General features: G+C 39.1%; 7 protein-coding genes across 8 annotated transcripts; 4 read left to right on the forward strand and 3 right to left on the reverse strand.

Annotated features, from left to right (window-relative positions):
* The first annotated feature begins 2,901 nt into the window (after window positions 1-2,901).
* On the forward strand, window positions 2,902-5,696 carry LOC144641580 (uncharacterized). Its single transcript, XM_078500619.1, has 2 exons — window positions 2,902-3,010; window positions 4,832-5,696. Exons 1-2 carry the CDS (start codon window positions 2,977-2,979, stop codon window positions 5,557-5,559), a joined length of 762 nt encoding a protein of 253 aa, XP_078356745.1. The 5' UTR covers window positions 2,902-2,976; the 3' UTR covers window positions 5,560-5,696.
* A 1,369-nt stretch (window positions 5,697-7,065) lies between these two features.
* LOC144641619 (uncharacterized) lies at window positions 7,066-11,366 on the reverse strand. Its single transcript, XM_078500667.1, has 3 exons — window positions 11,224-11,366; window positions 8,326-8,490; window positions 7,066-7,518 (listed from the first exon to the last, which is right to left on the reverse strand). Exons 1-3 carry the CDS (start codon window positions 11,270-11,272, stop codon window positions 7,295-7,297), a joined length of 438 nt encoding a protein of 145 aa, XP_078356793.1. The 5' UTR covers window positions 11,273-11,366; the 3' UTR covers window positions 7,066-7,294.
* A 2,224-nt stretch (window positions 11,367-13,590) lies between these two features.
* LOC144641615 (uncharacterized) lies at window positions 13,591-19,234 on the reverse strand. The gene is made up of 3 exons (XM_078500662.1): window positions 19,030-19,234; window positions 16,433-16,597; window positions 13,591-13,962 (listed from the first exon to the last, which is right to left on the reverse strand). The coding sequence occupies exons 1-3, from the start codon at window positions 19,076-19,078 to the stop codon at window positions 13,730-13,732; spliced, it is 447 nt and encodes a 148-aa protein (XP_078356788.1). The 5' UTR covers window positions 19,079-19,234; the 3' UTR covers window positions 13,591-13,729.
* A 1,888-nt stretch (window positions 19,235-21,122) lies between these two features.
* On the reverse strand, window positions 21,123-24,411 carry LOC144641618 (uncharacterized). Its single transcript, XM_078500666.1, has 2 exons — window positions 24,272-24,411; window positions 21,123-22,206 (listed from the first exon to the last, which is right to left on the reverse strand). The coding sequence occupies exons 1-2, from the start codon at window positions 24,339-24,341 to the stop codon at window positions 21,836-21,838; spliced, it is 441 nt and encodes a 146-aa protein (XP_078356792.1). The 5' UTR covers window positions 24,342-24,411; the 3' UTR covers window positions 21,123-21,835.
* A 3,356-nt stretch (window positions 24,412-27,767) lies between these two features.
* Window positions 27,768-29,677, forward strand: LOC144641625 (U-scoloptoxin(05)-Er1a-like). Of its 2 annotated transcripts, XM_078500673.1 has the most exons (3): window positions 27,768-27,878; window positions 29,049-29,387; window positions 29,480-29,677. In XM_078500673.1, exons 1-2 carry the CDS (start codon window positions 27,824-27,826, stop codon window positions 29,384-29,386), a joined length of 393 nt encoding a protein of 130 aa, XP_078356799.1. In that variant the 5' UTR covers window positions 27,768-27,823; the 3' UTR covers window position 29,387; window positions 29,480-29,677. The 2 variants fall into 2 exon arrangements, with proteins under 2 accessions (XP_078356799.1, XP_078356800.1); XM_078500674.1 differs by lacking the exon at window positions 29,480-29,677 and having other exon boundaries at window positions 29,049-29,403.
* Window positions 29,678-37,458: 7,781 nt separating this feature from the next.
* LOC144641636 (uncharacterized) lies at window positions 37,459-40,326 on the forward strand. The gene is made up of 2 exons (XM_078500685.1): window positions 37,459-37,635; window positions 39,719-40,326. Exons 1-2 carry the CDS (start codon window positions 37,581-37,583, stop codon window positions 40,030-40,032), a joined length of 369 nt encoding a protein of 122 aa, XP_078356811.1. The 5' UTR covers window positions 37,459-37,580; the 3' UTR covers window positions 40,033-40,326.
* Window positions 40,327-43,189: 2,863 nt separating this feature from the next.
* On the forward strand, window positions 43,190-45,019 carry LOC144641634 (uncharacterized). The gene is made up of 2 exons (XM_078500682.1): window positions 43,190-43,412; window positions 44,370-45,019. The coding sequence occupies exons 1-2, from the start codon at window positions 43,358-43,360 to the stop codon at window positions 44,681-44,683; spliced, it is 369 nt and encodes a 122-aa protein (XP_078356808.1). The 5' UTR covers window positions 43,190-43,357; the 3' UTR covers window positions 44,684-45,019.
* Window positions 45,020-52,824: the final 7,805 nt, after the last annotated feature.

Here is a 52,824-nt window from a genome sequence, read left to right on the forward strand (position 1 = left end):
TTTGAACTTTTCGAAGTCATGCTTATTAAAGTGCCATTTTAAGTTAATGAATTGTAAACAAGTTAACCGAGGCTGACGACCGACGTTAACGTAGTTCAAGTGGTGTGATTTCTAGTCGCGATGTAAAATTTGAAGAAGCAAAACTCTTACGTTTGTGGCCGAAATCGCAAAGAGAACGTAAATCAATAACAAGAAGGTAGAGTTAAGAGACCCGTTTATTGCAATAAAAGGCACAAAAATAACAAACAAAAATAAATAAATAACAAATATTTTTTGCAAGGATTTTGTGTTTTCAGGTGTAGCTCTGAGCAAATATAATTAAAGCAGTCGTCTGCTGCTTAACATTTCAGTTATAGTGGCCTTTGTCGTTTTCTCGAAATTTAAAATGACATATTCAAGAGCAACTTGTCTTTGCTAACAACGTATTGTTGAAAATAAAGCGTGTTATGTTAATGTTTGATATAATTCAGCCTCTGCCATGAGCAGGATCTAGCCTATTTGGAATACAGCCGCCTTTCATCGCTCGATCATCGATCTTGGCTGTATTCGCAGGATACAGAATCTCATTCTACTCAGACATTATATGTAATAAATCTTTCGTCTTATTTCTTTTCCGGCTAAACTTACTACTTGCATTAAAATACTTTAAAAAACTCATTAATAATTCATAAAGAAAATACAAAAGAAATTAATGTTTAATGAGTGCCTTTATATCTGATAAAGTCACGGCTAAACTTTACGTCCAATTTTCTAGGCCAAAATAACCCCAAATCTAAATATTAGTGCAAGAATGAGTTGATCTACATCAGAAGATTATTAAGCCGTTCAATAAATTCACGCAGTTCGTGTTTTCTCAAGTCTAAAACACTCGGCTGCGCCTCGTGTTTTAAACTTTATAAAACACTGCTGCTCATTTATTAAACATTACATAATGTCACAAACGGTTTAATACTACTGTTGCCACAACGGTCTAAGTACTGACTGAATATTTGTTGATTAGTTATGTCCAAGTGCGTAATTAGTGATGGCAATGACGTGGCCGTAGGCGAGAGGGGGAATGGTTGGTTTCTCACTGATAAAACTATCTTTAATGAGATGTTGGCTGGCATGGTTTAGAGCTAGAGGTCTTCGACTTTTTACAAGTCATTTTAGTCACTTCAACCATTTTAGTCAAGGGATGACGGGAGATTGTAGGGACAGATCTAGACTGACCAACTAACTATCGAATTATTGATTGAAAATTTGTTGGGTAGCTACGTTCAAATGCGTGGTTAGTGATGACATTAAAGGTCGTGGGCTGACAGGAGTGGGGGGGGGGGGGGGTGCATTGGATCACTCGTACCGATTTGCATCAGACTTAATGTAATTAGTATTAACCCTGGCTTCCACATTTTCCCTTCCACGGTGCCTGTTTACATGGAAGGCGGGTGCCCCGGCTAACCGAGTTACCCGGCTAACCGAGCTACCCTGGGCGAGCCAACTCTTCATACGTTTCTTAAGAAAACGTATTGAAGCCTTAACATGCTAGAAGGGTAACCCGCCTTGCCGGGACACTCGGTCTACTTGCCCGGGGCACCCTTCTAGGCGGGATAGCTTTTTGCCATGTAAACGGTTATGCCCGAGCTATCCCGGCTTGCCGGGATAAGTTTTCGCGCGTGTTTTTAAACTAAATTTGAAGTTAATGGCATAAAATGTATAAATTCTGGACCCAAACAGTGCTATTTGACAAAATTAGTTTTATCAGTCGGCTGGAAATATTTCTTTGAGCAACAGCTAATTAATTCGAAATTTTCGTGGGAATGATTATCCTAATTCTCGACACAACAAATTTAATTTCAATTTGGCGGCCAAATGCTGTTGAATTTCGATTGAATTTCGTCAAAAATGAACGCAGTAAGTTTCTGAGAACTTGCACATCAAATTAAAATAAGTTTGAAGACGAAAAGCCTTGATTATTCAGTAAAAAGTCATATTTTTCTTCAATCATTTGGAGCTACATTGTTTTCCCACGCCGTGACACGCTTCAATGACGCTGTCTCATCTTGGGTAGAAGGGCTGTGAATTCTGCATGTAAAGGCGGGCTAGGTTTTATCCCTTCTAGCCGGGAAACTCGGTTAGCCGGGGCACCCTCCCTCCATGTAAACAGGCCCTAAACTGCATTATTCGTCCCGATTGAGGGAGCTACTGTTTGATATGATCTAGTAGTGGAGGTTTTCGATTGTTACGATGCCTCCATCGAATCATTTCCGCCAATGAATGACGGGAAACTGTTGGGGTTTTATTCTTGCGTTTACCTGAAATGGACGAGGAACCTTCAGAGGCAAAAGCAATACTTCCAAGCCGAGTACCATTTATAGTACAGGACCAAAGGGCAAAGACACGCTGATTTGAGCAGTGTGCTAACAAACAGAACAGTATTCAGGAAGTTTTTAGTATTTTATTAAAGTAGGGTTGGTGTGGCACAGTATTTATTCACAACAGGACCACATATTGATCTTTACGCTAACAATAAAAAGATTACATTTAACTATCCGTACGTACGTCAGTACATTTTCTGTTGTGTTTCTGAGTACTAGTTAGAATCACCAAATAGCTTGACATACCTACCAACCAGATGTTAAACCCCGCCTGCCCTTAAATCCTTAAAAACTCTTTATATGAAAAGTAGCCCCGCTCAGTTCTCCCCCCATTCACATTAGATTTGTCTTAACGTGGATGAATAAATAACTAAATAAATAACCCAAGATTACCAAACATAACATCAAAATTGCCTGTGAAAAATTTCATCAAAATTGTAAATATATTTGCTCAGTTGGCCGTAAACAGTGTTTTAATTGGCCTCCCTTTATTGATACAACGCTTAATAAAAGGCGCACCAGCGGGTTTAATGAATTGGGTTGTTTTGATTCCAAAGGTGGCTTAACTGTACCTAATATCTTTAGTTCCATCTTTTTGTTGTAAAAAACCCGAAGAATCATGACGAAGAATTATCTTTTCTTCTTTTTCTTGGGTAAGTGAATCAGAGTTTTTATTTGAAATCAGAAATTTTTTGTTAGTTAGCGAGGCAACAAGCAGAATTCAGGAAATCAGTTTAATATGCGGTAATTAAAAAAGAAAGACGGTCCTCGAGCCGTCTTGTTTTTTTTTTTTCAACACAAGTTAAGCAGAAACATGTGAACTTAAAAAGGAAGAAAGTTGTGATTTTCTGCGTCCCTGCTTACACAAAATCACTGAGGTATGATTGTTAAAATAACCACTGATACAGATTTATCTGAACGGAATTACCGAACGTACCGAGGGGCGAAGTAATCAACTTTCTTTATGGGATGCAAGGTTTGGTTGATGAAAAAGCGAAAGCTCTGCATGCACGCGAGCAAATAAAATGCCGTTAATATCAGTCACATCTTTAAAATAAGGTACAACTGACTGCTGTCGACAACTAAGTCAACGTCCGTATCTGCTGTACTTGTGAGGTGAAAAAGTAAGCTTTTATGTGGGTGGTGTTTAATGTTTTTCTCATTAGATACAGTAATTGTAATTTATTGTAAAATACTTTATCACATATATAGCGAGAATTTTAAGCAATAAACCTTGCAAATAGAATTCTCTATTTGCTATATTTCACATGTGAAAAAAGCGATACGTCCAATCAGCTTCGCGTATAGCTTTCTTCACATGTGAAAAATATAACCAATCAGCATTTAGAGTAGTACGACTCAACCAATCACAGCGCGAGAATTCAAATGGTTTCCAACGAGGTTGAGAAAGCGAGCGGCAAGTTTGCTCCCGACGGCAGTTTATGTTTTGAAAACATGGCTACACGTTTTCTTCCTTTACAAAAGTTTGCCTTTTAAGAACTTTATGGAAATGCAAGCCAACAGAAACACGCTAAGCAAAACCTAAAGAATACAGTAGTGATAAAAAATCATTCTTCAAAGGCGAAGTGAAGACAGGCGAAGGCGAAGTGTCGATAAGTGAAAGCGAAGACAAGACTTTCATCGGAACTAACAACACATCCGCGGACTTTCTAAGAATATTCAGGCACTTTTGGGATCGTCTTGGTTAAGTAAACTGCATTTTTAATCTTGATTCACGTGGTAATTATTGTTTAATTAACCGACTCGTTATGTTGCCACAATTTGTTCACAATTCGCCAGTTAAAGACTGTAATTCGCCAGTAGTTTATTCGCTTGTGGCGAAGTTTCCTCGATGCGATACGAAGTTTTCAACGTAAATGTAACGTAGTGTGTTTGTTTAAATAAAGTTTTTGTCTAGGAGAGTTTGTCGCCAGTAATTTTTTTTTACATGTATATTATTGAAATAGCGAATTCGCTTGTAAAGTAGCCTACGTGTAGCCGTACCCACCCCCCCGAGGAAAAGCGGGAGGGAAGGAACGACGTTCCTTCCCTCCCGCTTTTCCTCGGGGGGGGGGGGGGTGGGTACGGCTACACGTAGGCTACTTGTAAAGCTATGTGCATTTGCAGCTTTGTTTTCTCGCGCTGTTAACTGCAGCTGTTGTATGTCAAAAGTTTTAAACTGAAAAAATCGGCTTTAAGTGTTCAATGGTTGAATTCTTGTTATATATATAATAAACACATTACAGCATAGAAAGTGCTTTGTACGGATTTATATTCACTCGTTGCAAAACTTTGGAAAACTCACTCGTTCGCTACGCTCACTCGTTCGTTTTCCCAAAGTTTTGCAACTCGTGAATATAAATCCGTACGGCGCACTTTCTATGAAGTAATCTATATGTATTGGCATTCTCGTTTTTATGGTACAAATATATATGAGAAATACTATAAAAAAACTTCTGAATTATGTTTTACAGCATTGGTATGCAAAGGCTCCGCGCGACCTCTCAAAGATGAGGGTTCGGCCATATCGGCGGATGAAGGCTCCAGTATCGAGCATGATGAAGGCTCCAGTATCGAGCATGATGAAGGCTCCAGTATCGAGCACGATGAAGGCTCCAGTATCGAGCATGACGAAGGCTCCAGTATCGAGCATGATAAAGGCACCAGTATCGAGCACGCTGAAGGCCCCAGTATCGAGCATGATGAAGGCTCCAGTATCGAGCATGATGAAGGCTCCAGTATCGAGCACGATGAAGGCCCCAGTATCGAGCATGATGAAGGCTCCAGTATCGAGCATGATGAAGGCTCCAGTATCGAGCACGATGAAGGCTCCAGTATCGAGCATAATGAAGGCTCCAGTATCGAGCATGATGAAGGCTCCAGTATCGAGCACGACGAAGGCCCCAGTATCGAGCATGATGAAGGCTCCAGTATCGAGCATGATGAAGGCTCCAGTATCGAGCATGACGAAGGCTCCAGTATCGAGCATGATGAAGGCTCCAGTATCGAGCATGATGAAGGTTCCAGTATCGAGCATGATGAAGGCTCCAGTATCGAGCATGATGAAGGCTCCAGTATCGAGCATGATGAAGGCTCCAGTATCGAGCATGATGAAGGCTCCAGCATCGAGCATGATGAAGGCTCTCTCGCCGACGCCGAAGGCTCCGCTGTCGAACACAAGAGATCCAGCCTGTTTTACTGAAGAATTCTCCGTCTATTGCTAACGAGGGCTGCCTGATTCATTTTAAGAAATATTATATTATGCAGATGTCATGTCAGAGAACTTTTTAACTACTTGGATGTGGATGTAATTGCGAGAGGGAAATAATGTAATAAACAATGAAAAACATGTTTCTGCTTTTCTCATTTCTTAACAAAGTTTAATTTTCATAAACTTATCTAAATTAAAAAACGAGGTTTCACGGTAAAAAAGGTTCATGATCACTCGCGGGTGGGAGGAAGGGAGATAATTTTAAAAGACCATAAGGGGAGGCTCTGCCCTGAGTCGACCTGACAGTCAAACCCTTACCTTTTTATATCATTTTTGAAGGAAAAGGTAACAATTTCGTATACCTTCGTCAAAAATGGTATCTCTTTTAGATACGAAAAGAGATGATTCATCTCTTTTCTCAACTGTTTACTTGAATAACCGCTTAAAATACTATAATAAATCTACCGTCCAGTGGGTCTCTTCGAAATATTTTGAAAGGCCCGGCCCTTTTAAATACCTAAATGGCAGTTTTCCCTACCCTTCCCTCCAAATCGTGAATTACCTACCATTTTATATGCTTCCAGCCAGACAAAGGCAACCCTTTCGGGCGGAGCCTACCCGTATACCGTAAAATTCCGGTTATAAGCCCTGGGTTTATACAACTTCGTAAGGGGTTTGGAGTGGGCTTATAAGCGGAGAGGCTTATATCCGGGAGGGCTTACAAGCGGAATAAAAAAAACGTTTCGAAACGAGCCACAGGAGTATTGATCGAAATACGTTTTTAAGTTAAAAACGCATAACAAAGCAACATTTACCCCTGTTCAGTACTGTCATCCGGCAGAGGGGCTTATATCCGGGGGGGGGGGGCTTATAATCGGCTGTATTTTTTTTGTTTCCAGGTAGATGGGCCTATACCTGGAGGGGCTTATAAGTGGGAGGGGGGCTTATAACCGGAACTTTACGGTAGTTAACTATAGGAAGCACACCCCACCCCCGGACATTCGTTGCATTCAGTCATGATTCAAACGTCGCACAAGTTTACCGGCGCAGCTATATGTAGAAGTCGTATATTTAATTTGCAAGCAACGATTTATTGTGCCGCGCTTTAATTCATTAGAGTGAATTGTCACAATCGCAAAAAATACCGCAAAATTGCACTCAATCTTCTCAACTAAATTCACCAGTGTATTTGGTTCAGCTAGGAGAGTCGGGGTAAGCAACAAGCTAGCTTGCCGACGGAGTGGAAATTTCGGAGTAGGAACCTTTCTTTGTACTAAAGAATGTTCTAAGCGAACAATCATCTTGATTTTTTGGTCTACATGTTAATTGGCCCTTGTGGCCTCGTTTTAAGCTAAAGATTCTTTTAAATTCTGCAGATGTGATCGAGGCCATGCATAAGGGCTAATTAACATGAAGACAAAAGAATAATGTATTTTCCGCCATTTTGGAAAAAGGTGTATGTAGTCGCGAAATACACAACTAAAACAGACGAAGACCAGCGTTTGGTTAGATTTTATTTTTAACTATTTAAGAATCACAGACCTCAATATAAGGAGACATAGTCGCCAGTCACTTCCCACTATTATTATTATTATTATTATTATTATTATTATTATTATTATTATTATGATCATCTTCATCATCATCATCATTATTACTGTTTTAGAATCTTACCTATTTTAATTTACAACTTCACGCATGAAAAAAGACAAAACGATTTTCTTCCTCAAATGGACGAAATCAAAACCAACCCAACAGCAAGGGTCATCACAAGTCCGGCAAGACTGGTGAAAACAACTCCGCTGGCTGACAATGTTGGCTGTGGGAAACCTTTTGCAGTAACATAGTCATAGTTACACTTGTCTGACTGACAGCTGGCCATCTTGGAGCAAACTGCGTTATTAAAGTCCTTGCAGGGATCATCGTTACAGTCTTCATATAAGCAGCAGCCTGTGAAACCAATTAAAGGAAAGTATAAGACAATGACAAATGTTTGACATTGCAGCGCATGGAAAGGGATGCTCGAAAAAATAATATCTAACTCCTGACGCCAGAATAAAAATGTATGCTCATTGGTCTAAATTTTTTAAATTAAAGTCAATGAAAAGTAGCAATTATTGGTGAATCATGTCACGAGAAGTTTGAAGAGGAAGGAGACAGCGGTCCAATGGCTCTACGCGCAAGACAAGACTGGGGCTACCTGGCTGAGTAGAAAGCTCACCATCTGTGAAACTTGTGTCTATCGTAATTCGCACAATTTTACTGGCGACCTCAAACACTTCTAGTGTCTAGACTCCATTAACATAAAGCCGTCTACAGGTGCAATACTAAAGGGTGCGCTACATATATACAAAACACTCACTTTTGTGCTGAAAACTAATGATGACATCTTAAAATCTCTGAAATCTCAAATTCAATATAAGGGATGAAAATATTTTTTTCGAGATGCAAACTATCTTTTTCTACATATCGTGTTTGCAAGCCATTTATTTTTCTTTTTAAGGCCCATGGAATCATTCTTTTTTTTCAATTCCTGCAGGGGCGTGCCTAGGATTTTTTGTCTGCGGGGGCAAAGTCAGCTAAACTCCACTGCGGGGGCAAACTCCAATATAGCTACAAGAAATAGCCCAGCAAAATCAAACACTATGATTGAAATTTAGTTTTCTTAGCGCGGACAACTGCCCCCTCTGCCCTTCCCGCTAGGTACGGCTCTGTCCTGATCATATCGTTGCGTATTTTGCGAGATTCTTTACATACTTTTAATCTCTATGACTCTACCCATAGTCGTGTAGTTGACTGTGTACACTTGACAGCCATATACAGCATCTGGCATGTCAGAACTTTCACACGTCACCGTCGCATTCGGCGCGCGGGTGCAGCTGGTCGACGCTCCACCACAACGATAACAAGTGAGCGACCAGGCTAAAAGAACAAAGAATTAAGGTAATTTATATTACAAAATAACTCATCAGTTATTGAGTAAGCCTGCGTTGCAGACGTACTAAACCCTGGTTTAGTCGAGGATTTTGTGACACGTCCGGCTGCAACGCAGGCTATTACTGAGTGTGAAAACATGAAATAGAGTCCATAATATAAGGTGATATAACTCGACTCAATAATATGCAATAATCGGAATGGAAACATTTTTAGAGAAAGGTCGAGAAATGTAAATTGAAATACAGTCACTGAACCTCTTTAATACCAACATCAGAGGGACGGAGAAGAGCGTCCGTATTATAGAGGTGTCTGTATGACAGGGGTTCCCGTAAGGCCCCGGGGGAGTACTGCCATATATGGGCTATATAGGTTTGTGCCGCTAGGGTATGGTTTTTGAGGTGCTCAGTCCTTAAATAGGGTATCATTTTTGCTCCTTTTGGCATTGTGTTCCCCGTTTGATCATTAGGTAGGGTATCTAAATCTATCAGTTTATAAAACAAACGCCCAGCTAAACGAAAAATAAAAAGGGATCTTGAAACTGAACTAACCGTTTAAGTATCAGTAAAGCGATTTTATAAAGATTTGTGTGTTTGCCATGCATGCGTGGTTGGCCGTTATTTAGTCGTCACAGAACGCTTCTCCTCCCCTCGAATAGGGTGCCATTTTTCGGTTTTGGTCCTTAAAAAGTGTAACAATTTTCGCTTTCTTTTTCCTTAGAAATAGGATCAGGGTTTAAGAACCTTCGCGGCACACCCCTATCCGAAATTTATGGGAGTGCCCCCCCCCGGGCCGTAAGGAGAGGTTCGACTGTACAATAAAACATTTAAAACTTGAGTTTTAGTGAAGACAGAAAGAAGATCAGCAGTTCTAGACTTGAAGGGTCTGCTGAAGACCACCACGATTTCTATGTCTTATTAACTTAATGTAATCTTTTTTTTTGGTAAACTTGTTCTACAATACTAGTGTTCGTTGTTGAGACAGTTGAACACGATTAAATACGAAGACACATGAAAATGCTTGTAAAACAATAGCAAAAGGCGTATAATATTGGTCAGTCTTCCATACAACATGCCCAACAACTTTCAGCGGGTTTTTGGCGTTTTTGGTGAAGGAATCTGAATTCCTCTAGGTTAGAGGTAGGCGCAAGAAAAGGTTTAATTTAAAAAACCTTGATTTAATGATACCTGCATGCATGCACAACTAGCTTGTTTCTCACTGCTGCTTATCTCGCAAGGCTACTAAATTTAAATTTGTTGTCTTCACTGGATAATTCCTATTTAATATATTGAGGGTACTGTTTGTAAAGCTAAGGAAAACCTCAAAGAAGCAAACAATGAAACGATTGAATTTAGGTTGGAAGGTCTACATTCGTGCACAATCTTTAGTTTTGCGCTCATACGCTAAGCATGAATTACGTATCCGAAACGTTTCTATTGGTTACTAGTTGACCAGACAGAAGTAATGCCTATTGTGTTTTATGCACGTTCAAGGCCAAAAAAGGAACAAAAACATATAACAGAGGGCTTTGTCAAACTTCATAACTATTTATGGTTAATCCGAATTATTTTTCGGGCAAACGATATTTGTATTTTCTCGTGAAATTTCGGCTAACCATGTTTTTAAGTCTAATTTTCGTAAAATATACCGTTTTTGATCATCAGATAATATGCTTTGTAAAGCAATTAATTGAAGAAGCATTTCGTTAACATACGATCGATAAATGCATATTTATCTTGAGAATATGGCAAGAACGAAGCTCTTCAAAAAACATTTAAACTTAGGTTGTAAAACATTTCAACCAAAAAATTAAAACAAATGACAATAAATCAATAAATATTATTAAAAAAGACACAAACTAAAAATATTAATGTAAAATGAGATATGGAAATTTTGCTATTCATTTAAGAAGCTAAAGTGTCACTTAATGCTTCCTAAATGATAAATACAGCAAAAGCTGCATTTATTCAGCTGGCATTTAAAATTACTAAGGAGTCTTCAACATTGGTAATGTAAAATAAACGTCTTTTTATGGCGACAAGAATTAGTTACAGCCGAAACTGACACGTACGTATAGTCATGATTAAAATGAATGTCTTATATGGGGGTATTTCAGCTTTTCAGGCAAACTAACAAAAAATATAATGAACCGCTTGGGCCTTCCCTTACAGTAACAAACATTTAAATTTATTTCTTTAATTATCGAATTTTGAAAAAAAGTAGAAATTGCTTTTTTAGGCTCAAATCGTCTAACAATAAAGCGTCAGCCAAGCATTGGACGTTCTTATAAAGATCAGTTTACAGCGCCGTTACGCAAACGTAGTACACGTGTTGCCTTTCTGAGTTGCGTTACGGTTGATTTGGACCGTGAATTCAACAAAGAACTACATCTAGCTCGATTGGTTGTAGCGATATAACTCCAAACTAAGAGCACAAAAAAACCTCACAATGATTAAACAATCAGCGCTTTATCGAGCACGCGAACGTTGTGCGAGCTTATTATGTCGAGGACGTGCTAGCGTAGCCTCCGACGCAGTCGTTCTTAGTGCGAGCGTACAAGACAGGATTTGCTTTCTCTTTTCGGTTTCTTTCCGCTTAAGATTAAGGGGCAAATTATTTAATTTCCTAAATGCACCTTACATATATTTGCCAAAAAGCAATATTTGATGTCCATCATTGTACTAAAAGCTACTAAGCATGACACGGATCGATTTAACTTACCTTCTACAACGAAAGAAACGGCAATCAATGCTGCTAACAGAACCTTCATTTTAAAATATATCCTATCGTCGATCTTCAGATCTCTAAGCAGTTGACTTCGAGGAGACAGTTTATACAAACAGCTCTGCAAACAACTAAGGTGTACTTCGATACCGTTTGGCCGGATAAGGTGTTTATGATTGGTCAGAAGCGATGATTTCATCCAACGTCATCATAATTATATTCCAACAACGACCAAAAAAGCCATCCGCAAAGATGGTCTTTTCACATAAACTAGACGTAAAAAACGTTCATTTGTTTATGCAATGTGAAATCTCCTCGAAAATGAAACATTTTGTGACATTTTAAAATTTTCAGACATGATAGTAATTTAGAGATCAGTACCAGTAGTACAAAAAAATAATGAAAGGTTTCAGGTTTGAGGGTAAGACGAAAACTCTTTTTGGGTTAGTGTTTGGTTAGGGGTGGGGTAAAACCCCTTTTGAGATTATTTTTAGATTGAAGGTAGTGCAAACCATTTCTTTGTGGTAAGGTTTTGGTTCGAGGGTGGGGAGAGTCATAGCTGACCACCTTACTTTACAGTATGGGTCGGATCACTCTGATATGACCGGCTGTACAACCAAAGTATTTACTCAAAACTTAATCAACAGGTTAAATCACGGTATAGATAGTGTCAGATTTCCATGCAGTGTCAAAATTACATGTTACTACCAGTTTACCCACAGGTACATTTGACGAGCAGATCCTTTGCAAACTCCACCACTGTATGGTTAAAAGCCCCTTCAGAAATAAGTGTCAAGTTTTCAGAAGGAAATATATACTAGTGGTACCTATCGGTAGAAATGCCAACGAGTACAACGGGAGATCGAGAGAAGAAGGGAGGATAATTGTAAATGTTTGGCTGAAAGTACGCTTTATGATTTTGGTCCGATCAATAAACATTGGGTGTTTTCTTTGAAAATCTTGAATGTATCTGGAATAAAATGCGATATTGTGAAGGCTAAATGAGGAAAAAGTTCTCAAATAATACCGTGAAAGTAGTGAAGATTTAGTGAGAAATCTTCTAAACTCCATGTTTTTGAGAGTTTCAAGCCATTGTTGTTCGATGCCGCTATCGCTGCTGTTTTAGCTTTTTTTTAAGGTCTTAAAGGTCTGCATGGTCCCTAAATTTTAGGTGAATGACTGAAGAATCGTGCTGTTGAGCAACGGGCCTCCCACAATTTTCAATTCTCAGTCGAGGTGTGATAGACATCATCTAGATAAAAGGTTACTCCACCATTTTCAAAGAACGCCATTGTCAGGAATACATGCTCAATTCAAAACTTGTTATATGGGGCTTGCAAGAGCAAACTGTTGCAAACATCCATCTACAATCTTACACCACTAAAATTAAACATGAAAAATTGTAACATGTGCAAACATTAAATAAAAATACTGGTAGGCCAATCTGGATAGATTTCATTTCGACACGCGGTTTTTGAAATTTAGATATAAAACGTCTACACCTTCCCTTAGATATTCGAACGTGGAATACTCAAAACAGTTCTCAAAACGGTTATGAACCTACGCAAACGCCCGTTCGCCACAAACGTCCGCCATCTTTGTTTTCAACTAAACCCGTACTTAGTTTTACTCGGCCAAATTTCTTTAGGGACTGGTCAATAAGAAGAGAGAGAGAGAGAGAGAGAGAGAGAGAGAGAGAGAGAGGGGGGGGGGGCGGGAGGGGGGAGGGTGGGCGCAGAAAGGGAATGGGTCACCAGTTTTTGAGGTCTCGAAAAGGGCTGGGATATGTAGTTTTGATCTACACGTAGGGGGTGGGACATCTTTTTCATTCACTAACTTTTAAACTGTTATAGTTCCAAGAAAGTTCTCAGTTCATCCTTCTTTGGTGTGCTAAGAAATGGGAAAAGACGTACATGGCACAGCAGTTTCCATTAGGGTGGTGTGTGTAGGGAATCACACCTTAAAAGTTGTTGTCAAATTAAAAACCTCCAACCCCTTACAGAAAGAAATTATTGTTCCCTTAATAATGAATATTTTGAGCAAAGGGGGTGGGTCATGTAATTTTCAACCTCCTATCAGGGGTGTGTCAGTTAGTTTAGAGCCAGAAGGAAGGAGTGGGTCACAAATTTTTGAGCCACCGCTTTTTCAATTGCTCCGGTCCACCACCAACCCCCCACCCCCCCCCCCCCCGCGGCCCCGGTACTTATTGACCAGTCCCTGACAGGGGGAATCATGTTCTTGTCTTTTCTCTGTGACCCTAGCAAAACGACCCTACCAAACGTATCTATTATCGAATAATCAAAGAAGATATCGTGTTCATTATGTAGTCGCGTTATGTACAACGAAGATAAACGAAAGCTAGCGTTTGGTAAGATTTAGTTTTATTTAAGCATCACAAACCAAAAAAGGAGACATCCCTGTTGTTGCTTAACACTTTTCTTAGAATCCTTCCTATTTTAATTCACAAAATCACGCATGAAAAAAGACAAAACGATTCTCTTCTTCAAATGGACAAATGCAAAACCAACCCAACGGCAAGGGTCATCACAAGTCCGGCAAGACTGGTGAAAGCAACTCCGCTGGCCGTCGGGTCTGGCATCGTTGGCTTCGGGAAACCTTTTGCAGTGGCGTAGTTATAGTTACACTTGTCTGACTGACAGCTGGCCACCTTGGAGCAAACCGCGTCACTACTGTCCTTGCAGGGATCCTCGTTGCAGTCTTCATAGAAGCAGCAACCTGTGTCACCAAAGAAAAGTATAAGACAATCAGAAGCATAGGTGATATGCTTCTAGACATATAGAATAATTTATGGAAAGTGCGCGCGTACGGTATTTACGCACGAGTTGGTGAAGTATCAGAAATCGAACGAGTAAGCGCAGGAAAGGAGTGAGATTCAAACCAACGAGTGCGTAAACACCGTACAAAGCAGTTTCCATGTGGTATTGTGTTTATTAAATACGTACTGAGACTGTCAATGAAGTCATTTAACGACCCATTTAATGAACTATTCAGTCGAAGATGCTCCAGCAGTCCAAGAAAATTATTGTCCGCGTAACCGGCAGCGTAAAGCGCTTCAAAGTCTTCGTCAGTCAACGGCACGCCCATCAGCTTTGTATTTGCTTCCACGGCCTTCTTTTTGCGTTTTTTTTTAATGCTTGGATTGTTCAAGTCATCTGAAGCTAACTCATCATCATCTAATACTAAGCTTGCTCTGTACTACACCTTAATTTACCCTTATATCACTTACTGTAATTCAGCCTGGTCTTCTACATATATAACTAATTTAAATAGAATTTTTTATTTACAAAAACGTGCTGTGCGAGCTATTACCAACTCAGACTATCGAGAACATTCTGCCGCCTTATTTGCTAAACTTAGATATCTTCCAAGTCAAGTTTAGCCTTATTTGCTAAACTTAGATATTTTCCAAGTCAATGTATTGCAAATAGCTAAATTTATGTTTTATTATCATAACCAATTATTGCCCCCGATGTTTCTCAGTTTGTTTTTTTCTACTAGTAGTTAAATACACAGTTATGGCACAAGAATAGCCAAGTGTTATCGACCACATCACTGTCGTACAAATCTAAAGCAGTTTACAATACTTTTCCAGGGTCCTAAAATTTGGAATTCTCTACCAGAATCGATCACTGGTTCGAGTAGCTTCTCTTCTTTTAAGAAAAAAATGATTAAATTTCTAATAAAATGAGTCTGAAATTAGCCTGGCCTAGCTGCACATTCACAGCGAAATTACTAACTTATTGCTAACCCGAGGTGGCCTCCCCCATAAGGCTCGTGGTTTCTTGGAGGTCTCCTCGCCCTATCTATTTAAGTTTTTTTGTACGTATTAATTTCTAAAGTGGCAAATAAAATGATGATGATGATGATGATGATGACGTATTCTTCTGCCGAAGAACCGTGGGCTTTTTATTTATGTTTTTCTTAGGAATACCAAGAAAGTTTTAAGGTAAACGTTCGGCTGAATTACAATTGTAAAAAAAAATAGCTTTTTAGGTGCGAAAGGTCGCCAATCAGTCTTGAATGAAAACTTCAACTTGATTCGTCTCACACGTCAAAAAACACGATACGCGGCTTCTGATTGGATGTATCATTTTTTCCACACGTGAAAAAAAGCGATAGGCGTCATTTGATTGGTTTACATCGGTTTGCAAACGAAAAGTTACTTTGCGGCTTTTTAGTGATTAAATCTCAGTACGTATATAATAAACTGACTTATGTTGGTCATTGCAGCGCATACATTTAGTTATCTTATTTTTTCTACATATTCTCTAACTCCCTAATTAATTCTCTAACTCCCTACGTCAGAATAAAGATTAGCCTGCGAATACAGCCGCCTCTCATTCGCTCCCGCTACAAGGCTAAATAAAGATGTATGCTTATAAGTTGTATTTGTTATTAATTTATAGATTTTCAGGAGAAGTTTGAAAAGGAGGCAGCGACCTAATGGCTGAACACGCAAGACTAGACTAGGTGCTACATATCCGAGTAGAAATCTCTCTATCTGTTATCCTGGTATCTGGCACAAACATGTCCCAAGGTGTGCCACTGAACCATCAAATAAATAATAAATAAAACTTCAAACGAACGACTTTGTTGGTAGGCTTAAACACCTCGAGGACATGGACTTAAAAAATGTCTAGTTCTAGGTAGTTAGTAAATAAAACTTTTGTTAATATTATTATACAGGAATGCACCTACTTCAACTCCTTTCACTCCCTATTGGACTACTTGGGCACTACTGGTACAATGCAAGGGTGCACCACAGATATATACAAAGCAAGTCAGTCCCAGCTCACTCAGCCTTGCTCATTGATAATTGTAGAGCACACTATACACTATAGTTAGTCTCTCGCGCCATGAGGCGCATAAGGACACTATACACTATATACATACTTAATAATGACATGTTTAGAAATTATCTATGAATCTCAGAGACAATTAGAATGAAATTCTAAATAGCAATCTCTTTTTCCCTTGACATTACTTGGAACTGACTGGTCCCTTGTCGTCTCTGGACCAAAAAAAAGGTAGGACGCGGGGCATGATGGGAATGAGGCCATGGAGAGTGAGAGACGTCTTTTCTCCCACCAGTCATCCCTGGCGTCTTATAATGTTCTTGTAAGAGAGGAATGGGGACGAGTTAATCCCTCATATCGTTGCGTATTTTGAGAGATTCTTTACATACCTTTAATGTCTATGACGCTACCCAGAGTCGTGTAGTTCACTGTGTACACTCGACAGCCATATACAGCATCTGGAAGATCAGGACTATCACACGTCACCGTCGCGTTCGGAGCCTGTGCACAATCCGTCGACGCTCCACCACAGCGATAACAAGTGAGCGACCAGGCTAAAAAGGAAAATGATTCTAGTTAATTCTTATTTCAAAATAACGTATCAGTGCGAAAACATGAAATAGAGTCCATAATATACATTGACTTAAAAGAAACATTTTTAAAGAAAATGTAAACTGAAAGACAGTAAAAAATTTAAAACTTGAGTTCAAGTGAAGACTGAAAAAAGATCAACAGTACTAGGCTTGAAGGATCTGTAAAAGAAAACCATGATTTCTACATCACTTCAGCTAAATGTACCTATGAAAGGTAATGTATTTATATTTTTAAAGTGTTCTACAGGTTACATAACGTTGTTGGGACATACATCCTATAAGATACGCAGGCAGAATTCACATGAATCATCAAAAGGCGCTTAATGACCGTTTTGAGAGTAAAGCCTGGGTTCAAAACGAAGCAAAGAATTCAAAAGCATTTTAAAGTGAATTAAAGTGAATAAAAACAAAATGTTAAAAAAGGAATACGCATAATTGAAATGTTATTACGAGGATTATAATGACCATTTAATTTTGGCGCTTAAGCCCAGTTGCACTTCTTCGGAAACGGAGTAAACCATATCGTTGGAAGTCTTCTCTACATAAAAAAAAACATTCCCAAAAACTTTAAGAAGGTTTTCGGTGCAGGAAATGAGCCCCCCTCTAATTGGAAGCAGAAAAGCTTAAGGGATTATAAAATATTTACATAATACCTGCATGTACGATTAGCTAATTGTTCAGCGTTACTCATCGCCAAGTGTCTCACTAAAACTGAATTTGTTGTCTTTGTCTTGCCCTTCTATTTTTGTCAGGTAAACTCGGATACGATTTGAATTTTCTCAGCAAACTATATTTTTAAGTCTTTTTTTTGTACCTGAACTGCCGTTTATGGTTTTTGTCTAATATCGATCCAATAAAGTTTTGTCATGCAAATTCACCAATTTCGTATATTGGGCAATCAATTGTTACTGACGATAAATAGTACTATGCATATATCTATCTTATATCTATCTTGAGAAATCATTGAAACTTAGGGACTTTCCATTTGTCAGAACTGGGGGGATCGCCGGGGTAAAAGTAGAAATATGAAAAAAAAAAAAAAAAAAATATAAATTTTTTTTTTTTTTTTTATTTTTTTTTTTTTTTTTTTTTTTTTAAAAATTTTTTTTAAATATAAAAAAGGGGTTTTTTGGGAAAAAAAAAAAAAAAAAAAAAATGAAAAAATTTTTTTTAAAAAAAAAAAAAAAAAAAAAAAAAAAACAAAAAAAAAAAAAAAAAAAACGACGGCCGATCCGGTATATTCAAAAACAGAGTTCTGTTGCTAGTCAGATTTGTCCTGTCAAATCAGTAAATGCAAAAATATTATACACTGTTGCGGTGGATTTGTGGGAAAATCTCGTAGAAAAGGCCTAGTTTACATTCAAAACCACCGGGTCGGCTAGCCTGCAAGCGCCGTTAGGTTGCAAAACATTTCATCAAAAAAGGCTAAATAATTAAGAGAATTAACTGGCATCTAAAAGTACTGAGGAGACTTCAGCAGCTAGACAGCAAATAGTCAGTGTGGCAATGTAAAATAAACGTCTTTTATGGTCTTGGGGGTTGGCCCAGGCTGTGCGAAGGTGACCTATTCAGTCCTTGGTAGCTAAACACGGGAAAATACCATTACGCTAGAATAAAAGTTAACCCGGGCCTTCACTTACAATAATAAACCTTTAAATTCATTTCTTTTATGAGCGGATTTTGAAATAGGTAGATATTGCTTTGTTAGGCTCAAATCGTCTAAAAACAAAGTGTCGCTGTTACGCAAACGATGTGTTGCGTTACGGTTGCGTTCCGTTTGTTGGTACACGACCTTAGCCTGCGAATACCACCGCCTCTCCGCGCTCCGACCCGCTTGCTGCGTTCGGATCGGGGCGCGGAAAAGCGGCTGTATTCGCAGGCTTACACGACCTACAACCCCCCAGCCTTGTAGCTTTTATCTCCCATCGTGTTTGTACCTCTTCCATCGTGTGTAAATAAAGGTTGTATGTATGTTTGCACGGTTGATCATCTTCGGTCGATCCGAAATAACAACACAAGAAATCTCACTGACTAAAACTCACATCGATCAACGGTCATAGCTTTAATTTAGCGAGTACGCCAGCGTTGGTCATTGGTCTCTCTTTTCGAGCTTGCGAGCTCGTGAGCTTTTTAGCTTGTACTTTGCACTGGTTGATAAATACGCTGCTTTGCGAGCACGATCAAGCGTTGAAGCAATTATCTAAAACACTCAAGCGTCATATAAAAGAGGCCTAAGGGACCTAAAAACCACTACCACAAGTCAGAATAACGTTTAAGCCCGGTTAAGAGCCGAATGATTTGCTTTCCGAAATGCACCTAACACTTATTTACCAAAAAGCACAAAAAGCGAATATGAATGTCCGTCACGTCTGACACGGGTGGATTTAACTTACCTTCTGCGATGAAAGCAACGGCAATCAATGCTGCTAACAGAAACTTCATTTTTAACTTAGTCCTTTCGTTGATCCAACCTTAACGGAAACTTCAAATTAGGCCTTGGGATCTCGGTTTAACAGTTGACAGTTTATGCAAACAGCTCAGCGAACAGCTAAGACGTGCCGTTCAAGACCGCTTCGTTAAATGGAGTGTTTTACATCCAAAGGACTTGTTGGTTAATGATTGGCCCAAAATACGACGTCATCATAATTATAATCCTACAACAAAGTACGACCAACAAAGCCACCTATAAAGATGTTCTTTTGTCACAGTCTAGACATAAAGAACGTTAATTTTCATACAAATTTGGAAGCGTCTCGGAAATAAAACACTTTAAAATCTTAAAATCAATACAAAAATGCACGTTTAGTGACACATCACAATTTCAAAGTGTTTTATTTCCGAGACGCTTCCAAATTTTCTACAGTGCCGAAACGGTGTAACCAAGGAAACGAAACACCTTACTAAACTTGACAGCTAACGAGCTGGGTATTGTTGTTTTAGGCGTTTTAAACTGAAGTCATGATTTGGTAGTAGTTTGTCAATTTCGCTCGCTGTTAGTTAGCTTAAAACAAAATTAAATGAGTATTAGCTAATGCAATTCTAAACTTCTTTAAAAAACGCACGTGTTGGAAAGCTTGGCCTTACACACGTTATACGATGCTTAATTTGCGTACCTTAAAGCAATTAAGTTTTAAAAGTCTCTCATGGGAAATTTTCTTTTGTTTTCCTAGCGTGGGTTGCTTATTCTGGTCAGGTTAATTACTTTTGCGATGAACCAGCATTGTTCTATGGGCCGTGCTAAGTTAATGAGCTAGGTGGTGTCTTCTGTTTTTCAGTTTGGTTATGCTTTTAGTTCAGAAGACTTTTGTTCTAAATTTTTTAAGTTCAACTAAGTGAACTCGGGTTTCCGAATTATCTTGTCCATGTTAGCAACAAGAGCTGTAGAGTCGCCTAGTTCGATTCTGTTTGATGGCCAGTACTTATTGCGTAAGTACGGCGAAGTATTTACGCACAACGTTTGACCAGCTATTGTTTAGGCCGCGAAATTTGTTTTGAAAAAGACTGAAAAGAACGGCACGTCCTGGTCACACTAGTACCGGATTGATGTCGGAGAAACCACAGTTTGTGTTCACTCTCTGTTTATACTCATTCGATTTTGTGTTGTGTTTACTTTTGAGTAATAACTAAGACATGACGTTTCTAAAAGAAACTTTGAAACGTCACGCTTTCGATGCATCAAAGAGCGCCGCCGCTTTGTTCGGCTGCAAGCTCCAAATTTTAGCACCCTCCTTCCAAAAAGCGCCCCCTTTGAATGTGCTTTTGTTAATTACCGCTGCAATCCTAATAAGCGCCCCTTTACGTAAGCGCCCACTATTTCAATAATTGCTTCAATTTCAGTGCCATCAGAATACAGCGAGATCATCCCTGGTTCATCTTCCTTTAAAACCACTCACATCAAGGAATTGTGCTAAAGGAAGATGAGCCAGCACATGATCTTTCTTTCGGTTTACACATGCCGGATGTTGATATACATGTATAACAAACAGAAAGAAAGAAATAGGCACCCCGCTCCTAATAAGCTCCCTCCCTTGAGCTCCCATAGAATAAGCGCCCCTGGCACATGATCGAAACATTACAGTAATTGTCAGATGACCGTGAGCCGGAGAGGTCTGTTTTGTAAGCACGAGGATGATTACAGAGAGGAATCATTTCTCAGACTGCAGGAAGTCCCGTTACCATGTAACCATAACTATCAAAATTGGAGGTAACACGAAAGGTTCCCACCGAACTAAGCTAGAATTACAAGAATTATTCAACCACAAAAATAAAATAGAAATCAAACTTCGGTTTTAAGTGACACTGTCACAGGGGTTTTAATGCTTTCGGTACAAAGTACTAAAATTGGTGAATAGGTCTTCTCGTACATAAAATGCACCTTGTACATCAAGATGGAGATATAAAGTAAATTGTTGTTGAAGGAAGAAGGGGGCTATAATAATTTTGTTTTTCCAGTCCACATGAACAAATCTTGAAAAAATCAGCCTGATTTTTGTCTGGTCCCTTTCATGGAGCTTACTTTTACAAGTACGACGCAGGTAAACGCAAAGAAGGCGTAAATTTGTACACAAGGAATAAAAAAACCCGTCCATTTCCTTGCATTTGCATCAGTGCCTACCTGTGCGTTGACTTGACGCTTGCATCGTTAACACGTATATAAGCTTATCAGTTCTTATGCTGATCTTATGCTTAGGTTAGCTTTCGGTCACACCTGTGAACCAGCCATGCTTGTGCTGGAAGCTAACAATACTGGCATTAACTGCCATTATATATAATGAAATTATGGGCTTGTTTGTCAGTCGTCTATAAACATTATATTTATAAAACTTTTTATTGTGAGCATTCAATCTTATATAGGCTTTATATCGTTGTGCAAATTTATCTGAAATAAATTCGTTCAGCGATTTTTAAACTATCTAAACTGCTGATAGCATTACGTTCGACACTGTAATTTTGTTGTACTGTGGTATTGTTATTGTGTCTCACTTATTTACAAACTACTACACGCTGATGAGTCCTTTTGTTAAAACTTCTGTTGCTTATAAGATAATAACACTGTCTTGATAGAGACAAGTTTAGTAGTGTATATACCAACCTATCTTTTTACACATTTTTACCCTCGCCAAGGGTCTGGAGTCAGTTTCTAGCTAAGCTACAATATCGAGAAGAAAGAAAAACGCTCAAACAGTCACTGTTTTCGTTTCAAGGTAAAACCTTGGCAAAAATAACATGAACAAGAAACATCGCCATCAAAAACAGAATTGAGGAGCTTAAATTGACTTGCGAGTTGCAAAGGTCCTCGCCACAACAAGAAACATCACATGTTGCTTTTATTTCGTCACCAGACTTCTGTAGGTCCTTACATGCCGGGAGTAGGCTACTGGAACATTGGGATTGAGGAAGACAACCGCGTGCAAACATGGTTTCTTTCTTGTCAGAGTTCGCAACTGTCTTTTCGTAGTTGTACTTTACGCATCTTGCATCAGTAAAGGTGCATTCTGCTTCCGTTGTGTTTTCTTGACAGTGCTCCCAAGATTGAGTGCTCTGGCAAATGTTGCAACGTAGACTGCTAGCTGGAAGAGAATCATTTCATTGTCAGGTATAAACGAAGTGCTCTGTAACGTCTTAGCTTTCAACATCTAATATCTCGTTACAGATCGAGAATAGAAAAGCATATCTTGGTAAAAAGAAAAGAAAAGCATATCTTGGTGAAAACGTGACCTCCGAGTTCAAAGAGCTTGTCTTAATAAGGCCTCGTACTTGCAAAACAAGCAAACAAACAAACAAGCAAATATGCAAACAAACATCTGAAACAAACAAGCAAACAGGCAGACAAGAAAACAAGCAAAGAGGCAAACAAGCATACAGGCAAAGAAACAAACAAACATGCAAACAAACAAACAAAAGCAAAGAAACAAGAAAACAGGCAAACAGACAAACAAGCAAGCAAGCAATTAACAAAGAGCAAAAAACAAACAGGCAAACAAGCAGAAAACAAACAAGAAAACAGGCAAACAGACAAACAAGCAAGCAAGCAAACAAACAGGCAAATATGCAAACAGACAACTGAAACAAAGAAGCAAACAGGCAGACAAGAAAACAAGCAAAGAAGCAAACAAGCATACAGGCAAATAAACAAAAAGAAAGCAAACAAACAAAAACAAACAAGCAAAGAAGCAAACAAGAAAACAGACAAACAGACAAACAAGCAAGCAAGCAAACAAACAGGCAAATATGCAAACAGACAACTGAAACAAAGAAGCAAACAGGCAGACAAGAAAACAAGCAAAGAAGCAAACAAGCATACAGGCAAATAAACAAAAAGAAAGCAAACAAACAAAAACAAACAAGCAAAGAAGCAAACAAGAAAACAGACAAACAGACAAACAAGCAAGCAAGCAAACAAACAAACAAACAAATAGGCAAATATGCAAACAGACAACTGAAACAAAGAAGCAAACAGGCAGACAAGAAAACAAGCAAACAAGCAAACAAGCATACAGGCAAATAAACAAAAAGAAAGCAAACAAACAAAAACAAACAAGCAAAGAAGCAAACAAGAAAACAGGCAAACAGACAAACAAGCAAGCAAGCAAACAAACAAACAAGCAAACAAAAAAACAAACAAAGAAGTAATAAAAAGGCAAACAGGCAAGCAAAATATAAACAGATATTTGCAATCACTAGCAAAATCTAGATATATATGCATATATATTGGTTTTGTTTTGTATCTGTTGTATACCGTACCAAAGTTAAGTAGTCTGCTTACAGGTTAGTTACGAACCTGTGACACAGACACCTGGTACCTGTGATAATAATCCCCCGGCTTAGTAACCCTTTATTGCGGCTTCAAGAAAGCACATAAAATTATCGGCAGTAGTGTTTCTTAAATTGTATTGAAAACAATACATTTGTTTAATAATGCATGGATAAGCGCCCGAAAGTTTTAAATTTTGAATCAGCGAAGTGCTTTATAAAAATAATAAAAAAATGCTTGGATTTTCAATGTTAGTTTCTAGTGAAAGAGACTGAAAAACAAAACGAAATCAAGTTGATCATGAAAAATATCAGAAGTAAAAATTGTGGAAGTAGCATATTTTCCTTGAAAATACATCATTTTCTTTAAAAGAGCCTCGAGTGTCTATGTTATTTTTCTCCAGTCTTGTGCTGAAAGCATCATATCAAACGTTGACAATATAATAACGCTTGCGACCATCGCTCTCACGGGAGAGTAATATGCGAAAGAGTAAAATTTTACAAAAAAATTTTACCACTGTGCTAAGGCAATATTTTATCTAAAAAAAATGATCAAAACTAAATGGAACACAGATTTGCGTCGAGAAAGCCCGGCAACTTTAGACAAAACCTAGTAACACGGCGCACAGTATTAACAGTAACGGTTGAACTGGTGAAAAACAAGCACTTGCAACGTGTCAGCGTCGTTTTTGTAATTCAGAGAAGAATAACTCGAATCCGTTGTGCTCTCTTTAGTCCAATTATCATCAAAGCGTTTACAAATTCTTTCACTGATATCGATTTATGATATTGTTTCCAAGGTTATTGATTTGTGTTTTCGTTCGAACGAGATTTTGCTGTCGAAAGGCAAACTGTCCTCTCATTTTACAATTCAGCACCTACCTTTAGACAGTATGAAAACAGTTAGCAACGCGAAAATCAGGCGACGATTTAAATGAGTCAGGCAAGCCATCCGTACGGGATTTCTTTTGAAGTGTGGAAATATTCGCAGTTTAGTGTTGAATAACGTCAATAACTTACTTTGCCATACACAAATTTTACAAACTTCTTTTAATCATTAATATTTCAGTAATCTTTTTCAAAGCACCTGCCGCGCGCTTTCATGATGAATGAATAGTGAGTGATAAGCCATCAAAAATAAAACATTCAATTCACATAAGTCACCTTCGCAGCCCAAACAACGCTTCCGAAGGAGACTAATTCATCCAAGATCAAAACACATTTTTTTGGCGGTTGACAACAATTCTGAAAGGGTCTGGGGTTAATCCTAGCCTTCCGATTATGGCTACCTAACGTTTTAAATACGGTGTTTTCCAGTAAAGTCATATTACAGCATTTTGGGACAGTTTTCTCGTGTTTTCTGTTGAATGGGGGTATTTTTTCTTCACAGAAATTATCTAATTTGTCATCACGCAAAGCTTCCCCTGTGAACGACTGCGTAAGCACACTCTGAATCCATTCGTTTCTGTTGAATGGGGGTATTTTTTCTTCTTCACAGAAATTATCTAATTTGTCATCACGCAAAGCTTCCCCTGTGAACGACTGCGTAAGCCCACTGTGAACCCATTCGTTTCGTATTGTTTTGACGGCCCAAACTTTGCGATGACAATCATCAAGCAGCAAGGCAAGGGGTGGTCATTTCATGTTATTTAGCCTGTCGACCCGAAGAAAAGCAGCTAGATCGCTTCAATTATTGAGTTAGGATGCTTGTTGTCATAATATTAAGTAAGTCGACGTTCTTTACATATGGGCCCTTCGTTTCGAAGCAATACCTGTTCCTTTTATGCATTGCGTGCGTCAAAATTAAAGTTATTTGTTGGCTGGGGTGTCCTACATGCAAACACACGCGGCGAAAATAAAAAAGTAAAAAAGGTCAGTCTTTTGTGGAACGCTGTCGAAAGTCTAGAAACGTCGAAAGGCCAAAATTAAGAAGGAATCGTTGTATCAAACGTTAAAATCATGTATTTTTGTTCAATGCGTGAACTGTTTGTGAGCTATCGATGCTAAACTTACCGATAAGAAGTGGCTTTTGATTGGTTAAGATATCGAATGTTGGTGCGGAACGGTTCTGGAGAGCACCGGGGTTGTTGCGATTGGCTAAACATCCAGAAAAGAATGCCGTTCGGAATCAAAGAGCCGTCCGTGAGGAGAGGTGCTGTGTGAAAGCCAAAAATGTAGACTACAGAGCTAGAGAAGGATAGAATATTTCAGTTTTATACAGTACTTGCAATAAAATTTAAAACTGCTACTGGGTACTATAAACAAATTTACTTTACAACACTGTATTATAGCGGTTTTTAATTGAGTGTCGAAAAACCAAAACAAAAGTAATTAGTCTGCCCGATCACAAAGGACACAGACAATCCAGTGAGCCAATCAAAACTCGAAGCAAATACAAGTAGCCGGCACGAAGCGCGGAAAAACTTGTGCGAGCGAGTCACGGTTTTTCGGTTTCACTTCTGATTGGTTGATAAAGTGGCACAATTTTTTGAGCCAATCACTAAGCGTAGGGAAGCAAAACCTGAGAAAACGGAAATTACTTTAGATACTCAAGTGAAAACCGCTCTAGTAGGTTGATCGGCAGACTTTACTTCCCCTGATAATCTAAATGAAATTCACGGCAAAAAATTTAGAAAAATAACTCTAATGTAACTCTAATTCTATCGTTTTATTTTTTTTCTAACGACAGGACATGCTTGTAGTTTGCATTGAATTTAGGGCCTCATTGAATTAGTTTCACATCCCAGCATGCAGGCGCTGATCCTGGGATAATGCAGTTTGTTTCTCATCTGTTAGCCTGGTGAGTGCAGGTGTATGGTCCCAGTTAAAAATGGACTTTCATAATTTCGATCTTTGAACTCGGGCGTTTTTAAAGCATAACGGTTCGTCTTTTTACCATGTAAACAGCGTTGGCCTTACTGATAGCCAATCACATCTCAGGAATTTAAAAATAGAGATAAAATCACATTTAGATCAAGTCACAAGCAATTTTTCTTGTTCGCAGCAAGCGTGAAACTAATCATTAAAGAAGCTACGTCACGGACAACACATTTTGAAAAAATTGGCAAACTTTTTCAAAATTGTTGTTTGAAATTTGTCTTAATCTTTATCAGTCGGAACCATTCTTGGTTATTTTCGCTTTTTTTGTTACTCCTTTGTTGTTTTTCTATGTTAGAAAACTATTATTTTCATATATATACATTTCGCCGATAAAAAGTTAAAAAATAAAACTTAAGGTAAAAGCTGTTAAAATTGATGCTAAACGTTTTTGATCTGTTCGATCATCATCAGAGATCGAAAACGTTTAGCATCAATTTTAACAGCTTGTACCTTAAGTTTTTTTATTATTATTTTCAGGTTTCCTTTAATTTGAAAGGAGTCAAAATATGACTTAATATACCGTGGCATTGCTCCTTTAATCTCCATGCCAAGCCTTCCCATTTTCTACTGGTCAATTATATAACGCGCGGTTTTATAAAGAGCGGAAACTCTTGCCAGTAGGTAGTTCCCGAAGACTGTAAAAGGTTCCCTTAGAAGATGCCACTGAGTTACAAAAACTTATGTCGCTTGTTATCGATGTACAAAAATGCCTTTAATCTAACGAAACTCAAAAGTAAAAGCTTACCGAGGTAGATAAACAACAACGAGATAGTAATCAGCCCAAAAGCGACATAGAGGCCCTCGGGTTGGTGAGATTTTGAGGGATTGCAAACGATTACTTTGCAAAATTTAGGCTAAATATTTTTAAAATAAAGCATCAAAGATGAGTCATACTTTAGTATCAAACATTCTCTATTTTCTTTTATAAATAAGAGAAAAACGGGTGGGAGGCGCGAAACGAAGACTGAAGTCCCTAGCCCTGGCTTATTTTTTCGTGTCTCTGAAAAGTGCCATCGGGTCTGCGACTAAATTAACGTGCAGAATACGAACACAAGGTCTGAGATTGAGATTCTAGACGCCACAAAAAAAAAAAACTAAAAAAAAAAAAAAAAGTCAAATCAAAACGGGGCCATAGGCGGCTATGGCCCCGTTTTGATCTGACTGTTTCTCTACAAAAGCGGTTAGGTCCGGACCAATTTTTTGACTGGTCCGTACCCAATTTTTCTGTCGTGTAAACGCACCTTAAGTCGCGCACAATTTTTCTCAAAATTTCAGCTAGTGGGCTAGTCAGCTTCAACTGCTAGTGAAGCACAAATTTTGCATAACTGACAAGTCTGCGATAGAGATTTTCTTTAATTTTCTGATTCCCTGCTGTTTTCCAGTTGCTAATTCGTTGTCTTAGACCCAATGGCATGAGTCTATGAAGAATTAAATCCGGCAATTTGAAGCCAGGTGAAGAACAGCACCAATATATATGCTAAAATTTACCTTTATGTGTCATATATTGATTATTAAAATTTGGTCCGGCTAAAATAACTTAAAATCAAGGGAAGCATGGAATATCTTACTCTTGGGGTTTTGGTGAGCCTTTTAAATATCATCCAAAGAGGTATGATACAAAATTTTATTCACCTGCTTTGACATATCTTACATACAATGCCAGGCATGACTCTTTTCAAACGGCCAAAAATAAAACAACAATGAGCAAAGACCTTACCAACACTACTGTTGATAAACGAAAGCACTGAAAAATCAGGCGAACTGAAGTAGCTGAAAAGTGAGACTGCAGTTTAGAAAGACATTAAAAAAAAGCTTTAAAGAAGCTGAAAGATGACTGTTTTTTTTTTTTACTAGTTTTGTGTATGATGTCAACATGTACAGGTGCGCTGGCTTTTAAAAGACTCTTTAAGATATGTTTTTTATTCACAAACAATATCTATTTTTATTCATCAGTTCTGAATGACATGGTTAAGACTGAAATTCAAAAACGTGTAACGTAAAGGAATAAGGGGAACCAGTTTTTGCAGGAGTGTCGTTATCTAATTCTCCTTAAAATTTTGATACATATTAAAGTAAAATAGTGATGAGAATTAAATTTGTCATCACCTTGGGCCACGTGCTCTCTTGAGGTACTCCTAATTCTCAAACTGTAACATGAACCTCTGACAGACACGAAATTGCTAGTAAGAAGCAAAAGCTTAGGAAGAAAGTCCAATTTTCTTTTAATGGCTTTCGCGTGCACTGCATTGCCAGAAAATACTCCGAAGTGATTGTATTAATTAACCGATGCCAGTACGCTGGGCTGTAAAGTTTCCTCAGCATTCGCATGTCGGTTTTTTTATATTAACAAACTCTTAAAACATAAACTTTGGACAGATCTTATTCACAATATCCGCTCTGATGGTTTTATGTTGTTACGTATGTAAATTAAATAGTGATTTCTGAGAGAGCGCAAAAACTTATCGATACTGTATAGTTACATGTTCACATTTATTATTTTCTTCTTATTAAATTATATTAAGTACATGAGCTTGAATACAATTGTTCTGTCTTTTTATTTTAAAGAAAAAAAGAAAATTGAGGTTATTTTTCTCTATTTTTTTACATTTTTCTTTCTCTAATTTTCTTTTTTTCTCTTTTCTATATATTTCTTTCATTCGCTTCGTTTGCTTGAAGTTTTTTCCTCTCGTACGTATACACTGTGTTCCGTATTCAAGAAAACGGTATTCCCGTATTCCTTGATCATGAATAAATGCGTGTGAATTGTTTTCTTATATAGCAAGTGGCCTGGAATGCTACCATTGCCAAAATTCCACTTCTTGGGAAAGCTGCGACGAGAACCTTAAAGAAGTCACTTGCCCAGAAAACTACAAGAGATGCTTCAAAGCCACCATAACGACTCAAAACGACTTAAAAAATATTTCAAGCTCCGTCTTTGCTAGAGGCTGCGCCGACAGATGCGATGCCACAGGGATTCTCCATTGTGACAAGCACGTCATTTGTGATGCGTATTGTTGCACCGCTGACCTATGTAATATGAGCCCGTCGATGGTGCCCAGCAAGATATTGTTAATCTTCATGGCAGCGCTTTTACCGCATACTCTTGCCTACAAATGAAGTAAAGTTATTAAATCAACTAACTGGTCAGTCAGTTTGCTATTATAATGTAAGCATTCCTCTGAGTCTCTCACATCGTGTACTCTTTTGTAGGGAATATTGTTTGCAGGGAATAATGCTATGCAGTGCAGTAGTAAAGTACAGTCGCATGCGGTGGGGTGCAGTGCAGTCAAGAGAAAATGGTGGGGAGCAGTGCTGTGCAGTGTAGGGTGAAAGGATTTCTTTCAGCGAGAACATATGAACAAACTCTGCATTTAAACGTGTAGTTGTTTAAGACTACTCTTGACTCTTTGAAACCAACTATTTCAAAAGAAAGGTTTGCTCATTACCCATGTAGGTGTAATGCGAACGAAAAACAACTCTGTAACCGGTAACCGCTGTGAAGTCACTTTTCCTGGCAAGGTTTGACCGCCAATAAACGAAAATTTCAGGAAAATCAAAGAAAAAGGTTAAATTTTTTAATTTAACAATACAAACAACTATAGAGAAACCATAAGTGCTTCAAAACCAAACACCCTTTTTTATGTCACTGTTTGTTGACAAGAACTCTAATTTCTGGGTTCAAACCTAACTGTCCTAACCAACAGGAGCTATGTCACGGTGGTTATTCTGTTTATTTATCTTCGTTAGTAACGAGCTCTAAACTACAAATTGGCAGAGCTATGATTCTTTTATTGTCAAAATAATGGACACATAACAGAGGTGGTGGAGCGTTTTGGAACGTCGGGGGTGGGGGAAGGGGGATGCTTAGACTCTCCCAAAAATACTCTGCCGGTCTTCATATTCGGAGCAACATTTTCACGTTCTAGTAACCTTTTTGTATATTGAATAGTTTCTAAGCCGAAGATTTCCGAAGAGTTTTCAAATGTTGTTTGAAAGCCATACGAACGGTTCCGATCAATTTTGGAACTTTTCCGAAGATAAACGAAGTTTCCCGAAGAATTCCAAGAAAGTTTGAAGATGTTTGAACTTTTGATCGTTCACCCGTCAGCAGACAAGATGTCATCGGTTTCTTCACGATTGTTATCCGTTAAAAGGAAACCCTTTAACAAGTTTTGGCCTTAATGTTTTAATGACAGTTCAGATACAAATGAGGCACGATTTACGTTTTAAATTTCTGTGTAAGCCCTGCTGTAAGCCGGCTTACAGGCTTACACGATTAATTTATCACCTGTGCCAAGATTACGTGATGGAAAAAAGTAAATTGGTAGCTTTCTTACCTGAGGATAGGTTAAGGATCCGTCTGTTGCCATGGCAACCAATTTCTTCATGCTAATTTTCCCCAAAAAATCCTTAATTTGAAATTTTATTCTAACCCACATGAAATGACAGGGTTACAGGCTTACATGCTTACAGAGTTAGTTACAGAGTTACAGGCTTACAGAGTTACAGGGTTGGGTTACAGGCTTACAGAGTTATAGGCTTACAAAGTTACAGGCTTACAGAGTTACAGAGTTACAGGCTTACAGAGTTATAGGCTTACAAAGTTAAAGAGTTAAAGGGTTACAGAGTTACAGGCTTACAGAGTTACAGAGTTACAGGCTTACAGGCTTACAGAGTTACAGACTTACAGCTACAGGCTTACAGAGTTACAGGCTTTCAGGCTCTCAGAGTTACAAGCTTTCAGGCTTACAGGCGTACATGCTTACAGGGTTACAGGGTTACATAGTTACAGGCTTACAGGGTTACAAGCTTACAGGGTTAACAAACGGGTGCTTAGTGTAGTTAAAACAAATTTCTAAAACTTAACTGGACAGTGTTGAATCTAACGAAAGAACTCATATGCAAGGTGACCCTACTCGGAGGAATGACAAAACGACACGGAATATTCTAAACACGGAATAGTGAAACAGTAAAAAAAGCAAATAAACAAAACAAAGTGCTTTGTAAGGTATTTACGCACTCTTTGGATGCAGCCCTGGGTGTGCTTTCTGAAATCATGCTCACTTCTGAATGTAATGTTTCTGTTTCAGGAAAATGATTTAATTAACGCTAAATGGATTTCGCAGATGGAAATTAAATCACAAAATGCATTCTGCCTTTAAAAGCAAAGAAATTGCAATATTTAAAGTTCCACTGCAATGACAAAACTTCCCATCGTCTTTCTTTATACTGCCGTGTCCTCTGCCGTACTTTCCTGAGTGTGGGAAAGTGAGCCTTCGACATTTTGTCTAGATTTTGGCACAAAAAGGGCGCGAAAAAAGACTAGAAATGAAAACTGCTTTAGCCAATGCTCGAATTTTCAGTTTTCTACTATTTTTGACACATGACATACATAAACAAATATGTGAATACAAATAAAAATATTTTTCAGCTTTTATTTCTTAATTGAATGCGATTTTTTCCATTAAATTGACATACCATGTTAAAATAATCCAACAATATGCTAAGTCGATTACCCAGATTACTTGCAATATGCATATAGCGCAATGATTCTACTGCATCGTCTGCAGATTTGTTCGTAGAGGTTATCTTCTTTAACCAAACTTCAGTGTTATTCTTCCAATTTATTTTACTTAGTTTTTCTTTATGTCGACGCCTCGATTTAACCAAAAAGTTTTTTTTATATCAATATATGTGTTTAGGGTATTTTGCATTTCGCGGTTTTTGATACAAGCACCAAACTCTGTAGGAATATAAACAATTACATACTGGCCAGTTCCTGATATGGTGCCAAGTTCCATTTTCATATATCAGCTAGTTAGCAGAAAATGAAATTTTCAGACAAGTGACTCCCGCGAAGTACGTTTTCTCGCGATTGCTCTTTCGAAAAGCAATGCACGTTTATTACATGTACAAATAAAATATGTTTAAATAAGGACTGAAGTTGTTTTTCCCCCCTTTTTACAGAGCTTTATTGTATGAATGTCGGCCCTAATTTGCAAATAGTCTGCTCAGTGATTTGTGAGTTTTTTGAAATGTGTAGTATTTTTGATATACGATGGTAGTGTCTGCACCAGAGGATTGAGATGAAACTACGAATTAGAATTTTCAGTAGGATTTTTGCTGAAACGATAGGTCTTCCAGGATGCCCTTGTTTATGTAGTTTAGGTAATATATAGAAGCGGCCAGGTCTGGGATTGACGGGAGAAAGATATAAATGTCGCACATCGAGCATACAGGCAAAAATAAAGTTACCAAAAAGACCTCTTAGCATGGCAACAGTTTTAGTACAGATAACAAAAACCTGCCAAAAATATAGCACTCAAGCTGACCCCGCGAGAGAAAAATGGATTGAAGTTTCTTTATTCAGTTAAAACGGACGTCTTGCGCCAGTTCAAAACAAAATGGCGCGCTTTAATACATTTTTCGAGGTTTGACTTTAATTTTCTCGAGAATGCTTTAGAATTTAATTGCGGGGTCACTAAGACAAATGAATTTCGATGAGATCTTTTAAATAGTATACAAAATGTTGCCGCGCAATGAGTAGATTTTTGGTACTTAATTTTCGCACATATTGCTCGAATTTCAGCGGAATCCGTCTTAATAAGTTTTTATCTATAGGTTTATCTTTAGTAGTCCTTCAAGATATTTTTGACTCTCTTATATTTTTTTATTTCTCCCTAGCTCCGACGCATCCATTTACCTTACATGTCTCCTCGCTTTACACAGACATCCCTACTAATGAAGGTATCAATGCCTGTAGAAAAGCCTTAGAAGCAAGATCTCAAAAAGATATACGCACTGAAGCTATCTGTGACCGGATACGCATTATTCTGAATATGAACAACTTCGAGTTTAAAAACGAACATTTCATGCAGCTGCAGGATACAGCGATGGGAACAAGAATGGCCCCAGCATTTGCCAACTTATTCATGGGCGATTTTGAAACAAAGGCACTTGATTCGTACCCGGACAAACCTTTTATTTGGTAGAGGTATATTGACGATATTTTTATGATCTGGACATTAGGAGCAGACAAGCTTGATAATTTCATAAAACATCTTTCCACACTATAAAATTCACCAGTGAACGCTCGACCACCTCCATTCCGTTTCTCGACGTCAACATTCACCTCAACAATGGAAAAATAGAAACCGACCTATACTCTAAACCTACAGATAAGCATTAGTAGTTATTGAACATGCAGCTCAAGTCATCCATATCATACAAAACGATCAATCCTTTACAGTCTTGCTCTACGTCTACCCCGAATCTGTTCCACTGAAAACTTTTTTGAACATCGCGTTAAAGAACTTCAGCAATCAGAGACTACAAACAACGCTTACAGAGCACGCCTGGTATCACGGGAAGAGTCTTTGCAGGAACACACTCGCGAAAGACGATCTGATAGTGTTGCTTTAGTAATCCAGCACTTCGTAACATTCAGAAAATACTTCACAACAAACAACCTCTTCTTAACTCCTCTTCCAACTGTAAAGAAATCTTCAAAGAAACACCCGTGGTATGTTACCGGCGCTCTCCCAACCTTCGAGATTTACTCGTCCGAGCGAAACACCAATGCAGTCAGCTGCCACCCGGCATCTTCCGCTTTAACTCAAATCATGGATGCCTCACTTGCCCCACATCGAAGATAGCAAAACTACATATACCTTCAGCAGTACTAACGAAGTCAAACAGATTAAACATCACATAACACTGAGCACAGGCAGGCCAGCAATAATCCAAGGCACAAGAAAGCAGCCACTGCAGTCCCTACTCATTTCAACATGCCAGGTCACTGCACATCAGACATGTCTATAGTTCCTCTTGAATTGCTACCCACTAAAAGTACTTCTCGTCGCAAAGCAAGAGAAGCATACTCATAGACTAGGCAAAACTCTTAAATACGCTCTGAAAGTGATCTTTATTCTTTTAATCGTTATATGAAAGTTAGCTTTAGTTTATTATTACTTTTATTTCATTTTTATTTTATATTATTATTATTATGATTATTTCCTTACGTAATGTTTGCTTAAAGTCCTTAGCGCCGAGACCAAACCATGGTCCTGGGGCACTAAAGGGAAGCCAGTTTTTAGCTTGACAACACCCTCCTCAAAATATGCGCTGTACCCAGCAAGGTTATCTTCTGTAGTTCACTGATGCTTATTTGGCCGGGGATTCTTCTTCTTCTTCTTCTTCTTCTTCTTCTTCTTTTATTATTATTATTTTTTTTTTTTTTTTTTTTTTTTTTTTTTTTTTTTTTTTTTTTTTTTCCCCCTTTTTTTTTTTCGTGTATTTTCTTTATACGTATAATACTCTGTAAGCCTGTAAGCCTGTAAGCCTGTAACTCTGTAAGCCTGTAAGCCTGAGCCTGTAAGCCTGTAAGCCTGTAACTCTGTAAGCCTGTAAGCCTGTAAGCCTGTAACTCTGTAAGCCTGTAACTCTGTAAGCCTGTAAGCCTGTAACTCTATAAGCCTGTAAGCCTGTAACTCTGTAAGCCTGTAAGCCTGTAAGCCTGTAAGCCTGTAAGCCTGTAACTCTGTAAGCCTGTAAGCCTGTAACTCTGTAAGCCTGTAAGCCTGTAACTCTGTAAGCCTGTAAGCCTGTAAGCCTGTAACTGTAACCTTGTAAGCCTGTAAGCCTGTAACTCTGTAAGCCTGTAAGCCTGTAACTCTGTAAGCCTGTAAGCCTGTAAGCCTGTAAGCCTGTAAGCCTGTAAGCCTGTAAGCCTGTAAGCCTGTTACTCTGTAAGCCTGTAACTCTGTAAGCCTGTAACCCTGTAAGCCTGTAAGCCTGTTACTCTGTAAGCCTGTAAGCCTGTAACTCTGTAAGCCTGTAACTCTGTAAGCCTGTAAGCCTGTAAGCCTGTAAGCCTGTAAGCCTGTAACTCTGTAAGCCCGTAAGCCTGTAAGCCTGTAACTCTGTAAGCCTGTAAGCCTGTAACCTGTAACCTTGTAACCTGTAACCTGTAACCTTGTAAGCCTGTAAGGCTGTAACTCTGTAAGCCTGTAACCCTGTTAGCCTGTTAGCCTGTAAGCCTGTAAGCCTGTAAGCCTGTAACTCTGTAAGCCTGTAAGCCTGTAACTCTGTAAGCGTGTAAGCCTGGCCTGTAAGCCTGTAACCTGTAAGCCTGTAACTTGTAACTCTGTAAGCCTGTATGTAACTCTGTAAACCTGTAAGCCTGTAATCAGTCCATGTGGGTTAGAATAAGATTTCGAACTAAGGATTTTTGGGGGAAATTGGGGAAAGATAAATTGGTTGCCATGGCAACAGACGAATCCATAACCTAACCTCAGACAAGAAAGCTACCAATTTACTTATTTCCATCTCGTAATCTTGGCACAGGTGATAAATTAATCGTGTAAGCCTGTAAGCCGGCTTACAGCAGGGCTTACACAAAAATTCAAAACGTAAATCGTGCCTGGTATATTCAGATAGTCCTACTTCATGGTGCTTCTTGGGTAGCTATTTCGTCGTGGGAGGGCAGAAAATGTAGGCTCTGAAATCGCCAATGTCAAAGATATTAATATAAGTTTGTAAAAAATAATCTTTACAGTTTGTGGACCCTACCTTTTTTGGAGAGACGAGGTTAGCTGTGTTCGCGATATTTTAGGCACCAAAACGTAGGGGGGGGGGGGGGGGGGGGGCGGCTGTAGCACACCCAAATTTTCGTTTGGGGGAATACAGCCCCTGCTCCGCCGCCTATGCATAACAAAACAAAGAAGAAGAGATGGAAGCTGTAACGTAGCTCTCTGGAAAACGGCATAAAAAAGTCGGGCCGTTTTGCAAGTTTACTCAAATGGAATCCGTTAAAAGCTTCTCCAATTTTGTCCATCCAAACTCCTTCTCCGCTTTTTTTTATTCTTTTGAGTTCTTCTACAGTTTTAAGCCGTCATTGTGATTTGTCAGTTATCAAGGTTCTCTGACCAATTGCCAGTACAAACAACTATGGACAACTATACTGCGTGACCAAAGCCCTTTTAAGTATTCGATCTGAATATTCGTAATCATTTGGATGGACCAACTTGAAGTACCCCTTTAATGAGATTTATTAATGAGTAAGCCATTACATGAGTTATTAATGAACTATAAAAAGACGTATTTGCGTCTTTTGTGAACATAAGCGGAAATAGATCATCGATCAGAGTTAATTTCTGTAATGCAGTCTTTTCGATTCTGTGTCAACACTAGCGAATGTTGTTTTCTAACGATGGGGGCGTTTATCTGGATTGGAAACAGGAAAACAAGTTAAAGGCTTATTTTAACGGAATACGACCTCGCTGTTCCTTGCGTCCGTACCGTTGCTACTCTTCACAATTTTTTTAATTAATTGTTTTTTGAAAACTTTTTATTTTTACCACTTCTGTTTGAACTGGCCATGCAATTGAAATACAAGAACTGCGAGAGGCGGAGTTGTTTTAAAGTTCCATGTTCCCTCTTCGACAATTGTCAACTCGTTCTCTTGTAATTCTTACATTTTTATGATTAACGAACTAAAACAGAAGTTATAAGAAAGCTGTCAAAAAGTTGTCAAAAATCGATCAAACACTTTGTCAACTAGTAACGGTACAGAGCGCAGCAATGTAAAGGGCTTTATCCGCAGGGAATAGAGGAAAATTATTTTTTATAATGGGGAAGCAGAGAACACATGCTTTATAGGAACGTCACCCTAAGTGTGTTTCACTTTGAGGAAAAGAGGAATTATTGCGTGATTATTTTCTATCACTGGCGGCGGATCAAACCTTCGGATCGAATGCGGAAATCAAATGATTCATTACTCTATTTTTAGACTGCATTCTTGCGACCGTGAGTAAGCATGTATTGCGCCTTGATCTCAACTGCATGAGATTGCAGTTTTTTCCTTTTCACTGCGACAAGTTACACTAAAGTTCGAGAGAACTGATAACGTTTATGTATGTATGTAAGTTATGTTAGACATTTTGTTGAGTATGGTTTTGGAATAATTTGGTGTGATGTAGTTTCTATTATGAGCTAATGATATATGCAAGACGGAACAAACTACAGCCAGTGGGCAAGTCTACCCCGTGAGAGCAGAGGGCAGATCGGATATTGGTGGCGTGCATCACATGCCTTTACGTTGACCAATCATATTTACAGTTTTTCTGACAAGTATTGTTAAACTACTTCAGAAGATCAATTTTGACATATTTTTAGGCGTGCCATATTTTAGCTAGTATAACGTCCAGTTGACATCTTCTACTCGCGTCGTTTCTTCTAAGCCAGCACAACCGTACCTACACTGTACCAGAGGCACTACCGACTCCAAAGAAACCGGAAAAAGCAAAGAAACATGTTCAATTTTCAGAGTTTGGTGATTGTTATGTTCCTAATTTTCTTGCCAATGGGTAAGTGACAACTTATTATAACTTTAATTCGCATTACTTTGAGAAATGTTTAATTTTTGCATGCAGATTTCACTCGCTCAGTGGTCTTGTATCATCACTGGGCTTCGACCTCGTGGTTTGCACAGTGAATATGCTTTCGTACTACTTATACTTTCACAGGTGTTCTTTGCTCTGATTAGCGGCTAAACTTTAAACAGACTTAAAATGTTTCAGTGCTTTATATGTAGCTATCTAAATTGTTATATCGCATGCAGACTGAACAAACTTGAAATTAGTGTCAGTATTTAGATTTTCTTGTTGACTGCAGGCTGCATGCCTCAGTTCCTGTCCTCGTGCTATGGCCATGAAACAAAATCAATATTAGATTAAACATTTGAGATTACAGTTTAAAATCAACAGAGGTTTTCATTAGATCGACATCAAATATTAAGCCAGGTCGAGGAAACAGGAACAGTTCGCAGGAAACATTTTAAAACATTTACGCAATCTACTACAAAACGAGACCAGAAACAAATCTTAATATTATCACTTTGTTTTAAAAGAGCCCAAAACAGTTTGAAGTCTAATTTAATTGTACAAATAGCAGTTAAAAATTTGATTCAGCGTAGTCTGTAGTGATTCCCCATGCACAAAAAGTAACTGAAATTAAAAAATGCCAGTGCGCAAAAGTTAAGTTCTGCTGTTATCATTTGTTGCTGTTATTTGACTCTGCAAATGTCTATTAGACTATTATAACTCTAAATATTTTTTCAGAAGCGTCAGTTATTTTACAGTAGCGTAAGAGCTCGTGAATTTAGTTCTCATTTTCCGAGTCACATTTTGCGAAACCATGAATTTTTTTCCGGTTTCGGTGAAGTTCATACGTGCAGATTAAAATAACAGCTCAAAGTCATCACAGGGTGCCATTAGGCCGACGTCAAATGCGTCCAATTTTAAGCCAGGTCGAGGAAACAGTGCTTTCGAAATATTTTGAAAACTTAGTTTCTTACGGGCGAAAGCATTTTACTACAAAACTAGTCCGTAAATAAACTCTGTTCACTTTGATTTAAACCAGCAGAAAACAGTTTGAAGTCCAACTGCACAAATAGTTGTATAACATTTCATTCTTATTACTCAGTCGTATTTTCCTCACAACTAAATTATTGATGTCAGCGCAAAATTCAAGTTCTGCTGTTATCATTTACTACTGCTCTTATTTGAGTCTAAGAATGTCTAGTAGTTCCCTAACTCTGAGTATTTTTCCAAAGGCGTCAGTTATTTTTTTTCCTGTAGCGTAAGAGCTTGTGAAATTAGTTCTTGTTTTACGAGTCACATTTAACGAGGCCGTGGAATTTTCCGGTTTCGGTGACGTTGCGCGTGCAGGGCTTGAATTTGTCGTGAAGTTCATACGTGTAGATTAATACAATTTATAATCATCACAGGTTGTCATTAGGCCGAGCCGAAAACAGTTTGAAGTCCAACTGCACAAATACCATTCTTACTTTGTCGAGATTCCCGCACAAGTAAATTAAGGGATGTCAGGGTAAAACTTCAAGTTCCGTTGTTATCATTTTTTTGCTCCTGTTATTTAAGACTGCTACTTGAGTTACGTATCCGATTCCTAAGAAGACATAATAATAATGATAATGTATTTATATAGCGCATTAACTCTAAATGTTTTCCAATGGTGTAGCGTAAGAGCTTGTGAATTTAGTTGCCGTTTTATGAGTCACATTTAACGAGGCCAAGAATTTTTTCCGGTTTCGGTAACATGAAGGACGTGAATTTCTCGTGATGTTCATACGTGCAGGAATTTTTTTCCTGTTAGCTAAGAGAATCGCACCCGTGATTTTCTCCTGTTGTTCTCCTTTTTTTAAGAAATAATGCTAATTTGTCCCTTCGCTTTTATTTCAACCTGTTTTATAGCATATCTTTACTCAGGATCTCCACTTAAAAATAATAATTGATAACTCCTCGTTCAGAGGAAAAAAATGAGACGAGGAAGTGTTTGTATTTGCTGTGATGCGACGCGATGCGATCCTATGCGAAACTGGCAACACAAATTTTAATTGTAATTTTTCCTGTTGCTTTTTTATAAATGCAGTGACTTCCCGTGAATGTTACCAATGCCTGAGTGCGCTCTCTTGGAAAGACTGTGATAATAACAGGATAAAGGTGCGATGCCTAGGTTCGAATCAATGCGTCAAAGCCACCGTACAAGACTCAGCTGATGCTGGTTATGCAAAAGGCTGTGCGAAAACCTGCTCAGCATCCGACCTTCCAGCCTGCAGTAAGCCTGGTGTCAAGTGCAATGTGGACTGCTGTTCCTCGGATTACTGCAATGGGGCACCCAGTCGTATGGTCAGCGGTCTTCTCCTGATGGTTGCCACTGGCGTCATCTTCTTCTTGGGTTTTTAGATCGATTTTGAGTAATTCCGGACTTCCGTGCATGTAATGTAGCTCAGTAGGTAGTTTATATTAGTTTAGTGGAATACCGAATTTTTTTGTAAGCGCTAACTAAATTATTAATTTGGAGTTTGTAAAGACTGTAAATGCCCGTTTTAGATTTAAAGGGCGTCAGCCCTTTGTAAGAGCATTTAAAAAAAATGTTTTTTAAGCTCGTGGATCTGTATAGCTTGACTAATGAAAGCTAAGACTGGAACATACGATGCGTAATGTAAAAATAAAAACTGTTTTGTTGATTCTTACTTATACTGTCTAACTAACCTTGCTTGCTTGTTATAGCACCAATATATATGATTTGTCACCCCATCTCAGACCAATCAGACCCTTGTTTCTGTGTTGCAGTACAGTAAAAACCCGCGAGCAAGAACTCTAACATTTAAGAACCTGTTAGGCTAAACTTTGCAAATTAGATACCATTTTTATAAGAACCTATTTAGCCTCAAATTTGTAAACAGGTTCTTATTTTCTAAAATTGATTAAAAATGTTTATTTTTGGGAAATAAGTTTGGACAAAGCATAACTGTGCATGTATATCATGTCATATTTTAAATGATTAGTGCTTCATTTTTACATAAGCACTTATGTGGTATGCAAATTTTATACAAGAAATAGGCCGAATGCCACTAAAATCTCTTAAACAATATTGAAATTGTTAATAACCCTTTATGTATAAGAACCTGTTTAGGCTAACCTGAAAAATAATAGGTTCTTACTCGCGGGTTTTTACTCTATACATGAGCAGTCATGCATAAAATCTTCTCTGTCGGTCATTTCCATTTTTATTTCAAAAATTCTTTCCTGTCAAAATCAAAAGAATTTTTTTCTACAGTCTCGCTACAAATCAAAGCCTATTTTAGACCAAATTGAGGTAAAACTGGAAGAACAAAAAACCTTATCCTTTTGAGGCGACATTACCGTACATGAGTGTGTCTATAAGGTAGTCCCTCAGGGAGGGTTCTTATTCACCATTCCCCTTTTGTGAACCACTTTGGTTGAGGACATTGAATTGTATTGGGAGTCGTTTATAATATAAACAATATAAACATCCAAAAGTAACCATTCTCTTGCAGTCGATCATGTTTAATTTCAAATAAAATGCGTGTTTATTTTTTTCCGTGAGTGCAGTAACCCAAGGCGAAGCAATATCTGTAATAATTTATTACGTTATTTTTCATGTACAGGCGGCACGCATTGTTGTATAATATTGATCATCAACGCATCGTTGATCAAAGCTTCAGAGGAAATAGTTGAAATTCTAGCCGGGTTACTAGCATTTTTAACTTACTCATTTCGTGTGTGTGTTCTTTTTTTACAAAGAATGTTTTTGAAGAAAACTTCAACCTAAATTTACAATCTACCAGCATTTCGGTTACCTATATTTGTAACCTCTGTCACGGTCTTGAGTTAGTAAGTTGCCACGCTCTGTTTATTTAGTCTTGTATATTTATAGACATGTTTGTGAACATCATGAAAGATCTGTAAAACGGGACTTCTGTGATTCTGATATTCCATCATCTTTCGGCTTTTTAATGCAAGACTAATTAAAAACCCAACCTGCCTGACCCATTAGGCTATATAGCTATAATTTGCGCCTGAGCGCAGGGACCGCGGAGAGGGAGGGGCTAGGGGAAGCTTCAGCCCTCCACTTTTTTACAGTAACATGAAAAACAATGTAATGAATTGCCGATTCCCTCTATGGCGCGCGCCTGCAGGGAATAAATCGCATATTCCCTCGTTGCCTAAAAATAACCCTTACTTGTATTCATCGTTGCTAATTCTCGCGCGACCTCGCGCATGGTTTGATGAATACAACTACCATGATTCCGTGCAGGCACGCGCTATAGAGGGAATCGGACATTAAAAAACAAACGAAAATTTCTGAAATATTTTGGTTGTGGATGCCATATTATTGATTTAGTTTGTAAAGGACGAAAGTAACAGCAGTTACTATTACCAAAAAATAAAAAAAATAAACTTGATAAAAAACAAGTAATTGCGGACGATTGTCTAAAAGGTTTTCAGATATAATCGAAAAGATATTAGGCCACTACAGTACAATGCCCTTTATTAAAATTGGCTTTTTAAGGGTGAATGGACTTCTCATGAAAAAGGCCTGTTTCATCATTGATCAGTTTCGATCTGAACAAATAAGTTAATTATAAGACAATACGTTTTGCTTTCGAGCTCATGCTTAAATTAATTCATTTTGTAACAATGAAAGTGAAATTGTCTTTTCTGTTTTCATTCCTCTGATAACATCTCAGTTTCCGGTACTTCAACATGGTAAGAAAGGTTTATGTCTTGATGTAAGGTTTAAAGAGTCATGAGTGAGCATAATAATGAACGTTTTGTGTAGCAACGTCTCTTTATCACAACGGTTTTTCGTTTAAAGCAACATTTTTTAAATCCAAGTTTCCTGAGGGAGCATGCCCCCGTGACGTCACACTGGCAGTGATGTTTTAACCAACAGTTTTCTTAGAGACACCCCTCCCCGTCGGGTCCGGGATTAAGCTTATTTAGAAGGCCGATATCCTGCATTTTAGCTGGAAAAGGGAGCGAGACTCGGGATTGAAATTATAAACGGGACACGTGAATTGGCGAGTTTACGAGGCGGTATTCGGGAAAAAAAAGTCCGGTGACAAAAAAATAATGTACATGCATAGAATCGGGATCGGGATCGGGATCGGGATAACCGATGAAAACCTTCGGGGTTACGGGATTGAAGGAAAATTTTAGCTGGGATAGCGGGATCCAATAACCCTATTGGCGACCCTCAACACGCTGTTAAATTTCGACTTCGCCGATGTATTTTATTGATCTTAGAAATGATCATCTTGAAACAAGCGCAAACTCCTACTCGAACGAACGCATATTGAAAAAAGTTAAATCCCCTGTCCAAATTCTTTAGTCCACGCATATTCACAATTTACGGTCAGGCGACCGTTCCCGGGCAGGGGATCATTTGCGCTACAATCTGGGGATCATTTGCGGTCCCGGGATCGTTTGCAGGCCGGGATCATTTGCGGGCCTGTACAGATCTCTGCGTGAAACGTTACTTACAGTAGAAACCGTGACTTTGACCTATCATATTTACAGTTTTCTGACAAGAATTGTTAAAATACTTCAAACGATTAATTCTGACATATTTCAAGGCGCGCCACAGTGGTTAAGTTGACCTCCTCTATTCGCGTCGTTTCGTACCAGCCAGCACAACTACCGTAACCACACTGAACAAGAAGGCTACCAAGTCCAAGGAAAGCAGAAAAAGCGAAGAAACATGTTCAATTTTCAGAGTTTGATGATTGTTATGTTCCTCATTTTCTTGCCAGTGGGTAAGTGACAACTTTTTATTACTTAATCTGCATTCATTTAGAAATGTTTAATCAGTCCGCGTGCAGCTGATTTACTCGCTCGGCAGGCTTGCATCTTCATGATCACTATGCTTTGGACCTCGTTGCGGCTTGCACAGGAAATGTGCTTTTGTCCTTCTTTTGCTTTCACAATTGTTCTTTACCGATTTCCTAAACTTTAAACGAACTTAAAATGTGTCAGTACTTTATATGTCTTTCCTGCAGGCCCTCGTGGCTATGGCTACGACTGGACTCAATATTACAAATAAATTAAAGCTTGTTCAATTTGGCGTCTAACTGCAAAAATAGCAGTAGAACATTTTGTTATACATTCTGTCGTGGTTCCCGCACAAGCAAAGGTATCATATCGCAAAGCTCAAGTTCTGGTTTAGTTTTTGTTGCTGTCATTTTGAGACTGCCAATATCTATATCAGTTCACTATCGATCCCTAAGAAGGCTAACTCTTAATGTGTTCTTCAATAGCGTCAGTATTTTTTTCTGATAAAATCAGAGCTCGTAAATTTCGTTCCCGTTTGACGATTCATACGACGCCCGGAATTTCTTTCGGAATTTCTAGTGAAGTTCATACGTGCAGCGGTTTTTACCTGTTACCTAGGGAAATCGCGCTCGTTATTCTCTTCTGTTGTTTTCCAATTTTAGAACCTGTTTTATAGCATATCTTTAATCAGGATCTCCACCCAAAAATAATAATCGATAATTTGTTCAGCAGGGTTATTTAACACCTCGGCTTCTCTTTCTCTTTCGTTCTTCTCACATCTATCTAATCCCCGATACAGTTGGGAGGGAAGAATGAGACCCTGGGAATGAGAAAGTGTTTCTACTCGCTGTAATGCGACGCAATGCGATGCGAAACTGTTGTGTTAACAACTGGCAGCCACAAATTTATAATTTATTCCTGTTGCTTTTATCTAAATGCAGCAATTTCCCGTGAATGTTACCAATGCCTGAGTTCGCTCTCTTGGAAAGACTGTGATGATAACAGGATAAAGGTCCAATGTCTGGCTTCGAATCAGTGCATCAAAGTCAGCGGTCACAGCTCAGTTGAAGATGCTTATGGAAAAGGCTGCGCGGCAACCTGCTCAGCATCCAACATTCCAGTCTGCAGGAAGGCTGGCGTCAAGTGCGAAGTGGACTGCTGTTCCTCAGATTACTGCAATGGCGCACCCGGTCGTATGGTCAGCGGTCTTCTCCTGATGGTTGCCACTGGCGTCGTCTTCTTGTTCGGTTATTAGATTGATTATGAGTGATCGTAGACTCCTATCCATGAAATGTTGGTAAATAGGCAATTAGGAAGAACAACAAATGTTCTGTTTTATCATTTTGGAGTTGTAAAGAACGTAAGTTAAGCTAACCGTCGCTTTAGATTTTTATAACCATGTTAGCGCAAATTTTTAAAGGCGTTATTTAGCGTAGAGCTGTATAGTATGACTAATGAAAGCTTTAACTAAAAAATATGATACGTATTGTCAAAATATAAAAAAGGTATGACTGTATGTACTTTAGCTTTCACTCTTACTAACTTTGCTTGCTTGTTAAAAGAAAAACAAACCTTGGATTTCATTATTGGATTGGTTGCTGTTTTGTAATACACAGGAATGGTCATGCATTAGACTGCTTGGTCGGCGTTCAAAGGGGAAGGAGAAAGGGAGAAGTTCGAGCGCGAGAAGAGAGCGCGAAGCTCAATGGGAGAAGGGGGAGGGAGAAACAAATGCGCTGTCCAAATCAAACAATTGATGTGTCTCCTCAAAGTATAGAGTTTTGAAGTAGATCTTCAACTGAAAATTATTACCAGCATTACAGTTACCTATACGCTCTGTTTGTTTAGTCTTGTATATTTATAGACATGTATGTCTGTCCTGATTTAAGAAAAGAAGGCCCCCAGAACTGCCAGCAGGGGCCACTCACTATATTATTTTTCACCCTATCTCTGACTAACCTGACTGGTTGCTTGGTTGCAATACGCAGGAGCAGTCATGCATTGAATAATTTTGGCCCGGGCTACCTGCCCACGGGGACTTTGACGCTGCCTACCCCCCCCCCCCCTCAAATTTCTCGGACCGCAATGGCTTGGAGGCCGACTGCGTCGTCCCTTCAAACACGGATCCCGGAGTCCACGTTTTGTCAAATCCAGACAGATGTGGACATCATGAAATATCTATAAAAACGGGACTACTGCATTTGATTCTGATTTTCCATGATCTTTCGGCTTTTTGAAGCAAGAATGTGAATAGAGATTTAAAGATTTAATGAAAACCCCAGGCTATAGCTGTGCCTTGCGCGTGAGCGACGGAATGCTACGCGTCACTCTCTTCTCCTCTTTTTCGAACGGGCGACGAATAGACTGGGAAATGAGGAGAGGTTAAAAGTAAGCGCGCGGAGCCTGAAAAGAGAGAAACGAAAGCGCGCGGGGACCCTGGTCCCCCGTGCTCCCCCCCTTTTTTTATTTTTCGTGTTTTTTTTTTCGCATTTTTTTCCCTCCACTGAAGAACTATCCGAGGAAGAGAACTACGCGTCCGGAAACGTTTGTTTGGAGTTGATTCACACGCAGGAAGGTAATAATAAAAGTTTTATTGCTGACAGCACTTATCGTTCCTGCATTAATATAATGCTTTTTCCTTCTGTGGGTCTACTACATTTTTTGCTTGGAATGACGTTCTGTTGCGGTTAGTACTATTCACTGACTTTCTGATATGCATTCAAATAAAATGCATGTGTAGGTAGCCCTAGGAGGGTAGGGTAGAGTATGGTTTTAGAGTTTTCCTTCTTGATCAGGCTATCAATTTCACTACTTATAATTTCAAACCGGAGAGGTATCATTTTGGACATGGCCAGATGTCTTTAACAGGATATGCATATACGTTAATTTTTTTACTAATCCGGCCACAGTGTAAGATTATTTGTTGGCAATGATTTAGACATTGAGAGGGGGAGGTACAGAATAGGGAGGACGGAGAAATGGCCCAAAAAATTATGGAGGAGGGAGACATTTTGGCTAAAAAATAGGGAGGAGGGAGAAATTTTAGCTCAAAAAGTAGGGAGGAGGGCGATTTACCCTCCTGTCCCTCTCCCCTCCATTGACGCATAGCACAATTACGCTACAATAGTCAGTTGTACTCCATTTCCAATTGTCCGCCATTTCGGTTTGTTTGTCTGAGTCTTGTCTGAGTCGTGACGTCACTCGCGCGCTTCGCTATTGCCAAGTCATGCAGGCTCATTCAGCCTATTGTGACAGTTACGTATTGTTTAACTACTCTGGTAAAAGATTAAGGTGTGCTACATTTATATGGTTCAGTTGAGTTCTCCCTTCAGCTCCCTAGGAAGCGGAAAAAGTAACGAAACATGTGGAATTTTCAGAGTTTGGTGATTTTTACGTTCTTAATTTTCTTAGCTTTATTCTAAAGGCAGTGAGAAATCTCTAATTCCTGAATTATCTAGTGGCGCGATTTCCACTGACGCAATTTTCTAAGTGCGTGAAGCTTGGCTTTCACTAAGCAAGAAACCCCACGGCAAAATAAGCGCAAGCACAAACATGTTGTATTCTTCTGTCTTCGAACGGAATAGGACTTTCGTCTTCGCCAGGACATAAGTATAAGCAGTAAACCTAAACGAAAACTGTTCGTTCTTCTTACGTCGTCGTGGTCCTTAAATTTTTATTCGTATGTCGCTTATGCTTTAGCGTATGCTTATGTCGGAGGTAAACCAAGGTTCTACGGGCGTGAATTTAACTGGCATTTTGTCCGCAAAATAACATTTAGAAAAAGTATAGACGGCAGTTCTATTTGCGGAAAAAGTTGAACGTGTGTTGAGCAGTGTTATCTGCAGACGTAAACCATTGTCTCTATTTTAATATATTACGCCATAAGTTCATTCATTCGCGTCCCTCCGGAAAACTGCTCAGTTTTACATTTGCCAATTATCTAAGAAACGACAGTTAAAATTTTGTTCTAAAACATGGTATCATGAAAACACGTTTCAGCTTCCATCATATATCATCTTCAGCTGCAAATATTTATAAATATTTTTAGTTTTTTATTTGGCTTATCAGAACCCCTAAATATAATATGCATACTTAATGCTAGTGTCGATTCTAGTGGCAAGCATACACTCTCAGGATCTTTATTCAATTCTTCCAGTCCCGGAGGGAAAAGAGAGAAATCGAGACCCTAGTAACGAGAAAGAGTTTCGTTGGGTTGTGATGCGACGCAAAATGTCTGTGTTTACAACAAGCAGTTTTGTAATTTTCCATGTTTTTGTTACTACAGCTATTTCTCGTGAATGTTACAAATGCCTGAGTACGCACTCGTGGAAAGACTGCGATAACTGGCAAACCAAGGTCAGATGCCAAACTTCGCAGGAGTGCGTGAAAGCCAGCGTTCACACCTCAACTGCAAATGCTTATGGAAAAGGCTGCGCGAAAATCTGCAATGCATCCGACAACCCAGTGTGCAGGGAGCTTGGTGTCAAGTGCATAGTGCAATGCTGTTCCTCGGATTACTGCAACGGAGGAATTCGTCGTGCTCCTTATTTCAATCATACGAATCCTTCTTCAGGTTGTTTGCCATTCAGTGCATCTGTTGTTGTAATTAGTTTTTGTTTTGGTTTATTAATTTTGCATTGGTATTTGTATAATCATTAACCTTAAATTATTAATAACCTTGTTAATTGCTTGCGTTCCGAGTTTCACTGTAGTTTTCTACTTGTTATTATTTGGGAGCAATCGCGTACAGTTGTGTAATGTCTACCGCCTAGTTATTCATCAATTTTAAAGAAGTTTGAAAACACCTTAAGTTAAATAAACCGCCGTTTAAGCACTTCCATCTGCATAGCTTGGCTGGCTGGAACATTCTAGTTGTAATATCTGATCATGAAATGTTAAATATAAAAATTTACTTTTTTGGATTTTGATTTCTTTTTCTGATGAAACAGCGTTTACATATTTAGTATGTAAGCTGAAAACCAAATAGGAATTACTGAACAAAAAACAAATACACAGTTCGACTAACGCAATTTATTATTAACGTTTAATACTTGCATTCAAACTAAGATGCTTCATCAGTTTTACGAAAGCATTTTCCCCCTTGATTTTGATCACTCTTAGGACATAACGAATGCAGTGCAGCCGCCTACGAAAAGTATAAATCGTTCCATCGGTTAACTGTCTTAATTGGCAACCCACAAAAATTTCAAAAGAAATCCCTTCCCTGATAAGAAAAAGTCCTTCTCCCCCCTTTTCTCCTCACATCTCACAAAATGTTAATGCTCTTGGGTTTATTGTTGACTCCACCCACATATGCAAATGATCGACAGAACGCCACGGGTCGGAAGTTTTTGCTTGGCATATCTTTCGGATGACGGCTATTAAAGAGTTATTTTACGTGCATGAATGAACTTATGGCGTAATATATTAAAATAGAGACAATGGCTTACGTTTGCAGATAACACTGCTCAACACACGTTCAACTTTTTCCGCAAATAGAACTGCTGTCTATACTTTTTCTAAATGTTATTTTGCGGCATGAGGGGACGCAGGCGGTGTCAACTGTAAGTACTTCAGAGGAATGCTAGGATATTATCCTAGCATTCCTAACATACCTCACACCAGGTTCCTTCGCTTGAGCCGCGAAAGGTGTCATAATCTGTTTCGCTGTCAAAACATTATTTAATCTAATGAAGACCAGAAAAAGACGATCATAATACCGTCGACTAATAATGTTGTGATGTTGTGATAACAGCGCGCTGTGATTTCGAGGCAAAATCGGAGAACAAGGAACAAGTTTTAAAGATGATTATTGAAGAAAGCGTGAAAATAAACAAATTTTTAAACTAACAACGAAAATGCACAGCACATTTTATAATACCGGGGAGTTTTTTAATAAAATACAGCCGGACTGCTGTATCAGTACATGTTATTCGATTTTCCTGTTCGAGCCTATCAAAAAACTATAGAATTTTCGAACTGACGAGCGCATATTATAGCCGCAAGTAACTTACCAAACTGAAAAAAAAAAAAAAAAAAAAAAAAAAGAAACTTACCAAACTGAATTAGCTGCATAATGAGCGGCCGACAATAATAGAAAGGAATTTTCCTATGTTTTTTTTTAAAGGCCAAAGCAGTTTAATTCTTGAACTGCGAGAGTACCGGCCTTTTGCGTACCTGACTCGTACTGGTAACAGGCCCGTAAAATTACGAAACTGAATCTTAAAGCTGTATCGAAGCAAAGCCTTCAGAAGAAAAACGCATCCAATGGAAAACAATGCTAAATAACGCCGCACTGTTTCCATTTTCAGCATTTTGTACAATGTACAAGTGTTGCGGCAAGCATATGTGTGCAGCCGTCTTCAATAGAAACATGCACATAAAATTATTTTTTGCAGTTGTTCCATGACATGGCTGCACCACCTAACAGACAAAAAAAAAAGGTTGCCAGCTAATGATTAGTTACTCTTGATTATATATTCCATTGGGAGAACAGACTTAAAAGTATATATTGTGGCTCGATGATAAGTATCTCCGTGTTGCGGTCTAAACTATATGACCCACCAGTTGAAGGAAAGAACATTAAAACAATTTTAAAGCGTAGAAGTATTAGAATTGCAGGTTACATCGGACTGTATGAGGCGTGCCGCCCGCCAGCTCCGATGAAGAAAATATTAAAAGGCAGTGCAGTATTAGAATTACAGGTTACATCGGACTGTACGGAGGCGCGCCGCCCGCCAGCTCCGATGGAGAAAATATTTTAAAGTGGTGCAGTATTAGAATTGCAGGTTACATCGGACTGTATGAGGCGCGCCGCCCGCCAGCTCCGATGGAGAAAATAGAATTGAGCAGAATTAAAATTGCAGGTTACATCGGACTGTATGAGGCGCGCCGCCCGCCAGCTCCGATGGAGAAAATAGAATTGAGCAGAATTAGAATTGCAGATTACATCGGACTGTATGAGGCGCGCCGCCCGCCAGCTCCGATGGAGAAAATAGAATTGAGCAGAATTAGAATTGCAGGTTACATCGGACTGTATGAGGCGCGCCGCCCGCCAGCTCCGATGGAGAAAATAGAATTGAGCAGAATTAGAATTGCAGGTTACATCGGACTGTATGAGGCGCGCCGCCCGCCAGCTCCGATGGAGAAAATATTTTAAAGTGGTGCAGTATTAGAATTGCAGGTTACATCGGACTGTATGAGGCGCGCCGCCCGCCAGCTCCGATGGAGAAAATAGAATTGAGCAGAATTAGAATTGCAGGTTACATCGGACTGTATGAGGCGCGCCGCCCGCCAGCTCCGATGGAGAAAATAGAATTGAGCAGAATTAGAATTGCAGGTTACATCGGACTGTATAAGGCGCGCCGCCCGCCAGCTCCGATGGAGAAAATATAATTGAGCAGAATTAGAATTGCAGGTTACATCGGACTGTATGAGGCGCGCCGCCCGTCAGCTCCGATGGAGAAAATAGAATTGAGCAGAATTAGAATTGCAGGTTACATCGGACTGTATGAGGCGCGCCGCCCGCCAGCTCCGATGGAGAAAATAGAATTGAGCAGAATTAGAATTGCAGGTTACATCGGACTGTATGAGGCGCGCCGCCCGCCAGCTCCGATGGAGAAAATAGAATTGAGCAGAATTAGAATTGCAGGTTACATCGGACTGTATGAGGCGCGCCGCCCGCCAGCTCCGATGGAGAAAATAGAATTGAGCAGAATTAGAATTGCAGGTTACATCGGACTGTATGAGGCGCGCCGCCCGCCAGCTCCGATGGAGAAAATATTTTAAAGTGGTGCAGTATTAGAATTGCAGGTTACATCGGACTGTATGAGGCGCGCCGCCCGCCAGCTCCGATGGAGAAAATAGAATTGAGCAGAATTAGAATTGCAGGTTACATCGGACTGTATGAGGCGCGCCGCCCGCCAGCTCCGATGGAGAAAATAGAATTGAGCAGAATTAGAATTGCAGGTTACATCGGACTGTATGAGGCGCGCCGCCCGTCAGCTCCGATGGAGAAAATAGAATTGAGCAGAATTAGAATTGCAGGTTACATCGGACTGTATGAGGCGCGCCGCCCGCCAGCTCCGATGGAGAAAATAGAATTGAGCAGAATTAGAATTGCAGGTTACATCGGACTGTATGAGGCGCGCCGCCCGCCAGCTCCGATGGAGAAAATATTTTAAAGTGGTGCAGTATTAGAATTGCAGGTTACATCGGACTGTATGAGGCGCGCCGCCCGCCAGCTCCGATGGAGAAAATAGAATTGAGCAGAATTAGAATTGCAGGTTACATCGGACTGTATGAGGCGCGCCGCCCGCCAGCTCCGATGGAGAAAATAGAATTGAGCAGAATTAGAATTGCAGGTTACATCGGACTGTATAAGGCGCGCCGCCCGCCAGCTCCGATGGAGAAAATATAATTGAGCAGAATTAGAATTGCAGGTTACATCGGACTGTATGAGGCGCGCCGCCCGTCAGCTCCGATGGAGAAAATAGAATTGAGCAGAATTAGAATTGCAGGTTACATCGGACTGTATGAGGCGCGCCGCCCGCCAGCTCCGATGGAGAAAATAGAATTGAGCAGAATTAGAATTGCAGGTTACATCGGACTGTATGAGGCGCGCCGCCCGCCAGCTCCGATGGAGAAAATAAAATTGAGCAGAATTAGAATTGCAGGTTACATCGGACTGTATGAGGCGCGCCGCCCGCCAGCTCCGATGGAGAAAATATTTTAAAGTGGTGCAGTATTAGAATTGCAGGTTACATCGGACTGTATGAGGCGCGCCGCCCGCCAGCTCCGATGGAGAAAATATTTTAAAGTGGTGCAGTATTAGAATTGCAGGTTACATCGGACTGTATGAGGCGCGCCGCCCGCCAGCTCCGATGGAGAAAATAGAATTGAGCAGAATTAGAATTGCAGGTTACATCGGACTGTATAAGGCGCGCCGCCCGCCAGCTCCGATGGAGAAAATATAATTGAGCAGAATTAGAATTGCAGGTTACATCGGACTGTATGAGGCGCGCCGCCCGTCAGCTCCGATGGAGAAAATAGAATTGAGCAGAATTAGAATTGCAGGTTACATTGCTAATACTCTTGTACTGGTCAGTTTTAAAATTAATCTTTACTTCGACGATACGGCTGTATATTTTAGAGAACGAATAGAAAATGAATGTAGCGAAACATAATGCATCGCAAATAAAATGAGCCCGTTTTTGTAACAAGAGTCTGACCAAATGTTACAACAAGATGGAATCTTCAATTTACTGACCATGACCTAAAAATAGTAATGTTTAATGGATTGACTTACCTGGCGACCTCCTTATTAATGATCCATGACGTGATATCCCGGGCCATGATTATATTTAAAGCGTTTCTTGTGTATGACTGAAAAACTGA

This window comes from Oculina patagonica, chromosome 2, assembly GCF_052425735.1.
Source record: "Oculina patagonica isolate OP01 chromosome 2, crgOcupat, whole genome shotgun sequence".
In the NCBI taxonomy this organism is placed as follows: Eukaryota; Metazoa; Cnidaria; class Anthozoa; order Scleractinia; family Oculinidae; genus Oculina; species Oculina patagonica.

Bases quoted from the DNA above. Each gene is read 5' to 3' on its own strand.
- LOC144641615 (XM_078500662.1), bottom strand. From the start codon at position 19,078: ATGAAGTTTCTGTTAGCAGCATTGATTGCCGTTGCTTTCATCGCAGAA. The intron at 16,598-19,029 runs GTAAGTTAAATC...TTTCCTTTTTAG, and splicing joins CGTTGCTTTCATCGCAGAAG to CCTGGTCGCTCACTTGTTAT. The intron at 13,963-16,432 runs GTATGTAAAGAA...TTGGTGACACAG, and splicing joins TAGCGTCATAGACATTAAAG to GTTGCTGCTTCTATGAAGAC.
- LOC144641634 (XM_078500682.1), top strand. From the start codon at position 43,358: ATGTTCAATTTTCAGAGTTTGATGATTGTTATGTTCCTCATTTTCTTG. The intron at 43,413-44,369 runs GTAAGTGACAAC...ATCTAAATGCAG, and splicing joins CCTCATTTTCTTGCCAGTGG to CAATTTCCCGTGAATGTTAC.
- LOC144641580 (XM_078500619.1), top strand. From the start codon at position 2,977: ATGACGAAGAATTATCTTTTCTTCTTTTTCTTGG. The intron at 3,011-4,831 runs GTAAGTGAATCA...TATGTTTTACAG, and splicing joins TCTTTTCTTCTTTTTCTTGG to CATTGGTATGCAAAGGCTCC.
- LOC144641636 (XM_078500685.1), top strand. From the start codon at position 37,581: ATGTTCAATTTTCAGAGTTTGGTGATTGTTATGTTCCTAATTTTCTTG. The intron at 37,636-39,718 runs GTAAGTGACAAC...TTATAAATGCAG, and splicing joins CCTAATTTTCTTGCCAATGG to TGACTTCCCGTGAATGTTAC.
- LOC144641618 (XM_078500666.1), bottom strand. From the start codon at position 24,341: ATGGCTTGCCTGACTCATTTAAATCGTCGCCTGATTTTCGCGTTGCTA. The intron at 22,207-24,271 runs GTAGGTGCTGAA...ATTCTCTTCCAG, and splicing joins TGTTTTCATACTGTCTAAAG to CTAGCAGTCTACGTTGCAAC.
- LOC144641619 (XM_078500667.1), bottom strand. From the start codon at position 11,272: ATGAAGGTTCTGTTAGCAGCATTGATTGCCGTTTCTTTCGTTGTAGAA. The intron at 8,491-11,223 runs GTAAGTTAAATC...TTGTTCTTTTAG, and splicing joins CGTTTCTTTCGTTGTAGAAG to CCTGGTCGCTCACTTGTTAT. The intron at 7,519-8,325 runs GTATGTAAAGAA...TTGGTTTCACAG, and splicing joins TAGAGTCATAGAGATTAAAA to GCTGCTGCTTATATGAAGAC.
- LOC144641625 (XM_078500673.1), top strand. From the start codon at position 27,824: ATGGAATATCTTACTCTTGGGGTTTTGGTGAGCCTTTTAAATATCATC. The intron at 27,879-29,048 runs GTATGATACAAA...TTTCTTATATAG, and splicing joins TTTAAATATCATCCAAAGAG to CAAGTGGCCTGGAATGCTAC.